The sequence below is a fragment of the Oreochromis niloticus genome, linkage group LG2 (genome assembly GCF_001858045.2).
Source record: "Oreochromis niloticus isolate F11D_XX linkage group LG2, O_niloticus_UMD_NMBU, whole genome shotgun sequence".
In the NCBI taxonomy this organism is placed as follows: domain Eukaryota; kingdom Metazoa; phylum Chordata; class Actinopteri; order Cichliformes; family Cichlidae; genus Oreochromis; species Oreochromis niloticus.
In genome coordinates, this window is record NC_031966.2 from 6,694,170 (window position 1) to 6,766,258 (window position 72,089).

Here is a 72,089-nt window from a genome sequence, read left to right on the forward strand (position 1 = left end):
GTTAGTTTCTGTTCACTCATCATGTGCTGCACAGTCCCGTCTCAGTTTTTATAAAGTGTGTTCGACTTCATGTTTTCTGTGTTTGGGGCCAAATTATGTGCTGCACTCAACAATTTTATGGCAAACTACCCAATAAATGCTGAGATATATCAGTCTGTAGTCAGAGGATGGGAGTTCGGGAGCTTTGTAATTTGCTTTGTTTTGACTGGAGATTTACTTTGGCTTTTACAAGCCTCTTCATTAAGTACAGGCACAAATCACTTGGTTGGGTTTGGAAAAGCTCATGGTTTTAATTCAGAGTTGCTAATTCACAACATTAGCCCTCTATATTAAATAAAAAAATAATCAAACACATCTACCTGCACCTGTTTGTTATACCAATGCACTTCAATCAGAGGACCCCCTGTGAGCAAGCACTTGGCAACAGTGGGAAGGAAAAATTCCATTTTAACAGGAAAAAACCCCCAGCAGAGCCAGTCTCAGCACCAATACCTGCAACTTTGCACGTGTTAAATGATTCTGTTTGTTTTTTTAACAATGCCTTTTTTTCCAGAGTAAGAAGTGTCTCATCTATTTATTGGATTTATATTGGATAAAATAACCTTTAATTCATCTTGGTGGCTAATGCTACCGTGCTTGAGCGTAGTTGTCTCCAGAACCTCGGCTGGCCTGTGTTTACAAGTAACACCTCTCTCTCTTTCACTCACTCACACACACACACACACACACGGCTTGTGGCAAACTGCAAACGGGACTTCTTATGGTTTTCTGTTAACAATGGCTTTCTTCTTGCCACTCTTCCATAAAGGCCAACTTTGTGCAGTGCACGACTAATAGTTGTCCTATGGACAGATTCCCCCACCTGAGCTGTAGATCTCTGCAGCTCGTCCAGAGTCACCATGGGCCTCTTGGCTGCATTTCTGATCAGCGCTCTCCTTGTTCGGCCTGTGAGTTTAGGTGGACGGCCTTGTCTTGGTAGGTTTACAGTTGTCCCATACTCCTTCCACTTCTGAATGATCGCTTGAACAGTGCTCCGTGGGATGTTCAAGGCTTGGGAAATCTTTTTGTAGCCTAAGCCTGCTTTAAATTTCTCATTAACTTTATCCCTGATCTATTTGGTGTCTAAATCAAATCGAGAATCTGTGGCAAGATCTGAAAACTGCTGTTCACAAACGCTGTCCATCTAATCTGACTGAGCTGGAGCTGTTTTGCAAAGAAGAATGGGCAAGAATTTCAGTTGCTAGATGTGCAAAGCTGGTAGAGACATACCCTAAAAGACTGGCAGCTGTAATTGCAGCAAAAGGTGGTTCTACAAAGTATTGACTCAAGGGGCTGAATAATTACGCACACCCCACTTTTCAGTTATTTATTTGTAAAAAATGTTTGGAATCATGTATGATTTTCGTTCCACTTCTCAAGTGTACACCACTTTGTATTGGTCTTTCACGTGGAATTCCAATAAAACTGATTCATGTTTGTGGCTGTAATGTGACAAAATGTGGAAAAGTTCAAGGGGGCCGAATACTTTTGCAAGCCACTGTATCTGTTATGCAGCACAGTGATCTTCATGGTGGCAGCTATTAGCAAGTGTTACTAACTCTACAAGCAGGCCAGGGCACGGCATGTGCCAGATGTCAGAAGAACTGGACTGTGGAGGTCAAATGAGCTCAAGCTTACCCAAACTTGAGTTTATCCTCAAACTAGAGATGAACCGACTTTTTGCAGTCTTTTGAAGATATTGTTGTGACCCAGACTTACACTCCTGGTTTAAACCTTTTATGACCCATCCAGTTATTCCCAAACAGAATGAGATCATGATTAGATTAGATCAGCGGGGTTTCTCTGTTACTCATCATGCTAAGTTTTAAATTAAAGTCAAGATTAGATTGGCAGCAATTCCAAGTGCCATGCTCACTAATAGGATAATAGAGATGATAGTAGGCTGAATGTTAATGTAAGTGTGGGATTAAAAAGAACTTTAGGCATAAACGTGTCCCCAACATCAAATATCAAACTGCAGCTAACATGACAAAACCTCCATATTATAACTTATAATCTTTGTTTCTTTGACATTTTTTTCTTCTTAAAGAACTTTACTTCAGTCCAACCTTTAAAACATAGGATTTAAAGCCTGGTTTGGCAAACTGATGCTGAAAATAGATTTTAGGGTGTAGACTTGGAACATTCTCATGTGTGCCTGAGTTGAGTGGTTCCTGAGAAATAACAAACTGCACATAAACAGAACTGGTTGCACCGACTTACAGGACTTCAATATAAACTGTCATCAGGTTTGTAGGTTCTCTTTTTTTTTAAGAGAAATTATGTTTCAACCAATTCCACCGTTAAATAAGATTCAGAACTTTGTAGTTTCATATTTTTAAAAATCAAAGTCTATAGATAATGAGACAGAGGGCGCTGTAACTATTAACGTGCACCTCAAACACAGGGACGGGTGAGGAGACTATTTTCAGTGGTCACCTTTGAGTACAAGTACTACTGTGTGTGTTTATGGTACTTAAGGACAAAAATTTAGAATAGCTTCAGACAAACTTTAAGAATCCAGTCTCTAAGTGATGACGTATGAACCCTGCTTCCGGGTCCAAACTACTCTGTGTTTAACATGTTTTAATGCTTTGTATCTTGTTTAATCTGAACAAGCCTCTAAAAACAGTCAGTGATCACTGTTGGCCTCTCTCGGTTTTTATTACCACTGTTTATTTTACAGCTCAGTTTTTAAAACCTTACAATGTAACTACAGTCCAGCCCATTCAGCAGTTTGGTCTGTTTACAGCATCCTGCCATTCCATTGCATTTGTCCTTAAACATCGGGAACCCTCACATTAACTTTTATCGAGTGGAAAAAAGTTAACATTCATCCTCCAGCTTCATTGTCTTTATGTTATGCTAACATAGCTGGGTAGCTAGCCAGCACTTAGCACATCATTCAATACCAGCTAGGCCAACTTCAGTAACCCTAAACCCGAAATTTGATCCATTTTGCATGTTGTGGCATTCGTTAAATTGAGTTTCATATTTATATACAGTACTGTGCAAAAGTTTTAGGCAGGTGTGGGGAAAAAAAATGCTGTAAACAAAGAATGCATTCAGAAAAATAAATGATTATTTATTGGCCCCAAAGGTATTCTGCAGCAGGACAAACGCACAGCCAATGTCATCAAGAACTATCTTCAGTGTAAAGAAGAACAAGAAGTACTGGAAGTAATGGTATGACCCTTACAGGTCTCAACATCATCAAGTGTGTCTGGGATTACAAGAAGAGACAGAAGGATGTGAGGAAGCCTACATCCATAGAAAATCTGTGGTTAGTTCTCCAAGATGTTTGGAACAACCTACAAGCACAGTTCCTTCAAAAACTGTGTGCAAGTGTACCCAGAAGAAGGCAAAGGGTGGTCCCACCAAATACTGATTTGATTTCGATTTCTCTTTTGTTCATTCACTGCATTTTGTTGATTCAATAAAATGAATGATTAACACTTCAATTTTTGACAGCATTCTTTGTTTACAGCATTTTTCCTCACCTGCCTAAAACTTAAGCACTGTACTGTATACAAATATGAAACATGCAAAATGAATCAAATTTCAAGTTGTTCAACTCTTTTTTTTTTTTGTTATCCTGCCAGTAAATTCTTGATTTCAGCTGCATGTGCTGCCAAACCATGAAAAATAGCTCAAACAAAACATTTATAAAAATGCTTAAAAGCATCTAAAGAGGAAAGAGTAAGCTGCATTTGTGGAAAGCTCAGGAAGCTCACCATTCCTGCTTTAATGCAATGAGGCAGGAGAAGAGCAGCCGTTCATGGGCTCAGGTGAGTGCTCACCTCGAGGGAAATAACACTTGGATCACAGAAAAGAGAGGGATGACTGGTCAAGGTAGATGATGAGGAACGGAGGAAAAGACGGGGACAAAGAAGACATCGGGAGGTAAAGTGTGATTAGACAGAAACCAGCGAATAAATGAGAGAAAAAAACAAAATGAAGAAATACACAGACATGTAAAAAAAAACAAGACAAAAACAGAGAATAATGCAGAGGGGGGTGCGAGAGCCGAGAATAACAAGGAAAAGTGCAACAAGCAAGATCAAAAACTGCAGAGACGAGACGAAGAATAAGAACGAACAAGCAGTGAATTCACAAAGGAGATATAAACACAAGCCGAGTGGACAGAATACATGAGAAGAAAATCAAGAAAAATCACTGAAATGATTCTTAGAAACGAGATAATGTGAACTCTGTGGTGTTATGAACTCTAAACGGCTGGCAGAAACAGAGATGGACGGAGAAAATCAGATAAATGTGAAAGTGAACGACAGAAAATAAAGTGCTGGGCGGAGAAAAGAGAGCAGCCATGAGTCAAACGAAGACAGAGATCCTGAAATACGAATGGCACGTTTCAAAGAGGACAGTCGAGGGAGCAGCAACAAAGACCGAAACAAAATCTGCAGCACATAAAAGAAAATGAAAAAGGGAGAAGGAGGAAGAGAGAACATGAGGCAAAGTGAGCGTATCATCCCACAGGTGAACGGCACAGACGCGAGCCTTTGTTAATTATGCTGTGGGGGTAACGCGCTTGTCATGGTGCTTCATCTTCTCCTCGTCCTCCTGGTGCTGCTTACATTTTGCCTCTTCTGCTGCGTGTCGTACATCACTTAGTCGATGATTTTCAGTTAAATTATTCAACTCAGGATTCAGGCAGAGAAATGTTACAAACGAGCCACTGATCCTGGATCATCGCCCACCAATAATTAGGGTGACAAATGTAGAACGTAGTAAAATCAGTGTGTTCTCCAGAGAAGGTTACAAACAGCAGCTTGCATGTTTGCAGTGAAGCGACTAGGATGACAGGTGATGTGCTCTGATGATGCTTTTCCTTATTTTCTGCCATATAAATGAGGAGGTGATCTTATGACCAGGTAATCCTTCCTCTGGGAAAGCTCCGAGACAGTTTTTCCTACCCTTGGATCTCTGTGATGTCAGAGAGAGGATATCCCTGATGTGGTCATTCTAGGCTCAACGGCTTTGGCTGTTTAAACCTTCTTGTTTAAGGACCAGAGAAAGGTTGCCTTAAAGGCAGAGGAGTTCAAACGGAGTGTGCTGTAGAGATGAACAGCAGTAAGGTCTAAGAAAAAAACATATGAAGCTTGAATCCAAACACGCTTGTCTCTGTCTGCTAACTGCAGCACTGAAAAGACTGAAGTCTTTTTACCTGGGAAGATCTCCATGGTAAGTTGTGCTAAACAACCTCTGGAGGAGTTATTTTACTTTTTATTATTGGCTGTAAGAACCAAATGATGGTTCTCACATGTAAGACGAGCCTGTTGAGCTCCAAGTTGGAAACACCTCCTCCTGTGAAGTTAGAGCTATGCAAAGTCAGGGTTAATGGAGACACCCACAGTTGTAGAGTTCATCAAGCCAACGATGAACTGGCTGCGTTGTGGCGTGAGCATCTGAAGGATTTGATGTTTGTAGAGTCTGAGCCATCAATGGAGGATGATTCTTTTTTTTTTCTCTTTTTCCTGTAATATTGCCTCTGGTCATCACTATACTCCTCCTCCTCCTCTTTTGTGTGATCTGGAAGAATCTGGGAGGGAGAGGCCGGAGGTCGACTGAATGCACTGAGTGGCCGACTGACAAAGAGCCGAGGGCTTTGCGCTTAATGTGGTCAGAAGGACACGTGTGAACATTCACGTGTGCTCCTGAGCTGCACTCCGCTCTTTTATTCAAGCTTTACAAGACTGTCCTTGGTTTAAACGTCTTCCTAGTAGTGATGTGATGGCTTGCAAGCTTTGTTATTTTCTTTGTTTCATCCATGGTCGACATCAAATTTAAAAATATCAGCTGAAATATTGACAGAAAAATGAAAAGCGGTTACGGTACAACTATAAAGTCGTGCGTCTGTACCGAGCAGGTCATTATTTGTCTGCCATTATTGGAGAATATGAAGTAATCCAAAACAAAAAAATAAAATAAAATCCCGGCTGGTCCATTCAGATAAAACGTATCGGGGACAAACAGCAAACAGAGGGAAATGAATGTAATTGTGTGCTGTCTTGTATTAAACATGCATCTTCCTGACAGAGAGAAAACAGTGACACCTTTTAAATCACTTCCTGAAATACGACTTTTTGTTCTGATTGTTTTTCTGTTTTCATTTCCCCGATCCGTTCTTCTGTCGCTGTTTGTGTCTCTGTAATATTCTGGCTTCTTTAAATGTTGAAGTGAAATGACTGAAAATGAAATATAACAAATACAGTTTGTGCTGAAAGAACCTGAACATGTAAAAACCACCCGTGTAGTCTCCATCTACTACATTGTCAAGAAGCAGTACAATTATCAGGTCACTGGTAAAAACTAATAACTGATAGTGAAGCTGCAGCCATATCAGATAGAGCTGCTCTGAGGTCTGCTGCTGCATTGCTGTGCTGTTGCCTGTTTCTTCAACTTGAGCCAGAAAGCACTGCCAGGTAGACGGCTGTCTGCAGGAGATAATTATTAAGAGGTGTCTCGTGTATGCGCTGGCTCCACAAACATTGCAGAATGAGATTCAAAGTTTGATTCCAGCTCTGCAGGTCACAAAAGTTGTGTACTTTCAGCATCTGTGAGTTCACAACTGAGACAGTAATATGCACACAGCTTTTTTTTTAAATTATGAAACTACACTAACCAACCAGCAAATAAGATGAGTGGGGATAAAACATCTTCTTTTCTTAGATTTTTGCTCACAAACAAAAAGTGCAAATTACAGCTGTGTTGCTCAACACTTCATTCTCAGTTTTTATCATTGGCCAGAGACAAAGGCAGCACTTACTTCATATAAGACAGCATTCTGAAAATTCTCAATGATTTCAATGATTCAGTCAAGAGTTTATTAATGACTTCTATAACCAAGCGTAAAGGAAAACGAGTAGAAAGCTGTGCTCTTGTACTGAGGATGTTTCAGTTAAAAGTTAAACCTTTGGTCATGCCCTAGCAACTGTTGAGATGCACTTGAGCTGAGGTGGTTCCTGTCAGTGGACGTGTTAACTTGAGGATTGTAATTGGCTGTGATTGGACATGAGCTTGAAAGCATCATTACAGTCTGAAGTGGATGTGATCAGCCTGTGAGTAGGTCTAAACATGACATTTCCTGTTCCCACTAGGTGGCGCTTTAACTGTTGCTGACTGTTGGCATATAAATGTGTTACAGTCAGGACACTGTATGTTTGAGTTACACCAATTTCTTCACGGTGAAAAAGTAAAATCAACTCCTGGTCAAATTTTAGACGGTAAACTGGGTAGTAGCACTAGATGAATTTGTAAAATATGATCCAGACTGCGGGCCAGACTGTGTTTGGTTTAAAGCAAAGTAAAATTTCACAGGGAATGACAGGCAAATTTAGCAGCCTCATTTGAAGAGTCCTGCCATTGTTCATGCTAGCTCACCATTATGGTTCATTTATAATTCATTAGAAGAGGTTTAAATATCCACTGTGAAAAAGGCACCACACATCTGGACCAGGTTGCATGCACACGGTTAGAGAGGAAATTAGATAAAGAGTCAAAATCTCAGCTTTGTTTTTGTGGGCATGATTATTTTTATGGTTAAAGGAGCAGCAGAGGTCACTGTATGCACCTTCTCTAACTTTCCGTCGTGGCCTCATTAGTCTGTGTGACCTGTGTGGCCCAGCACGAATGAGCCTTATGCAGATGCAGCACAAGTCATGCTTTCTGCAGCTGCTGCAAAACTCCTGGTATCAATCTCCATAAAGGAGGCGTATTGGTCGGAGAGGCCGACACTCTACATCTTTTCATATAAGCTGCAGGAAAAGTAAAACAGATGTCCACACAGGACAGTGGCCACCACACAGAGTCACAGTTTGTTCGCTCAATTACCTTCCGAATCACAAAGTCTGCAGTAGGTTTAAGCCTCTGTTGTCTTTTAAAACCTCTGTTCCTGCTTTTTTGGGGCCCACATTCACAAAAACACAGATATTAAAAAATAAAACATCAAAACAAAAACAACTGAAGCACAGCTTTCTACATCCCAACTGAATTTCTGAATGTATTCAGTTAAAAGTCATGTATCAGCAGTTTGTGTTTGTGTGGATTAAAGGTCAACATTTGTAGAAAAAGGAACTTTTTCACGAACATACCTCACCATGTCGTTCCAGGCGCTCTGGATCACCTGCCGGTGAGCAACCACTTCCTCTGCATGTTCTTAACTTCAAGTTCTTTAAGTCCATTTATAACAAAAGTCACAGAGGACTAAGATGGTGAACTTCATTAATATTCATTATATAATACTCTAGGGCAGTCATACATTTAAAATGTACAAAATGCAAATAAATAAACACAGGGAAAATAAATGTTTGAGCTGATTAGTCTTCAGATTTGTCTTCAGCACCTTCATAGCTGACCTCAGTAAATCAGCAGGTAACAGTTTGAGTGAACAAGTCCTTAATCCACAGATGTTACTTTCAATTTATTAGATAACTGTAACTGATTTAATAGTGAAAAAGTAGTTAGAATAGCAATTCTAAGGGACGGGGCTGAAAGGAGACCATTTGGCACCAAAAGTCTTCTAAAGCATCAATAATGTAGAAATGGATTAATATGCTGATGCAACAGTTATGATAGATTACGACAGTTAATGACAGAGCACGCGTGCACTGAAAGACACACGTAAAAATGGTTTGCACTGAGGTGGATTCGCTTATGAATAATTCAAGATGGATAAATTCAATTAAGACTGTGCATGTGGAGCCGTGTTGTGCTGAGGTCGGGTCAGTGGGTTTAGCTGCTTATTCAGCCTGACCTTTCAGACAGAGAGCGGGAGAATGAGTCAGCTGGAGCAACTTACACCAAACGCTGTACTCTGTCATTACACCAGGTTTATTTTCACATTCAAAAAACATACGCAGTTTAAATTTGGCTGGTCTCCGTCTACAGTTAGTCATCCCAGGCAAAGCTCCTGGCATTGCCATTCTGAGCATTTGCGCTCATGTGTTTTCAATGCAGACTGGCCTCGTCCTGTCAACAAGCAGCTTTCCACCTTGAATTTAATTTTGGTGAAAGTGGAAGAAGTGTCAGGGAGCAAAATCTGGTGAGTTAAACAGCTGTGCTCCAAAACACAATAAAACACAAACTGGTGGGTTTGAATGACTCTGTGCATGAACAGGAGGGTACAACGCCATCATGGTGTGCACCTCACTTTCTCATGACTGCATCTCCTCCGGTGTTAAATAATAACTGCCCGTGTTAACTGTATGACAGTGCACAACTAAAAGAACAAAGCGCTGCCCTGACTTGCCCACTGAAAATTGTTCTTTGGCACAGAGGTTGATGCTTTCAGCACAAGTTTGAGTTCCATGGTAAAATGGCAGGAACACAAGTGCAAGCAGTCAGAATGAGCCTGCGAGGAAGTGAAGCAGCAAACCAGTAATGCTGGAAGAGGCCCGGAGGTGCACGAGGACGTGACCTGAGAGTGGAGATTCTGGTTTTTGATATTTTGCTGGTAGAGTTTCAGAACCTGTGATTAAAGTCAAAATCCAAAAAATCAATTCAATTACAGAACAATTAAATCTATGAATTTCCCTCCTTTTATCTTTTAGCAGATTACAAATGATTAAACTTAGGTTTCGTTTGCTGTTACATGCTTGAGGAATTGTTTCAGGGGAGACAGTGAAGCCTTTTTGTTCATACTGTTGTGTGGAGTGTGTCCTCCTTTCTTTTCAACCTTTCCAGTAAAATAAAGAGTACTGTGCCGGCGCCTCCATCAAAGTTAAGAGACGGCTGTTCTCTGTTATTGACTGCACTTTCTTCAAATACTTAATTATACCCAAGTAGGTGAGGCTGTGTGTGTGCATGAATGTGTGTGTGGGTTTATTTGTGTGTGTGTGTGTGTGTGTGTGTGTGTGTGTGTGTGTGTGTGTGTGTGTGTGTCTGCAGTTGGAGGGCTATGAAGGGGGGGAGCAGAGCCAAACGGGAGCTTCCTCTGTGCCTCGAGGCAACTGTTGACTGTGGCGGAAAATATTGGACGCTCGGAAATAGCTGACGTTTCAGTGTGTCCTCAGCAAAACACACACACACACACACACACACACACACACACACACACACACACACACACACAGCGAGGGAGAGAACAGAGTCTCTGCTGCTCTTTCCCCTCGTATGCTCGCGGGCGAATGAGGACTGCTCTTATGTCATATGGTGAAGAATCTTTTAGTTCTGCTCTGAAATGCTGGATCACAATCGCAGCCACATGAATATGTGAGGTCACTGCATTGACACGAGGTCACTCTCTGGCTCCCTTGTCATCATCAGCACTGTGAGGAGTGCTTATCAGTCAGTCTGCACTGCACTGGAGATTTATTTATCTTAAAGTAAAACTGTCAAAACTGAAAAATAAGCTCTTAAAATATCACCACACTTTTTCCTACCTCTGCCTAAAAAAAAAAATTCAAATATTTGTATTTATTTTATTTTTTTCATGTGGTCTGTGGTGTTAAACCTCTTCTAACATGTCCCCGCTTGTTGAAGTAAACATAAAACCATTATCACAGTCTGGATTTGTCACTTTGGGATGGATCAATATTTGGCCTGTGCAGTTAAATTCAGTCTCTTGGTTGAGACTGGCACGTAATCCAGAACGCTGTAGGCCGAATTTAGAGGAGAAAAATAATACGATTTCTAAATGCACATTTTAAATGGACTGAAAATGATAACAAATTATATTTATTTTATTAATTACTCCTCTTTGTTATATTTTTAATCTTTCATTCCATACCGGTGTATTTCCTGATAGAATGAAAGTGGCAAAAGTGATACCTCTTCATAAAAAGGGAGATAAACATAGTTTGAACAACTATAGGCCAGCGTCACTTTTGTCACAGTTTTCTAAAGTGCTTTAAAAACCTTTTGTGCAAAGACTTGATAGCTTTATTGAAAAACATCAATTACTAAGTGAAAATCAATATGGAGTTCGGAAAAACAGATCAACGGCATTAGCATTGCTGACTACTACTGATGACATTTCATTTGCAACAGACAATAATAAATATACAATAGGGGTATTTATTGACTTTGATACGCTGCAACATTCTATTTTGATTTTTAAGCTGAATATTTATGGGGTGAGAGGAATTGCATTGAACTGGTTAAGTAGTTATCTAGAAAATAGGTCCCAGTATGTGCATTATTTAGGCAATTCCTCTGAAAGATTGAAAATGGAATGTGGGGTTCCTCAAGGTTCTGTTTTGGGACCAAAACTTTTAAATTTATATATAAATGATATTTGCAATGTGTCCAATTTTGTTTTGTTTGCAGATATTACAAATTTTTATTGTGATGGGGTCAAATTGAAAGAATTGGCTGAATTAATGGTTTCTGAAATGGAAAAACTAAAAAAAATGGTTTGATGTAAACAAATTATCTTTGAACTTGACAAAAACGAAATTTATGATTTTTGGAAATTGTGTAAAAGAGGATGAACTAATTCTGTCCATTGATGGAGTTCGATTGAGAGAGTTACTGAACTCCGTTTTTTTGGAGGCAAGGCTTGGCGAGGCTTGGCGAGGCGAGGCGAGGCGAGGCGGAACACACAGTGAGGGATAATGGAGATCGCAACACAGACAAAGGAAAACACAGGGCTTAAATACAAAGAGGGAGCAGTCAGGGAATGGGAAACAGGAGAGAAACAAACCTGGGACAAATCAGGGCTAACGAGACAAGGGAAGCAAAACCAGATACATTAACTTGAAACACGGACTTTCAAAGTAAAACAAGAAACATAACACAGACACGTGGACTTGACAAGGGGATGCAGCAGAGATTCCTTTGTTTGTCATGTTAAGTGCACAGCGCTTTATTTTCAGCTGGTGGTTGTCTGAAAGTGCTACATAAATAAATTGCTTGCTTGCTTAAATATATAAGAATGTTTTCATGATGTAGTGAGGACAGCGTTTAACAGATGTAATGAAGCAATTCCGGAATACTCTTTAAATATTAACTTTCAATAAAATGTATTTAAATCATTGTGGCTGTTATGTTTTCATGTAAAAATATTTTTCATGTAAAATATTGCTGTACACTCTCCCTGTTCTTTGAGACATTAAGAGATGATCATCTCTTTATTGATGTCAGATATAGATCTGTAATTCAAAGTTCATGGCAGTCACATTAAGAGAAAATGCTTGGCCTGGGTCAAACCTGACCTGGACCACACTGTGACGTTTGTTAGGCTTAAGAACTGCATTAAATTTAATTACTCAATCCCTGTAGAAAATATTCTGAAGCTTGCTGTTCCTAGTCCCACCACCCTTACATCCTCAGCCTGAGGCTGTGCTGGATTTACAGCCCATCCTATCCAATTTCAGTCTGTTTCTCTTTCCTGGAGCATATTTATAGGAGGCCTTTTTCCTCTACAAACAGATCTCAGGTTGTTGGAGCATATCTTGACCCTCTAGGCTATGTCATAATAAGCGATGTACATACGCAGCCCAGAGTAAGCATGTAATTGGAGAAGTCCGGAAGCTCATGTGACTGGCTTTACATGCCTGATCAGATTCATGAGACTTTCACGTTGTTCTAAACTTCTAAACTAAACAACAGAGAGGAAAAACTGACGCTGGCATTTTATAATGATTCAAGTGGTCAGGGACAAAGAGTATTGATATGAAATATTTTTAGTAGAAGGTGATTTAGGGCAGATTTACCAGGATAGTTCTCACAGCTGTAAATGTATTCTTCATCCATCTCACTCACTAATGTGCAACAAGATTCAGATCAGGGACATTGTCCAGCACAGAATGAGTCCAAGTCCAGGTTTCACCATCAGGTTTCTTTTTAGCTGTGAAATTTCCAGAGCCTACATGGAGTCAGCAGGAGATTGGGTTGTGACATGCAGGATTACTGATGTGGTGTCGACAGTTTACTGCACATCCTCTGTAGAGTGGATATCCACATACAGACCAATATACAAAAAACCACGCTGATATTTCAGCTATTTATTTTTAAAGGAACTTGATTACAGAGTAAAATTCATTTCCTCTAAGCATCCCTGTTTGCCTCCGTTATACCGTCATAGACAAAGGGACTTAAACCACAGCTGTTGGAGGGAGACATCATATGTCTGGAAAGTCAAGGTACTGCAGTTCACATCAAAGGTCAGCTGCATTTGCCTTATGGTACCATTTGCCTTTTGGCAGCTGACAACCTTGCTTCCCCTTTCCTTTTGTGGGTATTTGAAGAGGTTCTCAGCTAATGTGTTTTGTCACCTCTGCTTAGCTGACAAAAGAAAAAAAATATTTGAGGATGTGGATGAGCTTGAAAAACATAATAACCACAGTCATCGACAGGCTGGAAGACTGCTGTTTGACCACCGGTCTTGTCTGTCAGTTCATCCATGCCAGGGCTAACACAGACAGACAACCGTTATGTCCAATTTAAAATCACTACTAACTGTCATGGTTTGCCATTTGCTGCTCTGGTTACTGTCATCACCTTCGCCACCAGGGCGGGGACTGGGTATCTGTGCCATCCTGGATTCCACTCCCACGCTCTACTCACCTGCTGCTCACCTCCACTGATTACTCCAGGCCTTATCTTATCTTAACTTATGGCCTTATCTTTCCTGTGTTCTCCTTTTCCTTAGTACAGACCTTACTGGACCCTACCAGGTGTGTTAATGATCATGGACTGTCCCCCAGCTCTGGACCTTCCCTTGGGACCCCTGGAACCCTGTCCGCACGTTCACTGTATATATGTACAAATCTCACCTGGTGCTGCAAATAAACCCCTTTCTGCTTGCACACCTCAGAGTCCTGCATTTGAGTCATGCCCAGTAAATCAATCGTGACACTAACTGCATGTCTTTGGGAGGAGGCTGGAGCATCCTTCTGTTTCTTTCTGGTATAAATAAAAAAATCTTCACACCTGTAGTTACAATAAATGTGTTTCTGAGACAGAAAAAAATGTCCAAGCCAACCAAAGACACAGCACAGCTGCATTAGATACACATGCAAAAAATTTAAATGCTGGATGCTGGTGTTGTTATGAGTGTTTTGTACTTTTGTGGAAAGCCTGTCTTTAGAGTGAGTCAGGCTGTTTTTACAGCCTGACTTCTTAAAAAAACAGCAAAAAGGTATCTTTTATATTTAATCCCTTGAAAAATATAAAGTTTTATGTGAAAAGTCAAACAGTCTCCTCCGAAAAGGCATGAGACTGCATGTTAGTCTTGAATTATTCAGATGAATTTTGCATAACTACAACAAGCAATATTCTGATGCCATGCATAATTAATGAATTCTGTCTTTAACTAAAGTTCCTAATTACATTATGTACAAACAGCAGATGGAAAAAGCACAGCGGGAGCTGCAATAACAGAGACGGAGCCATCAAAGTCACATTTTAATTACATTCCTCCTGTACTCTGTCCACACACACAGGACTCATCACAGGACGCATGTGGTCATGTCTCTCAACTCTGAGCTGTTTCTGAAATTTTAATTGTAAATCAGTATTCCTCCACGCTGCCATGTGGTCACAACTGGAGCATCGAGTATGTAAAATATGAAGGATTATAAAGGATGGTAGCCGTAGTTACTGTAGATTGAAAGGTTTGATTCAGCTACAAAACTAAAACACATGCAACCAGGAGAAAATCCAAGTGACTCAGGTGTATATGTACAAACACCTCAGCAGCACACACACACACGCTGATCTCTGTCATGTCATATTAAAGATAAGACGTGGCAGTAGTGATGATACAGGACAGAAGCAGGAGGAACAATTGAAATGGATGCTGAAATGGAGCTTTTACACCAGTCTTTATAATAATTAACCGAGACAGCTGGGAAAAGAGCATAATCGCCTATGAATTACCTTTGTAGAGGTCACACTGTAGCAGACAATAAAGATATAATCAGCGCTGTATCAGGTGAGCCGGCTGCTGGATGAATGCAGATGAGAGGGAATTTGTTAACAGGCTGATCCAAGGTGAGCATTTGCATTTTTAAAATGGCCTCATCTGTCTCAGGTGTTTAGCTCACACGGTGAATCGCGACAAGTGTAACAGTAAAACATGTTGAACTTTCTAGATTAGCAATATTACAAGCTGCCAGGTGTATGAAGGTCAGAGGTCACCTCATGTACCGCCTCGTGTTTCCCACGTGGCTTCAGAGTAACCTGTGGCAGCTATATGCAGCGATACGGCATCTGAATGCAGAAGAGGCTCTGCTGCACGCTCAGCAGTGAGGGTGGAATGTGGGGAAATTAAACCTGGTGTGTTTTCCATTAATCTGGCAACTTTCATTCAATTGCTCCTTCTGAATTTGAACATATTACCCATGTAAGAGAGCTTTGGGGGTGCAAGAACCTCCAAAACTTTATTGCATGCTGAGTTTTCCAAGCCCAAAGTAGCCTCCATGAATGTATCAGGATCTACATTCATGAAGCAGTTCGTCAGACTTGGTTCAAAATTGATCCAAACCCACAACAAAACGATGCTGGTAAGGTTTGGAAAGGTGGATTTTCACCTCCATTGATTGTCAGTAGGTGACAAACTGCAAAGTTATTACTTTGTCAGATCCTCAGTCAGGTTTTGTGGTGCAGAGTGTGGTGATTGCTTGCAGACCCAAATGCAGAAAGCAGTACTTGGAGAAAAATGTAAGGGTGAGTGTTTATTGGAGAATTGACAAAAGGAAAGGAAGGTTACCAAAAATAAAACAGGAAATAACTAAACAATGGATCATCGCTGACACAGACAGAAGGACAAAAAGACAAACACAGAGACATGGAAGCATAAGGAAGGCAGGGATACAGAGAGACACAAGGAATAAAATACAAACCGAATCCATGAACAGAACCCAAACCTGTAAAAATACGAACCTGGGAACGCTGTGCTAAGAACAACACAAAACTCAAAACTTTGGGTCCAAGACCATGACATCCTCATTCAGACTTCGGACAGTAACTGATTTAGGAAACAAACATTAGTCTATATCTGCAGTTCATAAGAGCAGTCTTGATGAGTGGACGGTGAGGCAGCGTGACTGAGGGCTGCACACATTCAAGTCATTGTTTGAAATGACTGTGCGAAGACAATGGATTATACCGGTATATTTTTAAAGCACTGGTGTTTTTGCCAGTAGTTTAGTCTTAGACTACAACACCTGTGAATACAGTGAATACTCCCTTGGTCTCCTGTTGCTGTTAGGATGCCTGGGTTGTTGACCCAGAGTTTTGAGTTTATTATATTATTTATCATTTCTAGTCTTTGGTTTCTTTGTTAGAGTTCTGTCTTATGGTTTACGTCTCTGTTCCCTCTGTTGCAGTGCCTGCCTGTGAGTCTGTGTCTTTAAGTTCATTCTGTGTTATGTTTCCTGTTTTACTTTGGAGGTGCATGTCTTTTGTTAATGTATCTGGTTTTGCTTCCCCTGTCTCGTTAGGCCTGATTTGCCCCAGCTGTGTTTCCCTCCTGTTGCCCATTCCCTGATTGCTCCCTCTATGTATTTAAGCCCTGTGTTTCAGTTTGTTGGTGTCGTGATCTACCCTTATCTTATGCTGTGTGTTCTGCCTGTCAGCCTGTTTGGGTTTGTAGTTTTCAGTTTAGCTTTACAATAAATCTAACTTTTCAGTTTACCTTCCATCTCTGGGTGTCTGCACTTTGGGTCCTTTTCCTGCCTGCACACAGCCGTTTCATAACAGTTGCGTTGCGTTATCATAGCATAACATTACCTGTAGATGAATAAAATGCTTGGAAGAGCACTGATTCTTTGTTTTTTGTTTTTTTACTTGGGAGCAGCAAATGTTACCAAGAGCTTCCACTGAGCCAAAGGATCTCCTATGAGCATCACTTGGCAACGGTGGGGAGAAAGAACGTGCTATGAGAAGAGGAGATATCTGGGAGAATTGGGCTCAGGGAAGAGCAGCTATCGGCTATGACTGTTTGGGATTGTGATAGGAATAGGAGAAGAGAGCAAGAGAGAGAGATGGAAAAATGGGGAAAAACCAAAAACCCCAAGAGAGAAAACAAACATCAATTAAAGCTTAATAAGAAAAAGAGTAATAAAGAATGAGCAGTACTGGAAATTACAACATCAAAACATTAAAAGGTTAACTTAAAAAATATGGGTCACACGTGAAAACAGTTATCAATGCACTGCACTGTTATGAAACATATCAGCCAATATTTGTAGATAATATTTGCTTTTTTAGGCAGGCATGTTTCTCCTGTGCAACCCCCCCCCACCACCACCACCACCCTTCACCCTTCCAGCGACATAATACAAGTGAAATTAATCCTCAGAATAATGAATAAGGTAATTTGGGTGGCTGGAGTCTCATGCTGAATAAACATTATTCTGATCCTGAGGTGTAAATATGTGAGGAGTCCCGATAAGCACAGCTCTGAATGGAAAAATTTTTTGGTAATTTGCATTTGTTGGACCATTATTTGACAATACTGGTGTGTGTGTGTGTGTGTGTGTGTGTGTGTGTGTGTGTGTGTGTGTGTGTGTGTGTGTGTGTGCTCTATCTGCACTGGGACAGACGTTTAAATGTATTCTCTGTGCGGCAGCAGACATCAAAACACAATTCAGCAGACGCGACGAGCTTCCATTGATACTGCTGTTTTTTTTTTTTGCGAGAGCAAGAGCTGTCAGCCATGTGTCTGAGTGTTTGTGTGTGTCTGTGTGAGTGTGCGTCAGGACATATCTAAATATAATTTCACAGACTTGCCAAGTTGCCAGCGTTCCTGCCATTCAGCGAGACAACGGAAGTCTCGGCTCTGCTTCAGTGAGAATCTTTTGTGATTGTGCGGTAGAGGGAGGCCCGATAATGAAACGTGTCACGTGTGTCACCTTTTGCGTTGCCTTTTCTTTGGCTTTTGCAATCCGGGTTGGAAAACACACCTTTCATCATTTAGACACACGTGCTTACAATCACGCGATGATGTGCATGCATGTGCAGGATAAACACACAAAGCTTACACGTGCGGGTACATTGACATATTCATTCATACAAGCTCTCAAACACACATTCAGACTTCATTCTTTGACCTTACGTCTATGGAGATGTCTCAGTCACACAGGTGTAGAGACTGTTCGGTAATCCTCTGACAGGCTTTGTTCCCTGACTGGTTGGTGAGTGGTTGCTGGCTGTTGCAAAGAGAATTCTGCACTAAAAACCTTCCTGTGATTGCTTTGGTCACTACCTGCTTGCTGTGGTCACCTGTACTTTGAATGGAAGACACCGACTTGTCTCTGGATAACTGACCACCCTGAAACCTGAAAAAGTGTGACAGAAACTGGAAAGGAAGAACATTTGCTTCCAAAGTAAAAGCTGTGCCTTCCACTCAAACCAACATGTTTCAAAAAGTGGAACTTTTATTCTGAAAGGGAGTAGTGTGTCATCCATGCAAACTAGAGGCAACCACAACACGCCGCTAGCAACCAAAGAATATAAATATAGAATTCTGAATATAAATATCCAATTTCCAAAATCTTTCTCCAGACCTTTTCACACATATGCATGTTCAGACCTTTGGAAACATAAACTCTGTTATGTGAGAGACCTGCCTGGATAGAAATGGAGGCAGTGCACATCACCAGCGTACTATATTACCCATGCTACTCACACACTGGAGCAATCTGAAAATACATGGGCTTTGTCACAGGGAGCTGCCAGGCTGAACATTTGTTTTCTCAAAAAAAAACCCAATGATGCTCCTGTGAATGTGTGAAAATGGCTGAAGTCTGCATGACCGGATCAGAGCAGGAAATATCTGTCACTGTCTTTGCCCTAAATTTAGTATATAATCATTTATGTAGTCAATTAAATTAAAAATATTAGATACAAAAAAACCTGCCCTTACAATTTAATTATTATTAATTCTTACAGAAGTGTTGAGATAAGGTTTTATGAGATAAGATTTCAATGAAGAAGAGAAAATATTTATTTAATACTGATATCTTAGAATTACTGAAACTTCGCCTGAATGAGAATTTTGTCAAATCAGATTTGACAGCTGATTATAAAAATCTAACAACAGACAGCACACACATTACTCTTGTTTTTAACCCAAATTGAATTCATTGTAAAGTGCACAATCATACATACAAAACCACAACATTACATTCATAGTAATGTCAACTATAATAACTGACAATGAAATAAAGAAACAGCTGAATAACGCAATCACTGACATCTGGCTGGCTGGAAACTGGACTCCAGTGAACTATGGTGAGCGCCATTGTCTGCCCCTAACGAATGATCCAAAACACAACAGCAGGTCCACCTCTTAACAGCCCTGATAATAAAACCAAGGTTAGCCGAATCAGACTGAGATGCGCGAATGACCATAAACAGGTCGTTGGTGCTGGAAAACCCTCCAGTGTGGTGGAATTAAAACAATTCAAGAGTCTATTTTACTTTGTCTGTACTTTACCAGTTCCCAGAAACTAACCAGAAAACTAACCAGTCTAACCAGAAGACAAATGAAGATAAACTGAAACTAAGGTTCAGGGTACATGAAAATCAAAAATAACAAAACCGAAAATCAAAAATAACAAAACCGAAAACCAATCATCAAATAAGAGACAAAAACTCAGTTATAAAAGCTCCTCTAATCCAACAGAAGCATTCACCTTCCTGTTTCTAGTACCAGTTTGGACAAGTGAAGATAATGACATTTAAGCTCATAGATATGACATTAACTCCACCATTGCTCTTGTCCTTACTATGATTAATATACCGATTAACCTTTTTTCATAATTACATAATCTTAGCAGCTCTTTTCTATTCAGGTCTCCAGACTTTTATTCATTTTTTTTCCTTTTATGATCGTGATGCACACCTATAAATTCTGACTCATGCTAACTTTGTCCACTGCAGGACAGCACAGTGCATGCCAAGCACAGGAGAGAGTCTATGTGCATGATGGCCTGGTGTATAAGAGAGCTTCAGTGTCATCTGCCTTTCAGGGCTAGCACAATAAGAGCTAACACAAACACACATTTATTGAAGCACTTGTGCATCGACACGTTTGTATGAAGATGCAAACGTACTGTAAACACACACAGATGAGAACATTGTCCATGTTCATATTTAAATGAAGCAGGAGAACATTTTCTGTGGTGCGAGGACCTGATCTTTCTTATACACTGAGTCGGGATGGTGCTGCAGTCTGAGGCTGACGGCTCTGAGATTTAAGGCTGGCTGCTGCACTCAGCTGCCTGCACAGGATTTTCTAATTAGAGTTGGCGACTTGGCTTCAGCTTTGCCTCGCAATAAATCACTGAGCCTCTCAGGTGCATTCCCTCCAGCCCTGCTCGGCGGCATTTCACTATCAGCACACTGATTGAGTTCCCCCGATATTTTCATCCAGGAGAAGGAAGAGAAAAACAGAAACACTGTGTGTGTGTGTTTGTGTGTGTGCATACCAGGGTACTAGTAAGTTTAAAACCTGGAACTTGGCACAGATTGCATGAAGTTCTTCATCTTTGAGGTGTCACTATGGCACAGTGTTTAAGACTCTCGCCTCACAAGGGAAAGGCTCCTGGTTCAAATCCCAGCTGAGGCCTCTCCGTGTCCTCCCACAGTCTAAAGACATGCATGTAAGGGTAAGTGGCGAATGTTCAAGTGTGCAGAAAAAAGTGCTGTATGAATGTTGGGTTAAAATGTGACTTGTAGCCTGAAGTGTTTCAAGTGGCCAGTGAGATTAAATGTGAGTACATTACATCGGTAAACTATCCATCAGTGGTAGCCAAAATGATTAGTGATTCTCCCAATATGTTGTTGCACAGAGAGCATTTTTATTGAATTTTGAGCCAAGCGATGGCTAAAAGCTACAGGATGCTAAAAAAGGCATTGTAAGGAAGTTAAATGAGATCCTGTTTCCATTTACAGTTACATGATTTGTTTTAGTTTTTTGTTTTAGTCAAATGGCAGATTTTCAGGCTACAGACACCATCTGTGTGCTACAACCCAAAATGATTAAGATGATAATGAAATCAAAACCCAGCCTAACAATAAAGTAATGGAAGTGCAGTGAAACAAACACAAACACGTAAAAGCGCTTTATTAAATGTGTTTCCTATGTAAGTGCTTTAACAATCCCACAGATTCATACTCTAATGCAGGGGTGTCCAAACTTTTTTCGCTGAGGGCCACATACATAAAAATATAGGAGGGGCTGGGCCACTTACTAGAAATTAGGTATATAACCTTAACTTTACTGTATTAAAAATCACTTAAAAGTGGTCAAATGTGTTATATTGTTGAATATAATTAAAGACAAAACTGCCTTCATCACAGCTTTCCATAAATGGATCTTTATTGATTTATTCAGAAAAAGCTTTGGTAGCTCATTCTCAGAACAGCAGCAGATTTCTTCTTGGACAGAAGATTTACAGCACAGAGAAAAAACAATAAAGGGGAAAATGGAACGGGTACATTTCAAGTTTGTTATTTACGTTATTAGGCTTAGCAACACACCTATTAACGTTCGTTTGAAACGATTATCAACATTAACAGATTGAACTGGACTTAATAACATGAGTCCATATAATTTTAGTAAATTATTCTGTAGTATCAGCTGCGCTGGGTATGTAAATCGGGCCATCCAGCTGCGGTGCTGATCGTGCGCCACTCGTGCCAAAAATCCAGACAAATGTCACTTGATCAAGGAGCAGATCTGCATCAGAGGAGATCAGCTGACTTTGCCTGTGCGTGCGCTGTGCACAGCGGTGTGTACTCTGTGTGTTAACAAGAAAAAAGCATATAAGAAAGTGGTGCGCAAAAGCAGGGTAGTGACAGAATTGATGCGCATTATTGATATTTGAAGCATGTGCACCTGCATATTAACACACGGGTATTGTGGAATATATTTTTTACTCACCTAAAGCGCTCGTGCTCTCGTCCACTCCCCGCAAAAAATTAGCAGCTGTGCGGTGTCTGTGGCATCAGTGCTCGGATCGCATGCGATGGAGTAAAAATCAAAAGCACAGCTTTATCAGACAGTTGCAGTTTAATGTTGGCTGACGAGTCTTCAGTGCGTGGCACAACTAGATTTCTGGACACGCTGACGTTGTTGAAGTCCTGCACTTTTTCCGGGCACATTATTTCGGTGACTTTAACGAGGCCGTGTTTTATGAGGTCTCCATCTGAAAAAGGCTTGTCATGTCCTGCGATGAGTTGGGCGACCTCATAGCTGCTATTGGAGCCTTTTCCTGGACAATTTGAGCACGAAAAAATACTGTTGCTGACCCCGCAGGACAGCTAGCATTTGCTTTAATTTCTGCTCTCGCTCAGCACCAGTGTAGGATGCATAGGCCTGATGTTTGGTTTCATAATGACGTCGTACATTATACTCTTTCATAACTGCCACAGTTTCAGTGCAGATCAAACAGACACACGTCCCCTTGAATTATTTGAAGAAATATTCACACTCCCACAGTGTCTGAAATTTTCTGCACTCACTTTCTACCTTTGGCTTCTTTGGTTCTGCCATGTTTGGTAACTTGGGGTAAATTTCTTCTGTGATTGTCCTTTTTGGTGGAGCAACTGCCTTGATCAACAGCAGCTCCCCCTGGTGTTAAAACTAAGAAGTGCAATAAACTCAAGCAAAAGTTGAAGTGCGGGCCATTTTCTATTCTATTTATAAAATTACTTGTGGGCCAATTAAAACTGGACGGCCGGACTTTGGACATGCCTGCTCTAATGGATGCATCAGAGAGCAACTTGGCGTTAGTATCTTGCCCAAGGATATTTGGCATGCAGACTGGAGCAGACAGGAATCGAATTGCCAACCTTCCGATCAGCAGATGCCTCACTAAAGCTCCTGAGCCACAGCCGCCATATGAAGTTAAATATTCCAGCGAAGCTCACAATGACCCGGAGACGGTCAGTTCCTCTTGAGTCTAGACCGATGCTCAGTTTTAGTGTTTCTAGTTTAAACATTTGTAAAAATACATATTATAAGCAGTCTGTATTATTGATCTAAAATATTATTAATCTAAAGTTTCATGAAAAAGAAGTTTACTTTGTGCTGAACATGACAAAAATGGAGGTCTGGGTTCTTGCACAGCTGCATTCATGCCTGCTTTCAAATCACATCTCCACCTTGCATTTTTCATTATCATTGCCTAGCAACAACAAAACTGGTAAAACTACCAGGATCCATCTGTCCACATCACAAAGCTCCATGCAGGAAAGCACAGACACATCTTTTACTAACATTTGTACAAGGTGATTTCAAACAACGACGACAACGACAACAATGACAACGACAACAACAACGACGCACATGAGTCAGAAGCAGTAAAATAATTTTTTATGTTTCCTCTTTTATAGTTTCAATAAAAAACATGATATTTGACTTTGGTCAAATCTAAGAAAAGAAGAGAAATCAGATTAAGATGATTTTCTAAAATCTTACATCAGCAGAAGTGACTGCATTCAGACTGAAGATGCAAAACAAACAAACAAACAAACAAACAGTCCAGTTTGAATGTTTCTCTGTGCTCTGATGACCTGTTTTCACAGCTTCAGGAGAGGGTTTCACCTCCTCTCTGTGAGCAGCAGCAGTGCAGAGCTCAGACTGCTGCCAAATATCAGTGTAACTGAAAAATGACCGCCTTCAGAAGTAATTTACTTTTCCTGATGGTGACATGATTGCATTGCACTTACAATGTCTTTGTAAAGATAAGTAAAGTGTGGTGGGAGAGACGGAGAGCTGGAGCTTTTACACACACACACACACACACACGCACACTCGAGTGTACTGTACTGATGACTAAGACTCTTCTGTAATGACACAAATGCTAAACGGATCTGTAGTGCTGATTGTCACACTGCAGTGTTTCACTGGGGAGTTGGAGATCAGTCAGCTGAACAGGCAGTGAGCCTCAAAGGTGGACATACAGAAGCCCTTAAACCTCACCTCTGATCTTAGCAGTGAGGGTACTGATGATTGCAGATGAGGAATCTGAAGGCAGGACAGTTAGTGTTACTGAATCTATCTGTAAACCATCAGAAATCAGACTCCCAGAAAATGATTACATTACAAATAACAGACATCAAATCTTCCTGAAGACAAAAACATAAAATCTGCTGTTTTAAGCTTTTTATCCTTTTAGCTGCCTTACTGCTTCCTTATTTCCTTACTTCCTTACTGCTTATAAAATGAATAACAGCAAGTGAGACCAGAATTCATTTGTAACTGTAGTCCTTGATTTATATAATTAACACAAACGACACATCAAGACAGTGACTGAGTGATTTGATATTAAAAAAAAAGAATGCAATAAAAAAGTTTGAACATTTTTAAAATAGGTCCATCCGTCGCATAATTTTCAGACAGTGGTTAGAATCACTAAATAGAAATTATAATCAGTAAATACAGAAAAGTCATAAAGGACATGAAGTAAAGTGAAGTGAAAAAAGTAATTTAACAGATGAGAGATTCACAGTCCAAGCTCCTCAGGCTGTTCCCAGAACAAATTCATTACAGTAGCGTTACTACCACTGATAAATCTACAGCTTTGTTCACATAAATCAGAGTTTGCTGCTTGTCTTTCTGTATTTAGACAGAGGTAAAAATATTTGCACATGTGTGCCCAGATGATAAACACTAATGTATTAAAAAGCTCCTTCTAATGTACATATTACAAAAAGCCGTTTAGGGCCAAATGTGCTTTTTGCCCAAGCCTTTCATTTTGTTAGCTCAGTGTTTGAATACAAGATGCACCTCAAGTGAGTGATTCCTGTTCGAGAAAGGGTTTTAATAGCTGAGTCAAACACTAAAAGCTTTGCAAATTGTTTGAAAGCAGCAGCAGATGATGGATGTTGACGGTTCACCGTGGAGCAACATAAAATCTAACTCTAAACAGATCAGTCGGTGTTGCAGTTCAGGCCATTTATATGAAGGTATTTTGCTCTCTCCTCTTTTGCCCTCTTTCATTTCATTCTCTCTCTCTGCTCTCGCCTCCTGCGGGGCGTTCTTCACTTCCTATTTATTCAGTCATAGTCACGAACACGTCTCATGTGTGCCTCAGACGGTGTAATCCTTTGTGAAATAGAGCTAAAAAACTGAAATGCATGAAAGGATTACCATAAACATATACACTGAGTCATTTCTGGCTTGCTGTTTAAGGACTAGATTTTGTAAAGATTTTTAATTGCAGTGAGCCAATGGGAAGCTATTATAGTAAAAAAAAAAAAAAAAAAAAGTATTTATAGAAATATCATTGGTTATGGTCTTTTGGGTTGCTTTACAAAAAGAAAACTTATTGCCTTCTTTTCACCAAAAACCTGTTTAATCCAACCATTATTTAGGTTCAGGTCATGGAGGCAGCAGTTTAAGCCTGGCCACCTCCTCCAGCTCTTCTGAGAGGTTTAATGTAATTTCTCCTTGAAGCCATCTAGGAGGCATCCTGGTCAGATAAACCAGCTCTACTGGCTCCTTTTGAGGTGGAGGAGCAGCAGCTTGACTCACACCAAGCACCTCAGTCTAGCTCTAAGGCTGAGCCTCAGCACCCTTCGGTGGAAGCTTCAGTCCCACCATCTGTATCTGTGGTCTTCTGGTACTTCTCAGAGCTCATGACCACAGGTGAGGGGAGGAATGTAAATCAACAGCTTCATTTTCATACTAACTTGGAGCAGAGACTCCAACCTTTTCCAGCTGAGAATTGTGTCCTCAGACTTTGAGCTGCTACTTCTCATTCCAGCCACTCGACTGCAAACTGCCCCAGTGTGAGGTCAAGGTCACTGCTAGATGAAGCCCACGCCTCCACCCCCCAGCTGTGCCAAGAAACTCTGCTTTCTGAAGTGAAAGAAGCCATGCACAAATAGATATCCAGGATTGCATTTCTTGCTTTCATGCGTTGGTATAAACAAACAAGCTATAGCTTGAGATTTGTACTTTTTGGTGCTGGTTGGCACATTTGTTGCCCATTACAGCCAGGCCAGCTCTTTCCAGTGTGAGTTTTGGTAGCCAGCTGGAAGCAGTGCTTTCATATACAGATATAATATTGACAACAAGTCTTGCAAAGAATTCAAATAAGTCCATATAAATATTTCACAAAATGACAAAGTATCCCTTCAAAACTGCATAACTATATAATAATTGAGGAAATGTTATGTTTTCGCACAGTAATTGCTACATGCACTGCAGACCATGTCCGTTGGGGTTTATGAGATATATGAGAATAAATTAACACGTTAACTCAAATGTAGTCCATGAAGTGTGTCATGTGACACTGTGTCATTCTTCACCTCACACTGACGGCACCAACAAGCTCATTTTTTCTGGAGCATGAATAATAGAGTTTTATCAATGATAGAGCACAGTAAATGGAAGTTAATCTGTTAAACTCGTGAGAATTTATAGTCGTGTCAGCCTGTAGCTTGGATCAGTTTTGGCATGTGACCTTTGACGTGACAGTTGCCGCGGTCTTCCTCAGCTATGACTTCAATATAGTCAAACCAAGATCAACTTCTTCAGATGAAAAGATTAGAAGATGCTAAAATAATAATCAAGCTGAGAAATAAATCTGTAAACAGAAAACTGTTAAGCCGAAGGGAAAAATGGCCTCTGTTCAGGAGTATTAGGTGAGGGCTAGTTCTTTTAGGTTCAGCAGCTAACAAGATGGTGTATCGGTCAGGTTACAGGAATGAGGAGGCTTCCACTTTGCTGGATTGTCACCGACAGCTGTTTTATTGCCACCTAGATGCTCAGTGTTGCCAGCAGTTTTGAGGCATGAACTTAGCACTTGGAGCATCACTATGAAGTATGGCTAACAGGAGCGCAACTTACACGATGAGGTGACCACAGACCTAACCCTGAAGTACAATCTCCCCTTCTGGAGTAACAGCGCAGTACCTCAAACTTCTGCCTACATCATTTCCCGCAACTCCATCTCAAACAATATTGCAGGAATATAAAGTCTCAAGGCCTTTTATACAGCCTCATTGGCTGTGCAGTGCAGCTGAAGGCAGAGCGCGCTCACTGAGTCAGCATTATTCGACATGAAGGACACTAACTTAAAAGCTTTGACACCTGGATAATTATATGAATCTGCCCTGATCAATCCAATGCATTACTGCGACAGGAGAAGGGATGGGAGGTGGGGAGGTCCCGATGGGATTACAAGGACCATCTTATTAAGGGAGGGACATGAAATATGATCATATACATGCAAAACAGAGAGTGCTGCAAGAGGGAGAGTGGAAAGACATGATGCATCGCTGCAAGCCTACTGATACATGATCTGTGAATGTTTTTGGTCAAATTCACACATTTCCTGCCCTGCATGTCCTCTACAGTGGCTCCTACTGTCCTCATATTGTGTATGAGTGTCATGGTCCTAGGTCATTTGACCCAGTGTTCTGAGTTTTCTTGTATGTTGATGTCATTTTTGTATTTTGGTTTATGTTTAAGTTAATTTTTTTTAGTCTTGAGTTTATTCTTTAATGCCTAGGTCTTCATGTTTAGCTCCTTGGTTCTTAGGTCCCCCTGTGTCTTTGTCCTCTGCATCCCTTTCTGTGTTTGTGGGTTTATGTGGGTTTGCGTGTGTGTTTCATTCCATGTTCCCCCATCTATCATGTTTATCCCACATTTCCGCAGCCCTACATGTCCCATCTCGCTCTCCCTCGCACTTTTAGCGGTTTCTCTATTTCGTCTCTTACCTGTTCCCGTGTTCCATACTGTCTCTCCAGTCCGTCATGTGTTTCATATCTCACTAAGTTCTTGTTTTATTTTGACAGTCTCGCGTTCCATGTTCAGTGTGTTTAGTTTTGCTTCCTCTGTCTTGTCGTGTCTTTCTGTCATCCAGCAATAAAGCTGCATTTTGGAGTTAATTTTTGCCTCTGTGAGCCTGCGTCCTCTCCTGCCTTCATCACACATTACACTATACATTCATGACAATCAATGTATAGCCAAAGAAAACCAGTCCACACGTGTGGTTTTAAGTGATTTCCAATTTCCTTTATACTCCGTGTGTCCTTCACCCCGCTGAATCCTGACACTTTTGGTGCCCCACAGTGCTACAGTAGTGATTTCATTAATTTCCCGTTGGGGACCACTTGAATGGAGCTGAGCCCTCACTGATGTCATTAGTTCCTTCTGTGGTTTTTTTTCCAGCTTTGACAAATGAAAATGTCTTTTTGTTGCTAAACCAGGGTCATTAAACTAATATTCATCCATTGTTAATGTTCTGCCTTTCTGGCATACCAAGAATATTGAGTGTTACACAAATAAATTGAAATTTGTTGTACAACTGAATGTTTCATCCAAAGAGAAAAAGAAATGATTGTTTTGTACAACTAAAATATTAATTTCATAGACTGGCGTCTGTCTCACCTTCCTTGTCCTCCCTGTCACCACCCCATAATCCAACGACCCCGTTATCAGTTTTGATGCAGTTCAGCTCGTTTTGACTGTGTTTCTATAGCTCCAGTTCACAACAGAACTTGCCTCACATTGTTGGAACAAGTTCAGCATCTTTGAGATTTTCTACGCCGTCCCAAATGTTCATTCTCCGGAGCTTACGGGAATTAACTGTCAATTCGCTCCAACGAGACTCCCAGTTTGAATTTTACTTTGTCAACTTGATGTCTCCTCACTGTTTGCCTGCTACTGATAAGCTCCATCAAGCTTCATAAATCAAACCGTCTTTTCTCTGTCTTGCACATTTTTCCATATTCCTTTCTTCTTTTAGCAAATGATTAGATGTCTTTTTCACAGCCATGTCTGATCCATGCTGTCTTAAGGTTGCAATAGCCAAGCTCTGACAAGTTCTGCAGCGGGTCAATCACAGAGAGGGGAATTCATTTTGACTTGTCCTTCTCTGGGTTGTCACAGCACTGCAGCTTTGCTTCTTCGGGGGCCAGAGGGCCTTTGTTTCGCTCACAGGCTTCTTTCCAGCAGCTTTGTGCCTTTGATATGATCCCATCAGTTTACTCACAGCCTTCAAAACACATTACAGCTCCTCTGCAAGGAAAAGGAAGTGATTACTGAATACTTGTCGAACCGCATTAGCTTAGAGTTGGAAAGCTTGCTGCTGCATATCTGTGACTTCTGGTTCAGAGGTAAAAACAGCAGTAAGGGTCTTCACCCATGTTAGTAAATGAATGTGTTCGTCTCAATTCATGTCACAGAAATAAATAAGAAATTATGCCACTTATGTGTCGCTTGAATTCTGCATTTTTGCGTAAATTTGAGATTTTGCTGGTGAAGGGCAGTCATGGCTCACACCGGAGATTGGCTGTGGAGTCTGTTCAGTGTGGATAGAGAGCCGTCGGCCATATTGTCCTGCACACCTGACTGCAAATCTGTAGAAGACTGCCTGCGTTTCCTGTGTGCTGACAGGGTGAGAAAACGGTCATGCTGTAGTGTGGTCTTTTTGGGACACCTAGTTTGCAACCTGTCTCTGACATTCTCTGTTATATTAAACTTGATTTTAAATCTGGAGATGCAAATGCAATCCACATTTGTAAGGGCAATGTATTTTCCTTACAAATGTGTCACTTAAGAGGAAGACATTCCAATGGTATAAGGTTTTCTTTTACTGAGAAGCATTGTTACAACAAAGAAATAACTGACCAAACACAAATGTTGTTACTTTTTGTGCAAGTATTGTTATACATAGTGTCGCACAACTGGGTTACAGCAGTAGTGAGAGTGTCCATATAGATGCATGAGACACTGGCATCAAATTGAACCCTTAGATGCATTAGTGATTGGACCCTACAGTCTTCCATAAGTGGGTCAAAAATGACCCGTGGTAAAAATCTGTGTGTTTTTTGTGCCACCTTTGTTATTTTGGTTAAGAATAATCCTTTTTATTATATTATGGTATATTTTGAAATATTGTGTTTTTAACTTTTTTAACATTTTTTAAACATTTTGAAAATGGGAAAAGAAAAAAAAACATAGTAACAGAACAAAGTCAATACCAAATTTGTGTGTCACTGTTCAAATGATTCCTCTCTCTGGTCTTGCCATGTCCTCTGACTGTATGGAGCTGTTTTTGGCTGTAATCCCTCTACACAGGTACATTTCCCACACGACTGCTGATTTTACGATCTTCATTACTTGGATCTAAAATCTTGTTGCCTTTGTTTGGCCCTGTCTGCTTTTTCCTTGTGGCCAAGTTGTGGCTTTTGTCACCCGACACTTTCCTATTGCTTCAGCGTTCAGGGTTTGCAGCTGGAGGCCACCATCCAGTCAACTTCTCATATGCGGTGTAGGAGCGATGCAATAACTATAGCAATAAACTGGCTGTAGTTGGTAAAGACCATCTGCAAGTCTGGCAAGTTTTATAAGGTTCATTAAAATGCTCTTTGCAGCTGTGACAAAGAAAACACTCAATTTCTCAATGGTGCATGCACATTAATCACACAGTGCTTTTCTCTGCATGCATATAACATGAATAACATATTAATACTGTCACAAATTATTATCCAAGGAACTGTGGATTGTGTTCTATCAAACAATGATCAGGTTACTTGTATGGAGTTTAAACTACTGTCATATTGTTGTCAGTGCAGCTTTGCCCCCAAACAGCTCCACTGTCAGAGCTCCCAGAAGGAGATTTCCAGATATGCCACATTGTTAATGACAATGTCAAATATCTTGAAAATAATAAACTAAATGCTGAATTCTGCTCAGATCTGGTGTCTCTATTGATTTTTACAGGGGCACTATGTAGTATAGTGCACAGGTGAGATGCTGCTTTATTCCTTTGCTTTAATTTCCATTTACCTTCATTAGCATTAGCGTGTATAAAGAGACTAAGATCAACATTTTTGTTAGCTTTCCTTCTGTTTATCCCTCACATAGCTTTTCCTCTGACAGTGAAACACTTTTCCCTCCACACACTCACATAAACACACTCTCTATCTCCTGGGTCACACGACTGGTCCCTGGAGAGGTGTCTGTCATTGCCTGACATTGTGTTGTATTGTTATTCAGCTCCACGTTCCGTTCGCATGACAAGATATTGTGGCCCTGATGAAGCCGTGTTGTATCCACTGCGGCTCAATTTACGATCCTCTGCAGAAGCAATAGGGATGCTAGTCTGCAGGAGAGCCATCTGTTTTTATGGCGACAAGCTGTGGGAGCAGAGAGAGGTCTCAAAGAGTAGGAGGGAACAGAAATGCCACCATATGAATGTAGAAAATACAGCCTGCCTGCACAGGCAAGAGGAGCACACTAACGGCACAATTTGGAAAAAGATGGGAACAGATATTATCAGTGTGAATTTTAATTGCACAGTGTATATTTATTATGCTGATGAAGTCTAAAGTGCAATAGTGTTTCATGCAGTACTGTATATTATCATATTCCCTGGCAAATATCTGCTGCAAACAGTGCACTCACACTTGGAGCTGCCAGAGTTTAGATAATTTTATTAATTTTTAAATAAAATTTTAATGTATTATTTTTCTTTGGGTGGCAGTAAGGAGTTTGGGAGATGGCATGAGGCCACTGCTGTGTAATATGGTGACAGTTCACTGTCCACCGAGAGTTCAGTTACTGAATTATGTTGAAGTTTCTCACGCTGCACCATTTGCTTCTCTTTGCATTTGGTGTTTCAGACACTCTGTCCATGTGCGTAGCTTCAGCAAGTTTCCCAAACTTATGAATACATGTTACTTAAGGTTGAGGCTTACGCATTTACATAATTACATATGTTTCCCAGAAGAACTAAAATGGAATCATGGCCTTGGAATGATGACAAAACCTGGGAAAACAGGTCTGTTGGCGGGTGCGGTGGCTCTTAGCACTGCTGACTGGTGCATCACAGGCCCTCCCAATTCACAGATGCTTTGACCTTCACAAACAAAACTGTTATGGTAAGATGAGAAGTCTTTCAGGCTGTTTGCCAGTTTTTCTGTTCGTCTGACACTGCACAAGCAGAATGTTGATGATCACCTAACATATCCCAGAAACCACAGCAAACTGTAGCTTCTATGATGTTCTGCAACACCTATAATGTTTTGCTAATTCGTGTGTACCTGAAGGTCCCAGCAGGAGCAGGGTTGTCATTTTGGGATTGGCATACTAACCGATGTTTAATGTCACTCTGCACAGATATAATATGACTGCATAGATTTCTTTATCAATGTTTTTGTAAAAACCTTGCTTGCATATCTGTTAAACATGGCCTTAATCTGTCAGCCAATCTGTCAGCCAATATATTCCCAGCTAGAGTGTTACAGAACACCTTACCTGACACAGGAGGCACCTGAGACAATGCAGTACAAAGCATTAGCATGACAAAATGCCCATGGTAGAAATCCATCTCTGCTCCTGATCCTGACCAAGTTATAGCAGTAATGTAGATTTTCCAAGTTTGCCACCAAGTTCGTCATCTCTGAAGTAGCAGTTTTAAAAAGGCATGGTGTGGCCCGACACAACAGTGCTGTTGCTGGAAATAAACAACACTTTAGGACTGAACTACTGAGCTAAGGACATAAGTCTTTTCCCTTTTTTTGGCCCATTTCTTAAATCTAACAAATTGGACAAACTGGAATACTTTAATCGACAAGTGGCATGACCATCTGTGCTCAACAAATCAACGCCTCCCTCTAAATGCCCAGGATCGCCATTGAACACCACTGGACACCAATGAGTGAGGATTACACTCATTGAGTTCCTAGCTAAAGAATTACAGAATAAAAGCAGTTTAGTAAAAATACCACTTACAGTCCTGAACAAATATTAGGCCTTTATGACAAATCAAGATCGGACCTGACACAGTCGCCCAGATGTTTTTTTATGGAGTCCACTAAAAATTAAACATCTAAGACCACTAATTGCAAAATTTGAACATTACAAACACAAAGAACTGGTGAAAAAACAGGGGAAGGAAGTGAAGGGAACGCACCTTGGCGTAAACAATCAATTCCTTCAAGAGATTCTGGAGATGCAGAAAGCTTTTCCCTGAAATCTTTCATTTCAGTTGATAAACTTTTTTCTTTGTTGACAGTTGTTCCAGGGTGAGGACATAACTGTGCAACATGTTAGGATGTCTTAGTATGAATATTCACATCATAGTCTCTACTTAGGACGGCACTGTGATTCTCATGTTGTCCGGTATATGTTTAAATTTTTAAAATGTTACATGTCCTCCCCCACGTTCCACTTTTCTTTCTTGTTTACCTCTGCACAGCCACATTTATGCTTGCTCAATCATGCAACACTGTCCTGCATTCTGATATCCACGTCCACACACATTTTCATCCACCCTGGAAACCACATTCCTACCTCTCTATTGAACCTCCCCAATTAGCCATGCTACCTCTTAAATATGACAGCTAGAACATATGTGGAATTGGAAACCAGGCTAAAAACATTCAAGTCTTGGACCACATTAAAATCCAAGCAGATGTGTGTTTACTGCAGAAACTCATTAACTTCAAAACCACAGCACAGAGGTTCCTCCATTCCTCATATATAGAAGTCGCTGCAATGCTTTGCTTGACCCGCTACAGGACAGATCAGATAATACAGGTAATATTAGAACAACTCATCTGATCCAGAGCCTTCATGATCAGGTATGTTCTCCCCTGTGTTAGCCAGTCTGGGTCAGTGCCTGCTATCAGAGCTATGGGCCTACGTTTGACAGGTTCTAGAGCTTCAGATATGGATATCTCGCTGTACTTCTTTTTCATCCAGTACATGCCTTTCGTGCACCTCAATTAACTGAGTAACCTCTCTCCGGGCTTACAGCCTTCTTCTCTACAGAGGGCCTCTTTTACCTGCAATCCTCGACCTCATATCCCAAGTGCTTTTGGATTACTGTGGCGGTGGCATATATGGGTTCATTGGTTTCATTGATGCTACTAGTAGCGATGGTGTGTAGAGCAGTGATCACACCTCTGATGGAACTCTGAGATTGGGTTTCTACCTTGAGTCGGCTCATTATTTCCATATGGCTTATTATTGTTCCCACTGCGCTGTAGCCTCTGGATCTCCTGCTCTGATGTTCAATTGGTAATACTGCACTGAGCCACCAGGTGCTTCTTGGTCAGTGTGGCTGTTGGTTTTCTCTTTATCCACATTTGCCACATGGATTGTTATAACCGTTCTCACTGGATCAGCTTGTATAGTAGTATTGCATCAGTCTCATGTTATCAGTCCTTGTCCATGTATGCCTGACGCAGAGTCGTTAATGTGGGTGACATCTGGCTTGTTCTGCTAAGACAACATGCATGTCAAAAATGATGAACCATCAGGAAGTGCAGTGTAAGCATTTATTTGTTGTTTTGTAGCTTACAAAGTTATAAAGTCCTCCGGGGAAGATGCCATTGACGGCCTGTTCTGCAATATTCAGGAATCGGCAAACAAATTAGCAGCTCAACCCCAGACTAATGAGAACACACAACTTTTCATCATTTTGCATTTTGTTTGTGTGTCTGAGGAAGTGCTTCTAAAAATAATTTATTCATCCAGATTGTTCAAGGACTGTTATATCATAAGGACTGCGATGATGTCTGTATGTATCATGTATATGTATGCACCTGTCACAGTTAGGAAATTTGAATCTTGAGTTCAGCATGTAAAAACTGAGAACAAAAAGCTGCTGTTTGGGCTCTGATTTTAACCATTCTGCCTCCTGCTGGCATCGTGATCAGTGTGTCAAACAGCAGCTGTGGTCAGTTAGATGTGTCATTTTTCATAAGTGAAATTTAAAAGTTCACCAGCTCTGCACAGTGGGTTTGTTGGTTTAGAAGCAGCAGGGTGCCTCGTCAAAGTTACATTCGAGTGACGTCATTTTTGGATGTCCAGTTTTGGTCCACTGATGGGGTTGTTTTGTAAAGCCAGGCGATGTGTTTTTTTAAAATGTCTACTGCACCTTTAGTGTTGACGTCCGTAGGACCTCTGTATACGGGCTATTTATAGTTCAGATGTGGTTGTTGTGGACATCTTTATAAGACGTTTTATATTGTAACGTAGACCCTACAATAACACATACAGATAAAAACCCAACAATCACATAACCCACTATGAGCAAGCACTTTGGCGACGGTGGGAAGGAAAATCTCCCTTATAAGAGGAAGAAAACTCTGGCAGAACCAGGCTCAGGGAGGGGTGGCCATCTGTCACGACCGGTTGGGGTGAGAGAATACACAAAATCACATTCACTTCCTCTTACAACTATTGAGCTCTTCACAATAAAACAGGATACTAGTAAAAAAATAACCATATATAATGCAAATACTCTTTAACCTGGTTACAAACAATTAATAGAAGTTTATTAATTGAAAAAAGTAAACTAGTTAAATAAAAACAGGAAAAAGGTAAAATAACAAAAAAATTATCCACATATACAGAATAAATCAACAGGCTGACACATAATAAATTGTGTTTTTTTATAAATAATCTGCATTCATATGTATCATGTTAATAACAACAATGTTGATATTTGTAAATAAAAATATTACATTTATTAATCATGTAAATTCCCTGCCCCTGTCATAGACGTCCACATGACATGCAAAAAAATTACCCAGTCCAAAGTTCAAATGTTGAAAGTCATGTTGACCTCCAAGTTCGTCCATTGTTGGATGTCCAACCAGTGGACGTAGTTTGGACGTCGCATAGATATCCAGAATTGGTCATTGACCAACTGACCCATTATAGAAATGACATGTCTATTTGACATGCAGTGTTTAGTGGGAGGGCTCCATTCAGTGCTCCTTGTAGTACCACAGTAACCCTGTAGCCAGATCACAGGACAAAGGCGAACAAATACCATGTGTTGCTAAAGGCAAAACTGACAAATAACCCTGTACCTGCACATTTTAAATATGTTTTAAGAAAAAAAAAACATAAAGAAGAAAGTATGACTCAATGCATATTTCTATTTATTTGCTCTATCAGAATATTAAGAGTTGGTAAACACTGTGGGTACCATTAAACCATCTTCTGTTAAACAGAAAAAAGGGGCTCATGATGAGCTTTTTTAAAACAGTGCCACTCAGCCCTCAGATTGTGGCTCTTGTATCATAATAGTATGAATTACTAAGACATTTCTGTATTAGTGCCTTCAGTGTATCCTCTGTAGGATTTCTGCAGAATGGCAGCAGTGTGGAGTATTTTCAGGGGTGATTTCCCCTCCAAAGAACATAATCTCTCAACACTTTCATGTGTGAGTTTCCCAGAGCAAGCTTCTTCAATCACATGTGCCCGCATGTGAATAATCCATTTAGCAACGTAGTCATGTGTGGCTGCAGTCATACATAAATGTATGCAGGGCATCACAAATGTGTGCAGACTCACATTTGTGATGCATGGTTCTGAATCTGCATAATCCGTCTTCTGGAAGTTCTTAAACACACTGAGGATTCAGTGCTGTCACTAAGAAAAAGCTGCAGCTTGGTGGAGAAGCTGTTTAGCTCAGAATTCTGACTTCCTAATCAGCTGTTTCATTTTGTGTTGTTGTCGTGGAAGTTCACTTCGAAAAAGAGAAGGCAGCTTTTTGACAGTAGCAGCCAGAATATTCTCAGGAGCTGAGCATCCATCTCAACCGCAGCTGTTTGCATGAAGCTCCACAAGACTGATTTGAACTTTCTACACACGGACCATCAGATTTTATTCATTATATTGTTGATATACCCCGCCTGTCGCCCTATGACAGCTAGGATAGGCTCCAGCGCCCCCCGCGACCCTGGAAAGGATAAGCGGAAGCGAATGGATGGATGGATGGATGTTGATATATATTGTCCTGACCTGACCTTCTGACCCACCAGCTACCTTTTTGATTGTGACTGGAATCAGCCAAAAATAAAACTCTGTCACATAATGAATAAGGGCCATATGGTGTGCTGGAGCTCTGGCAGTGCTCATGCTGTTCCTCTTTGCACAAACTAGCAGATTCAGATCCTCCCGTTGGGTTGAGGACCTTCCAGGGTCCTATTCAGCTCTCCTAGAGTAACTGCCTGTCTCCTGCAATCTCCTCTGTGGTCTTGAGACTGTGCTGGGAGACACAGCAAACCTTCTCCAGGATGGCACCTCGATATGTACCATTACCAGGAGTTGGACTACCTTTGCAACCTCTGTAGGGTCCAGGTATGGCCTCATGGTTCCAGCAGTGACACTGACCCTAGCCATGCAAAATTAGTGAGGAGGGAAGAAACGTCAGTGTCCTCCACCTGTAAAACACTTTCGATTTTGGGGCTTGTCTCATTGTTGCCCCTCTCATGCACCTGAGGTTAATTTCATGAACACCAAAGCAGCTGAAACTGACTAACAAAAGCTCTGCTATTTAACTGACCAGATCAATATGAGGTGATTTTGCACAAAAAGTGTTCCTTTCATTTTTGAGCAGTATATCCCCTCAAAATCATTTTTACTTGTAAAATTATGAAATTGTTCTTTCTTTCTTTGGAAAAAAAAAAAGTTATAGAATCAAATACCCATCATGCATTTCTTGCCTTTGTCCAGTTCTTCCAGCTGAATTTACATGTTGAAGAAACATGTAAGTGCAACATGGATGCAGGATAGATTCCATAAGTTTAACTGTGATAATACAACCTGCTCTCAACATTTTTGCCCGCAGCAAGCCAACAGACTGACTGTACACTAGCATCCCTACAACACTGTGTATGAAGAGTAGGAGAAAAAAATGATGTTGTGTGCTGTGTGTTGTGTGTCAGCTCAGCAGCCTCACAGCCTGCAAAGTCACAGCCAACCAGCATCGTGTTTGAGTGTTTGCTGCCTCTGCACCTCGCGGCCGCTCTGCCTGAGCGTGTCGGGGCGAGCTCATGACATTGGGGAAGAGCATTTTGGCATTGAGTCACAGGGGGAATCCTCTCCACTCTTCTCTCTCTGCGACCACCCCATCGGATAAAAGTCGTCTGCCACCCAGTCCCCATTGACAGCACCAGAGGCTGCTGCTCTGCAGTCCTATTTATAGGCCTATCCCTTCCGTGGCTGCTGCCATGGCTAATCTGCGTGACTGTGGCCCAGTGGCGGCAGATTTAGCTGTGTTTTCCTGATGGGATTAGCCATGACACCACGTTTGGAATCCCTCGAAGCAGCCAGGAGGGCCTTTTGCTTCTTCTCCTCCTCCTTGCACATCGATGCTCGCCTTGTACACTCACGATTTGTGAAGAGTTTGCCATCTGCTGCCTGCACACTCATGGAGCGAGGTCCATTAATAATGAGCTAAGTGTAGCTAGATCGAGCCTAACAGCAGCTGATGCTGCGGCTCGTAGGACTAGCAGAGATGTCAGCGGTGTTTTGACACGCCCTCAGTGGTTCCATGAGCTTTTCTGAGGTGCCTGATTTACATTTCAAAGTCACTTCTGACGTCTGATCGCCGGAGCGCCGGTAACCAAACGGGACAAACACTGATGTTGTAGAGCTAATTGATTCTTGTGTCATTAATCAGTGTCATATCTGCCTCCTGCACTTCGTGCGCATGAACAAAAGCCCTTGATGTGGTAAGGAGGTGATCCCCTGAGTCCAAACTGTCATATCAAAGTTGCCTTCATTAGTTCTGCCCTTCCATCCATCATGAGTCAAAGAACAGCTTCACGACATGACGCACTCTTTTTCTTAGTCATTTAATGCGCTCCCTCACAACTAGTTTTTAAAGACAAACCCAGTCTGACTGATGAATCAGCTCCTGCAGTGTACAGCCTTCCCATCTCTCTGGATTCACTGCCACAACTACACGAGTTTTTTGGCCTCTGTAGTGAAAGCTTATCGTATCAGTGGTAGAGCAGCCTGACAACGAAGGCTTTGTGGGACTCACATTTCGTACATGCTGAAAAAAACCTTTTACCACATTTTGATTTTAAATCAGAAACAACAGAAAATACAAAGCAGTCAGCAAACGGAAACCTCAACCAAGGCGGCTCACTCTCTGCAACTGCACGCCTTGTTGAAACCTATTTTTATACAAGTCATTTTGAGATTGTTAATTTTGTATTTTTTTATTTATTTGGATAATGGACATGTAGCTTTCTTTTCATTGTTTAGTGAAGTCACTAATAAATATAACATGACAAAAGTTTATTTTGTGTTCTAAAAACTAATTCTGTTTCAGGGACATGGTACATGTATTTGTACTGTAATGTGTTTAAACAGTTAGAACCTGTTACTCTAGTGTAATAATAAAATTGATCAACTATAGTGAAAAAATATCCCATGCCAACATATTCCTGTCAGCTTGAAAACCCAGCTCCGTTATTGTGACCTTCAGATTGACCTTGATGGAGGTCAGAGGTCAAATGTGACATGATATGTTTAATTTTTATGCTATACTTTCTATATGTTGACAATACAGAACACAACGCAACCAGTTTACATCCTCATGTAGAAAATTCAGAGTCAGATTTTTGGACCACTTTGAATACATTAAATTAGATAAATATTCACTCTGCTTTTAGCTCTGGTCTAAAGAAGATGCTTCTTAAACCTGATCTTTTTTATCAACTCTTTCCTGATAGTCTGTGTCTGCTGTACATGGATTTATTAGAGCGTCTCTTGAATAGAGTCGGCGTTTTTCTTTGTAATTTTGTGACTGCTTCCAAGATAGAGATAAAAAAATTTAGATATCCAGTGACCACCACCATCCACCTATCTGTCCATTTGTTTTTCCATTTATCAATTTTACTAGCGTAAGTACAGACAGAGATGAGATTCTGAGGCAGAGAATCCTCAGAATCTCATCTCTGCTTTTTGCGGATGATGTGGTTCTGTTGGCTTCATCAGGTGAAGGCCTCCAGCTCGCACTGGAACGGTTCGCAGCCGAGTGTGAAGCAGCGGGAATGAGGATCAGCACCTCCAAATCTGAGGCCATGGTTCTCAGCCGGAAAAGGGTGGAGTGCCCACTCCGGGTCGGGGATGAGTTCCTGCCCCAAGTGGAGGAGTTCAAGTATCTCGGGGTCTTGTTCGCGAGTGATGGGAGAAGGGAGCCGGAGATCGACAGACGGATTGGTGCTGCGGCTGCAGTGATGCGGACACTGCACCGGTCCGTCGTGGTGAAGAGGGAGCTGAGTGTAAAAGCGAAGCTCTCAATTTACCGGTCGATCTACGTCCCTACCCTCACCTATGGCCACGAGCTGTGGGTAGTGACCGAAAGAACGAGATCGCGGATACAAGCGGCAGAAATGAGCTTCCTCCGAAGGGTGGCTGGCCTCTCCCTTAGAGATAGGGTGAGAAGTTCGGCCATCCGGGAGAGGCTCAGAGTAGAGCCGCTGCTCCTCCACATCAAAAGGAGCCAGTTGAGGTGGTTCGGGCATCTGACAAGGATGCCTCCTGGGCGCCTCCTGGGTGAGGTGTTCCTGGCATGTCCCACCAGGAGGAGGCCCCGGGGCAGACCCAGGACACGCTTATATCTCTCGGCTGGCCTGGGAACGCCTTGGTATTCCCCCGGATAAGCTGGAGGAGGTGGCTGGGGAGAGGGAGGTCTGGGCTTCTCTGCTTAGGCTGCTGCCCCCGCGACCCGGCCTTAGATAAAGCGGATGAAGATGGATGGATAAGTACAGACAGGTGACCAGTCTATCACAGAGTCAACACAAAGAGACTAACAAGCACGCACTTTCACATCCATGCTTCGTGGAGCATGCGTGTCTGTAAGAGAGAAGTCCTCCAGGCACAGTGACAACATGCCAACCCCACACAGGAAGGTCCCAGGAGCTTTGAACCAGGAACCTTCTCGGTGTGATGTGACAGTGGTAACACTGTAGCAGCACTATCGAAAATGTCTGAACACATCAGCTTACAGCTGTCTGCACTGCAATTTTAAAGACTGTTTTATGGTCATATATCGATGCTTATGCAACAAGCACAGCACCTATTTGCACTTGCTGACAAATTCCACCTGCATTGCTGTTCATGCTACACAAAGTAGTTAAGTAATAGATAAACAATTAAATGACAGAAATTCCCTGTTTTTCCCATTATTTACTACAGAAACTACTGTTTGCTTCGGTGCTTTCAGTCTATCATGTGTTGATAGAAATATGAACAAATAGAAATATGAACAAATATGAACATGGCTGTTCATATTTTTCTCATAATAGTGTTTTATGTTTTTTTGTCAGCCACTATGATGCATTCAAACCTTATTTAAGGTTTTCATAGAAACACTTTTCTTTTTCTTTTTTTATTCCCCAAAAAGGTTTTTTTCTCCCATTTTCTGACTTTCTGTCTACAGATGTAATGATTAGGCTCTGGAAGTGTTTTTAATAATGGTCCCTGTTAGAGTCAAAACGGTCTTCCTGCATCTGCTCTGTTCCATTGAATCTGCTTTCATTGCAAAAAGTCTCAGGCTGAGGCTCCAAAACAGAAAGGGTGATGTCATCTTGGTCGTCTCCATCTATTATGCACTATATTGCCAAAAGTATTCACTCACCCATCCAAATCATTGAATTCAGGTGCTCCAATCACTTCAAAAGGTGCCATGGGTGTATCAAATAAGCATCTAGGCATGCAGACTGCTTGTGCACACGTCTGTGAAAGAATGGCTGCTCTCAGGCGCTCAGTGAATTCCAGCGTGGTACCGTGATAGGATGTCACCTGTGCAACAAATCCAGTTGTGAAATTTCCTCACTACTAAATATTCTACAGTCCGTTGTTAGTGGGATTATAACAAAGTGGAAGTGATTGGGAATGACTCAGCCTGGGGTCTGTGAATGCTGTGACACGTAGTGTGAAGAGATCACCAATGTTTTCCACTGAATAGCTCCAAACCTCCAAACTTCAGCATGTGGAGAGCTTTAGGGAATGGGTTTCCATGGTGACCAGCTGCATCCAAGCCTTACATTACCAAGCACAATGCAAAGCATTGATGCAGCAGTGCAAAGCACACCACCACTGGACACTAGAGCAGTGGAGAAGCATTCTGGATCTAAAAGCTTTTTTGTACCTAGTGAAACAGCTTAAAGACCTTCCTGCTAACTAGTTCCTCATTGACTGATTGGCCCATTGGTTCTGTTGCATGGCAACATCACTTCATTTGCTGATTTCAGTGATATAACTCTCTGAGACACAGGCTGAAGCTCCATCCTGAGGAGAGTGGAGCTGCAGGCTGGTGAGTTTGGTGTGACACAGTGTTAATCTCTCCCAGTCTCCATGCCGACATAGATCTGACTTAAATATTTTCTGAGCTCATTTTCTATATTAATGGAGCATGTTAGGGCTGCTGTCAGAACCTTCTGGCTATTCTATTACTGTTAAAGCCGTCCAATTAATTCTGCAGAATGTCACGCATCACAAAGGGTGGGCGGGGCAGCAGTCCTGCAATTAGAGGCTTAAGAGTTTAGATCCCATTATTACTGGAAGGCAGCAGGTCTTCTGTGCAATAAAAAGAAGCAGCCTGTATTTCTTTTTTCATATTTAAAGATTATGATTTCCATGGCTGAGCAAAGACGGGGATTGTTTTTAATTAACTTAGTATATAATCACAGTAGATTGTTTTTATCCAGATAACACTCCTCCCTTTACAATTAAGCTGGCAGCAAGTCTTGATCCCTCTCAGTGATAAGATTTGAAAGACGTGCGCTTCATGAATGAACAGACCACTAATCCAGTTAAGTTCAGCAGACCTGATGCTACTTACTCAGTCAACACTCCGGCAAATGCAAGAGTTTTGCTGACTCTACTAATGGGCTGCAGTCTTTTTATTAATGAGAGGCATTCAGATAATTACTTTTTGTAGGAACTCCTCCCCAAACATTCAACCAGCTAAACTTTAACTATTGGTGGTAACATTCATCGCTGAATTTCAAGACTTCTTCTTGCTGTTTTGATGTTATATCTAGTGGTACTTTGCACTTATCAGCTGTTAAGTTGCAACTAAAAATATAATCAAATATGATGCATTTACAAAATTAACCATTCAAGTTTAGGTTGAGTTAGTAAAGAAATAAAATCCAACATGTCGTGGGCCCTGGGTTGTTTTATGTTTCATCTTTCAGTTTTGTTCCTTTATTGCTGTCAGCTTCTTGGCATTTATTACACCTTCTCATTGGCTCCTTTATAAATTTATTCTCTTAGATTTAGACCTTTTAAAATTGTGTTAGTCATTAGTGTACTCCAAACTCTGCCCTGACTTCATTCATTGTTAGTTTTTTGTGGCTCTCACTTTTTATTTAGTTTGGTTTTTTTGTGTTTCCTTCAGTTTTGTCTCTGGTTGTCATTTGTCTTTCAGTCTGTCCTCCTCTGTGTCAAATTAATCCTCATTTCCTCGTTCAGTTGAGTCTTCCTGTTTTATTTTGGTAATATTTTTTTCTGTTCTTGTGTTCAGTTTGCTTCCACTGTCTCATTATGTCCGTTGTCATCAGCCGTACATCCCACCTGTGAATGTGTATAATGTCTCGGTCTCCTCGTAGCCCTGTGTCCCCTGGCCCTGTGGCCTGTGTGTTTCCCTGTGAATCTATATTTCCTGCTGATTTATGTTATTTACTTTTTTATTTTTGGATTCCCTTGCTTGGTTCTTTGTTTGTTCCTGAAATTCAGACTAATTAGCATTAAATGCTTGTTTTTATTTGCCTTCTGTCTCCTTCATCATGGAACAAACAGCTCACACAGTTGACACACAACAATATAAACTAGCATGAGATAATAAATGTAGCTGCAGTAACGCAGTGACTGCATATTATTTGAATCCAAGGCATGAATACAGTTGCTCCTCTTCACACAAGACATTAAAGAGAAATATTGCTGCTCTGCAAACGACCCTGACCTTTCCCTTTAACATGTGGAATTACAAAATGAGTAAAAACATCTGAAGTGTGAACATAATCCTGCTATTCTCATCCACGTACTTACTTGCTGCACACACACCTTTGTAAATTTGCAGGCTTTTTTGTTTGGACAGAACGAGTTTGGAGCAGGAACTTTGAGCATCATGATGTCCAGTGAGGCTTTTCTGCCAGTACCATTAGCGAGCACGTGCGACTTTGGGCATCACAATTTTGAGGCCTTCTGTTGCCAGCTCTGATGGTGATTTGGATGTGAGGATAAATTTATCTGGACTGAAACAGAAAATAGATTTCCAGCTTTCTTTCCTAAACTAAAAATGACCACATGTTTGGAATTGTTGATACATTTATGGTGGAACTGATAGATGATGGAAGAGGAATGGAGACATAAAATGAAATGTGCTTTAGTCTGTTTAAGAACTTATGACCTAACTGCAGAAAACATGCCACACCATGAGACCATTATGTAAGGTACAAATTACTTTAAAGCCACAGTGGTGCAGATATCACTCAGTATGAATACGTCTGAAGATTTCTCGCATCAGTGCGTGGTTCAGGGGGTTGGGAAGCACATCTTGTTACCGGAAGGTTGCCGGTTCGATCCCCAGCTCTGTCTGTCTTGGTCGTTGTGTCCTTGGGCAAGACCCTTCACCTACTGGTGATGGCTAGAGGGGCCGATGGTGCAATATGGCAGCCTCGCTTCTGTCAGTCTGCCCCAGGGCAGCTGTGGCTACAACTGTTAGAGTGAATGAATAGTGGAATTGTAAAGCACTTTGAGGGTCTCAGTACAGACTTTGAACTGTACCTTGCGTCTGGAGGTGCGCATTTGAGCCGTTACTGTGAGTCTCGACAGCGGTTTGCTGCAAAAACAAGGGACACTGCACGCTCATTGGCTAACTTCATTGACCAATGAGCATGCACAAGTCGAGCACAATAGTTTACAAAATGAACATCATGAGTGGGGGTGGGACTAATTCTGCTCTATGCCCTTTCTTGTTTGTGACCTACGGTGAGAGTAGGGATCAGAGCCTGGAGAGGTGGAGGTATGATCAGGAGAGAAGAGGAATGAAAGTCAGTAGAAGCACGATGCAGAGGGTTAGTGTAACAGAGGAGGATGCTGGGAGGAGCAGAATTACCCTTTTATGTTTGCAAGCCTGACATTTCAGTGTTTTGCCTTTTTAAAACTTTGTGTGTCTTTGAGCTGCAGGGATAGTAACACAAATATGGACATTAAAGAGCCACATGCTGAATACTTGAAAATACCTGTTAAGATGGAAGGTCATCAGTTAGGTTTGGATTATGGATATTTTGTGAAGCAATACGTAGCCTGTGTTAGCAGACGTATTGTTGGAATCAGGAGTGATTGTTGGACCCAAAGTTCAGCTGAGACGCACTGCGTGCAGGCAGCCTTCACCCTTTGCCTTTCTTCCTTTCTTCTCGTCGGTCTTTGTCCCCATGTTCACTGCACCACTAATCTAATCACATTCAGTTCACTGCATCATGATCCACTCGGCTCTGCTGGATAAAATACACCTTTTTCTCATTTTGCTGGTGAATTCATCATGCAGTAATTCCTGATTTGTTAATCAAATACAGTTTTATTAGAGCACTTTCAGTTTTCTTCATTTGGTTGAATTTTTTTTTTTTTTTTAAACGCACCCTTGCTTAATATTTATAAAATGAATGTAGACGATCATAGTTAGCGTTTCCCAGTTTCAGCTGTTTTTCTTTTTTATCTGATGTGGCCTTTGGGCTGCACCTAGACCTGATTTGGAGGATCTGATCCTATCAGGTGGCTTTGCGGTTGATCTGGTCCTCAGGCCACCTCTGTGGCTCTCTTCAGTCTGTCCTCGGGCTCTGCAGTGGGCGTGTTCAGTATTCAGCTCAGAATCCACAGCGGACGGCCGGGGAGAGAAATACGACTCCACTGTCACACTTGGCTGATGTCCCTGTGCTCCTCTACTCCCTCCCTCATTCCTCCCCTCCCTCTCCTCTCTCTTTGGCTCAATATCTAACTCATGTCCTTTATGAATGGGGCTGTGGGGAGTGTTTTTGTACGCGTGCAACACAGACAAGAGGTCATTTATTTCAGTGTACAGCAAAGAGGACGCGAGAGGAGAGATGAAAATGATGCAGGAGACTTAGGAAAACAAAGATAAATACACATTAAAGGATAGCGAGAGAGAATGTGACAGAGAGAGAGAAATTATGCTCTGAATAGGAGTGTAACCTGTTTTCCTATAAGCTATTGTTTCCCTCAGCCTGAACATCCCACATCCAGTAAAGCAGGAAATGAAGCCTTCACACCAAGGCTCACACCAGACCTGCACTGATACGTCAACAGCTGCAAATTTGTACTTCCACAAACCGCAGGCTTTCATAAACTCCTTTACTGCTTCACCATCTTTAATTCACTTTTTCAAATGGCTTAATATATTATTTACTCTGTATTCTCCATCATCCTCTTCTTCTTCTCCATTCTCTGCTGCCGTAACGACCCAAATTCTCCCCCGGGGATCAACACAGTTCACTTTATCTGTATTTTGTAGAGTTCTGAGTAATGGTGATAAGAGCTGAATGCAGACCGGGGCTGCTCCTGTCCACAGTTATAGAGCAGGCAATGGAAGAAGCCTTATGCAGGTTAGATTTAGTAAAAAGAAAATGGCCTGGGATACATATTGATGCACATCGCCAATTATTTTTTAAAAACTGGATGTAATTATATAAATATGAATAAATATGGAAATGTATCTCTCTGAATTGAATTGCAGTTTTGCATTTTGTAAACATCAGCAGTTGTTTCTCTTTAACAGGCATGACAGTGGAGTAATTGAAAATGCAGCTAAACCAAGAAAATTAATGTGTGTGTGTGTGTGTGTGTGTGTGTGTCTGTAGGAGTCTTTTAATTAACTGAATTCAATAAATTTACTGGCACTTTGTGTTTGTGTTGTTGCAGAAAACACATTTAGTACCAAAACTAACAGAAAAAAAGCGGTCATGTCTGTTAACGTGACGATGGTAAACGGGTTGTTCTGTCTTATGTGGTTAAACATGTAGTTTGCAGTTTATGCCAAATGTGGTGGGAAGCAAAATCAAAGTTTGGTATGTAACAAATTTTAATTTTAACCCGACTAAATACGGAATTCCTTTTTTAAATGATGATTTCATTTATTAAGGGAAAAAAGCTATCCAAACCTAACTGCCCTGTGTGGAAAAGTAGCAGCTGGAGCATTTGTGACAACTGTCTTTTGCATCCCTGTGAAGGAATTTTGTTCCAGTCTTCTTTGCAGACTTAATTCAGCCGTATCAGCGTTAAACGGCCTGCTTAAGGTCATGACAAAGAATCTCAGTTCACACTTTGACTCAGCCAAAACCTTCAGAATTTTCTGGTAGAGGCAGAATTCGTGGTTCCATCAGTTATGGCAATTGGTCCTGAAGCAGCAAACCAGCCTGACAGCAGACCATCACACTGTTGCTGTGATGCTCTCTTTCTGAAATACAGTTAGTTTGATGCCAGATGTAACGGGACTGAAACCTTCTAAAAAGTTCAGCTTCTGTCTCGTCAGTCCACAGAATATTTTCTCGGGTATCATAAAGATGTTTTTGGCAGATGTGAGATGAGTACAGCGGTTTTCTCCTCGGAGCTCTACCATGGAGGCCATTTTTGCCCAGTCTCTTTTTTATTGTTGAATCATGGCCTTTGACCTTGGCTGATCCAAGTGAGGCCTGCAGATGTTGTTCTGGGTTCTTTTAGCAATTTTCCACTACTACCTACTCAGCGTGGCTCGACTCGACTCAGTTTTTAGGGTTTTCCATTAGGTGGTAGTAGCTGGTGCTGTCACGTCTGCAGTGGCAGATGGTGTGGAGTGAAGAGAATGTGGACTCTGGAACCGGGACAGAGGAACGTGAAAAAAACCCTGGGACTTGGGACCCACAAGGAGAGATAAGCAGCTGGGACTAATCACACACACCCCACCGTTGTGTTGTTTGTGTCTCATACAGATGATGTGTTCACTTTTTCCCCCCTTGATGAATGAAATCATCATTTTAAAAACACCATTTGGCATTTACTCTGAATATATTTGAAAAACACACAAATCTAGGAAATGTTTGGTTTTTTAAAATTTACATGAAGTTAAGCCCAGCAGTACAGATTTAGCTGTGCAAAAATATTACTGCCTTTCTTTCTTTTTGTCCATATTTGAATTAATCAATTCGATGTGAGCGAACAAGTCACAGGTTCTGCGGTTTGACGCCATGAATGAACTTCTGACAGTAACCTGGATCACAGGTGTACCTCATAGCGGACCAATTCTCTGTAGGATGATTGTCCATGGACTACAACACCGATGGCTGTTGTCAAAGTGCATAAGTTACAAACTTTTCTTGTATTAAGATCTAAAATCAGTGTTTTAAAGCGACTTTGAAACATTTGATTTGAGCGCATGCCGATGATCAGTACTGACTCAGTCATGAGGGTTATTCCTGACTACTCAGAATCTGTGTGTAATTGCAGGTACCCACAGGACATTTTTCAAATAACTTGGGTTTTCATTTTGCCGTTAGTATGCTTGCTCATTTGTTAGACATTTTCTGTATTCATTAAAATGAATTAATTTGACACTGGCCCAAAGCAGCTTGCATTTAATCACTACAGGGATAATAGATGATGTGCAAATGTACTGTATATAAATAATGATATAAAATATGGCATCCAGTCATCAAGAAATGAGATATCGCGGTGTCATGTGGCACCGTCCCCATCTCCAGCTACCATTAAGACTGAGGAGACTTTATTGGTTGTGGAACATGCAGATAAAATGAAGACGTCTTCTTTAATAAAACAGGCGGTAATGTTCATTGTTGAGCAGAATGTCTCCAAATTACAAGAGGAGGAATGAATGAAAAGCAAAAATCTCAGCAGCTGGCAAAGCGAGTGCTGAGTCACTGGTATTGATCAACTACCCCATCAGCTACTGCAGCTGTAATATATTGTGTGGTCATTTTGTACAACAGAGAGGGGAAAATATCACCTAATGCCTCTTTAAATATTCACAGAAGTGTTTGAAACATCGATTTAGAACGGTGTTGAGCCGCTATGAATGATCCCAGTCAGATTATTCAAGCAGGATGTACAAGAGGAGCTGGAACAGAAGTCTGCGTTTCTTTTTCCTCGTGTCGTTTCTACCTGTTTTTTTTAGCAAAGACATTGATGAACAGGAAGCCGCTGCCTGCCAACAAGTCGTTGCAGACAGTGCCTAAATCCAATTTTATTTATTTATTTTGACTTTCTTACAGAGGCAGATTTAAGCCGGAGTCTCGGTCACAAACAAGAGCTTCTGCCCATTTTCCAGCCCGGGCGCTGTCTGCCTCCGACTCTCATGGGCCGATGATAGATTGCTCTCTCTCTGCCTTTGTGCTGGGAAATTGCTTTGTTTTGTTAACAGTCTGCCTCTGTTCCAGGCCAGACAGCAGAGATAGCATGCCTCCTTTCTTCACTTATCTACCGAATATATTTAAGACCATCTTGAAATGAATTACAACTGAGCATGCAGAGGTGGGAGGACACCGAAACGTCCCTGCGTGTTCAAAGCGGGGAGGTCGAGACTAAAGTGAATTTGTACTTGACCAAATAAATTACATTACAAATGAAGGTCAGATTACGTGTGTGTATTTACACACTGTGTTCTTGACAAGGATTCACAGTATGAATGTAAGATTGAATAAGAGTATGGGTCCTCGCAGGAAATGAGGTCATTTTTGGAGGACATGCTGAGAGTATGGACAGAAAGAAAACAAAGTATGTACACTGCTCCAATAAAAATTAAAGGGACACTTTTTAATCAGGGTTCAGCATCACGTCAGTGAAGTTGTCAGTGAGCTGGTCAGTTAAGTAGCAGAGGGGAGTGTTAGTCAGTTTCAGCTGCTTTGGTGTTCATGATATTAACCTCAGGTGCACGAGAGGAGCAACAATGAGACAAGCCCAAAACAGGAAGTGTTTTACAGGTGGAGGACACTGACATTTCACATGTCACTGCTAGTAGCATGAGGCCATACCTGGACCCCACAAAGGCTGCACATATAGTCCAACTCCTCCAGGATTGCAGGTCAATGTGCACTATTGTCAGAAGGTTTGCTGTGTCTCCCAGCAGTCTCAAGAGCATGGAGGAGAATCCAGGAGACAGGCAGTTACTCTAGTAGAGCTGGACAGCGCTGTAAAAGACCCTTAACTCCCTCGCTACATGCATGACGTGAACATCAACCAACATCTAACTGCTGTCAGATACCGAGACCTGAGACAATTTCTGGAAAGAAGCAGAACTCAAGAACACCTTCTGGAGGTGAGAGACACAAACATGCTGTGGGATGAGAAACGTGGAGAAAATGAGTGTTCCAGGGTGGAGAGATGGATGTCCCTCGATGGTCCAGCACAGAGAAGCTTGCAACTGCAGTATTAGAAGTATCATAGAACTACATTTGTAGTGTTTGAGGAGTAAAAGCTATTTTTATATCTCCATAGCCACTCCCTTAACCTCTTCACTTACAACACATAGTAGTGTGAGAATCTGATTACACAGCAACTTAGATCGATTTCTCCCTCTCTCTCTCTCATACACACACACACACACACACACACACACACACACACACACACACACACACACAGACACACACACACACATAGAAATGAGGAAAGCGATTTCAAGTAAAAATCTTTATCCTTGATGCACTGGCAGAGCTGCTCCTTACTCAAAGGAGTGAGAATAAGCATTTTTTGAACTGAATAATTCAACTCATTTGACAGATGGAGTGAACAGTCTGATGCAGAATAATGGCAAAAGGACACGCTCTATTGGTATTTTACGGCTGGCACGTCTGCTATTAGGATGCTAACAGGGATGTTTTTATCAAGGCCGCATGCATTATGAGAGGCTAAGACGTTAAAGATTCATAACTCTGGAGGATTCTGCACACCTTCTGGTCCATCCTAGTTTTTAGTTTTTTGTGTCTTATTTCTCTCGGTTTCATTACGATAATGAAACCGAGTTGTCTCCAGCCTGCTGCATTGGTATATATTGCTGATTGCTTTCTTTTGACTCTCTTTGATGAGTCAAAAGTCAAGATGAATTTCACGACACAGGTGTTAAAGTGTTCAAGAGCAGGCAGAGGAAGAATGGGGCTTGGTGGGAGGTCATGCTCTCTAAACACCTTCTTCTGCTTCTTTAAGGCTACGTCCACACTAGCCCGGATAGATTTGAAAACGGCGTTTTTGTCTGAAAACTCTCCACGTCCACACTAGCGTTTTCAGTCGTTTTCACAGAGGTGTGTCCACATTGAAATGACTGAAAATGCTTACGTTCCAGTCCTGCACATGCGCAAAAGCGAGTGAGAATTAAAGAATTTGAAGAAAAGCTATCTGGAGCATGTACAAACTGATATTAATCTTTTTTAGGGCTGTCAAAATTGAGAGCAATCAAAACAACTGCTGTATAATGCCCTCCGCTATCTTTGTTTAATTGGTCACACGACTGGATCACATGACTAAAATGCGTCATCGTTTTAGAAAGTCTGCGTCTTCGAGCATCCACACTGCGACGGGACAGCTCCGTTTTGAAATGTATGCGTTTTCGAGAGCGTTTTCAAAGCGCTGCGTTTTTTCCTTGAGGAAAACGCCGTCTCAGTGTGGACGGGAGGCCAAAACGGAGAGAAAACGATGCGTTTTCAAACGAAAACGCATTAGTGTGGACGTAGCCTAAATCTCACTTACCCCACTCAAAGATAAGTCAGACATAATTCTGTTAACCGAGGAGCTCCGCAGTAGTTTGATGCTATAAATTTGTAAAATAAATGTTCAGTCACCTGTCTGTCACTCTTAAACTGAGGGAAGATCTTTTAATACAAATCACCAAATAACAATTCTGTTTCAGTTTGTAGCGATCCTGCATCCTGATGAGCTGAGAAACAGCAAATCCGAATCTGTAAGTGCATCACTGAGCATGTGGTAGGGCACGGTGGCCTGGATGTACTATTTCAGGGAGCATACCTTGTAAAATGCAAACTTTTCTACAAATCCGATACACGCTGATACGAGGAAACATCTACAGCTGAGCAGAGATGCCGTGAGTGTGCTGCCCTCGATATCTGATAAGCATCTCTAACTCGAATCCATCAGTGATACGTGACTGAATCAGTGTTCCTGTGTGTGCTGCAGAGGCTCGAGGCTGATGGCTTCTGTCCCAAAGTTAACTGACAACAGAGACACGGCGGTGTGTGTGTGTGTGTGTGTGTGCGTGTGTGTGTGTGTTTGTGTGTGTGTGTTTAACATAAAAATATTCCTCGTTCTCAGTGTTTCATGAGACTGAAACTGCTGCTGCGAGGCTCAATTGTCAGTGCAGATCTCCGGTGAAGACTGTGATTGCAGGTGCACACACACACACACACACACACACACACATCGTGTGACAGAGTATATGCTCTGTGTGGCTTCAGTTCCCAGAGGCTAGGATAACACAAATACACACACACACGCACGCACGTACGCACACACACACACACACAAACCTGCATGTCTGGATGCAATGAAGCCTCAGCTGATGTTAATTCTTGTGTTTCTTTTGCTGGTTTTGGAGTTGCCTGTCTAATCTATGACCCAAATATAAGTTAGGTAGCCAGTTTTGTGTGCTTTTTAACTTAACTGTGTCTTTTTGTTCACTTTTGTGTTGTTTTTACTATGTTCCTGTGGTCTCTGTATGTCTCGCTTTGAGCTTGTTCTGTAATCTGAGCCAGTTCTAATTTCCTCAAATGACAAACTGTCCGTGGTAGTTGGTGCTGTGACGCACAACTCACACGAGGCTGCTCAGCTGGCATCATATTTTAATGCTTCTGAAGACATTTTAGTGTTTGATGCTGTGAGAAAGAAAGGTATGTCAAAGACACAAAGTTAACCGAAATAAACCCGTTAAAGTAAAGCAAACATATTAGCAGATGGATAAATGTTAAGAAATGCAGAAGACTCAGAGCGACACCAAAATCTCATGAAAGACTATTTAACTCCCAGTTAGCTCATCTGAAGCTTTGTTCATCTACATACAGATGTGTGGAGTCTGCTCGTTTAGGCTTCACACAGGCCTGGACGCCAGTTAGCAGCGAACTGGAAAAAGTATAGATTCTCTGATGGTTGCGAGCAGTTTCTGGAAGTTTCTGGCAGACGGGAAATTAGTTGTAAAGACTGCCAACAATTGCAAACTATTTGCAATTTGGATTTTTTTGAATTCTACAGAGTTATTTGTTTTATTTGCTAAACGATAGTGAACATTCTCCTGCCCAAGTTTTCAGTGGTTTGTTAGCGAGTGTTTACAGACAAGCTGGCATCTTCCATGCAAACTACATGCTAGTGACCAAAGTAATCTGAAGGACCTCTTTGTCACCAATATCACCAGCAACCTGTCACCAACCAGCCGGGGAATGCAGACTTTTACCCTGTGACCGGTGGTTCCCAGATGGTTGCTGACCTTCCTGTGCGACCGAAACCTTACTCAAACTGTCTGACTCTTCTTTTGCTAGAAGTCTGTTTATATATTTGCCACAGATGATTTTACTTTGTCTACACATTCATTTGAACTCATTTTATCAAACAGGTTTGGAATTTATGTTTTATATATTGTTTTTATTGCTTGCACAGACTTTATACAGCGTAAAGTCAAAGCTCAGGAAAATGGCTGGAGCCTCTGAGCTGGTAGAAGACAGACAGAGACGAACAAAAGGAACGAGCCCGCTTGCTGTTCTTGTGTGTGTGCAAAGCCAGAACAATGAGCACTATGGATCTGTATGTGCATGCTTCACAGAAGTTCATCTGAATGGAGCCTCAGTAATTTTTGTCTTAGTGGACAGGTCTACAATGCACCACACTGATATTTGCAGCAGCACAGAGATAATCGAATAATTCAATGGAAAGACATCAGGGACACATTCACAAGCAAGTTGTATAAAAACCAGGAAACATAAAATACAACAAAAAGCAGTTATAAATAACAACGAAGTCAATTAATAATAAATCCCTTAAAAATTAATTAGTCTCACAGCAGAAAGCCTGGTAATAATTTCACCAAAGCGCACTGCGATGCTTTGGAAGAAGATTATAAATCCATTAGCAACGTTGGAAATGATCTTCAAACAGCAGTGAAACACACTGAAGTCAAGATGTTATCATTCATTTTACAATTCCATCTTAATCCACTTAACATCTTTAAATTATCTGTATATTATTACAGCCTCATTAATGAATGGAGTTGTCAACACTGACAGAGAGATTAAAATCTGCCTGGAAACAGCAGCAGGATGCAGCAAAGAAAAATGATGATTGTACCACGTAAATCCTTTCAAAGAACATTGGAGTGACAAGTTTATTCAGACTGAAAGCTCGAGGAAGTTCAGAGGGTTTGTTTATAGTGCTGAATTTGAAATAATGCTGGTGGCACAAACACTGAAATGTTTATAAACTGCTGCTAGATCAAGCTCTTTATTAATATTCAGATTATAGCCAATCAATGATCTGGACTTTTACTGTTGGGCTTAATGAGCACTTTAAGGTCTGTTCATGAAATTTGATGCTTTCTAACCCAAAAGCTGATAATTATAATTACTAGTTACAAATCTGGCTTCTTCTCTCAAATATTAAACCTATCTACTAAAAAACATCTCATTTACTAAGTAAATGCATTACTGTGTTTTCTTTTTTAAAATAGTATATCAAAATTATTATTCATAAAAAACATAATTCCCAGCCTCTGAGTGCCATAACTGCTCATCCCAAACATCACTGGAAATGTGGAAATGCATATAAATAACAAAGTTCTTCAAGCAAATTGTGCATGCAATTGTCAAGGAGGACCCAAAAATGCAGACTCCAGGAGGCGAAAAGTAAACTCAAAACAGCTTTATCACTGTACACTAGGAAAACCAAGACTAACTAAAAAAGGAATACAAAATAAACTAAACAGAACACACAGTGTGGAATGAGGAAGACAGCGACACTGGATGGAAGAAAACAAAGGGCTTAAATACAGAGGAAATGACGAATGAACAGGAAACACACGGGGAACACAACTGGGGCTAATTACACACAACGAGACAGAGGCTGCAAAGCTGAACAACACATGAGACGAGGTGCCTTCAAAGTAAGAGAGCAAAACAGAACATGGTGCACACAGACCGGAGACTACCAAAGTAAAACAGGAAGTAACGGGAACACACACAGAGACACGACTGGGGAAAACAGGCAACTAGACAAACATGAAGACAATGCAGGAAATGCTGGGGAGGAAACATACAGGGGCAAGACCCAGACAAATAAGACACAGATGAGACCAAACATGAGCAGGACCAAATACTAAGACCACCATAACTAGAAGTACTAATTAAAACTTCTCAGAACGAAACTAGGTAACGTAGAGAACATAAAGAAATAAACCAGACTCCAAGAACCCTTTCAGTAATGCTTTTTTACTCAAACAAAACGATGAAAAAGCAAAGGTGTGGTTAGAGTTAGACTAGATGACAGCTCGAGTTTCCTGGCTCTGAAAGTAAGCCTGTTAATCACATATGATATGATTAAACACTGATCAGATTTAAAGCTGACTGTGTCGGTCAGTGATTTGTCTTTTTGCACTAAAAATTCCTTCAGTCACTCGGCTAAAAGTCGAGAGGAGTTTAGATACTCGACCACTTCAGTCAGTGAATTTCTTTTTGGTTTGATGGTCTCTGCTCTCCAAAGTGTTTAATTTCATAAAAACAAATGGTGGATTCTACAAATATGTCAAATCTATAAGGGACAAGATTTTTAGTTCATTCAGGTACAGTTCTGTGCAGAGAAACGTATGGACCCTCCTGTCATGAATCAAATAATTATTTGCTATATTCTGATTATTTTGGATTCATAAACTTTGACCAACAGAGAGAAACTGAAATCTTATCTGGTTAAATTGGAAATGCCCCAAATTGCTGCTGGCTCCAGATGTGATGTCCTCAGGCTAGTCAGTGAGTTTCCACTTTTAACTCCAGATTTAAATTAAATGCAATTAGCAATACAAAGTTGGTTTATAAAGATAAATGAATAAAAAATGGATACGATGAAAGATCAGTTTTAGAAATGTCAGTAAGTGGTTCTTTAAAGCCAGAGAGACACTGCGGGAAGTCTGAGATCTTCCACTTTAGAGGAAATGTGGAGTCCCAGCAATTTTCAGGGTTCAGGGAGAAAGGCTAAGAAGATGCTTTGCTCTTTAAAAGCATTTGTTGATGAAAGATGGCATTAATCAACTTACTCATGTGTAAAATTTCCCTTTTTGTTGAGCCCAAACCACACAGAACCCTTTGCGTCTCCTCCCAGTCCCACTCGGCATGTGTCCAACCCCCTGCTGTGTCGAGGAATGACGGGTAAAAAAACAACTGCCTGTTACTGTGACCCTTCCACATCTCCACAGTAATGCTCCATTTAAATTATCCAAATCTTTTTCGTCTGTTCAGCCATAAACCCTCAACACAATTTTCATATAACGTTTTATTTGAAGTAACTCTGTTTTTTACATTTCATGTTTTCATGGAAAAACTTTTCAGTGACGAGTTAAAAACACTAGAAATTTTATATTCAGGCATTAGAAGTGCCCCATTTTTATGATCTTTGATAGAAACCACCAAACATCAACATAAGATGACCGAGAAGAAATACTTGTTTTAGAAATATGTGTCTCAGTTTGTTTAAACTTTCAATTTGCATGAGCTTTTGACTTTTTTACATAAAATATGCAGCAATGTTCAAGTAAATTTGTTATTTTTCATGTTTTCTTTATGCAGAAGTTGTATTTAGAAGAAAGAGAATTTGTCATGTGGGCCTCTCTTAATTATGCTCAAGGCTGTCTTTTGGGTCCTGCCTTGTTTGCACTGTAAATGTTGCCACTGGGATCTATTTTCTCACGGTACAACCTTTCATGTCACTGTTTTGCAGATGACTTGCAGCTCTACCTGCCTTTAAAAGCAGGGACAGACTCACTTCAGCTGTTATTACGCTGCCTTGATGACGTTAAACAGTAGATGTCAAATGTAAAAAAGCCTCGGTGTGTGCCTTGATGGTTCCTCGCACTGCTATGAGTGCAGTAGCCCAATCCAGCTTTTTTCATTTAAGAGAAGGAGCCAAAGTAAAGCCATACCTTCCAACTGATGTCTTTGAACGTGTTATTCATGTGTTCATTACTTGCAGACTGGACTACTGCAATTCTCTGTACTTTGGTTTGGACCAGGCCTCTCTTTATCATCTCCAGCTGGTCCAAAATGCAGGTGCTCGTCTGCTGACTGGCACTAAACTGAAAGAGCATGTTGGCATCTCTACACTGGCTTCCTGTTCCTGATCTGCACAAATGCTTGAACATTTTAAATCGTTACTAAAGACACGTTTTTATGGTCTGGCTTTTAACACAGATTGAACTAAACATTTTGGTTTTAACAGCCTTAGTTGCTGTTGTTGTGTTAGTTGTTACTCGGGGCAGTAACTCATCCCTGAACTGGAATGAGCACTCCACCCTCTTCTGGCTTGGAGATGATAATTCTCATTCCCAGCGCCTGACTCTGTGCTTTATTTGTTTGTTTTTCTATATTTTACTGAATCATTGTTGTGCATTTTATTTATTTTAGTGGCATTTTACATTGTTAAGCACTTTGTTCAGCATGGACTATTGTAAATGTGCTATATAAATAAACTTGACATTGACCTTGGTCATGTTTCCAGTGATTAAACAGCTCTCTTCCATTTCTTCTTCACATAAATGGTCCACTCAGATACAAATATATGGCAGGTAGGGTTAGAGATGTCTGTGAAGACTAATTCACCCCTCTGGATGGAATTCATAGCTGGCTTTAATATTCATAGCTGTTCCACTTTGGCTTTCCAGCACCTTTCATTGGTTTATACCCAAGTTGTATGCACTGCATTACATTTTGTGCAGTGCTGTGATACAAGGAAAATGTGTATATGAGTCAGTGCTTCAGTCAGTGCTGAACAAAAATGATCTTGTGGCTTCAGCTTGTGATTTATATAAAAAGGAGATCTTAAAGGTGTTTTTTTTTTCACACTTGATAACTTCTTTTAAAAAACAAAAATGAAAATTTCATTTCTGACAAATACTAGTGACGAATACTGGGCCACCCCTGCTGTACTTTGTTACTCAGAAAAAAAACAGCCGAGCACGAGGGAGTCAACCTGGAACTTTTTTTCAGATTTGTTTTCAGTTTTTTTTCCTGTGGAATGACCCAAAACCACCTTTACACACACAGCTGACACAAATCACCGAGGTGCCATTCAGAAATAGTATTTGACGCACTCCGAGTTCAGGTGTGCTTCTTTCAGGTCAACGGTCACTCAACATGAGCAAAATCTACTCTCCATCCTGTTTTCCTACAGCATTAGCCCCTCAGCTCAAAATCTGACCACTGCTGAATAAAATGCAGCTCACATTAAATGTGTGAGATGGAGGAAGAAGTGAATCAAATAATGAAATAATTTCTTTTTCAATTTCTGAAATCCATGGTAGCCAAAGACAGCACATTTCACTGTTTTTTTCAGTCACAAACAGTGACTGCGATAAGGGAAAAAAAAAGCTGATTACTTTGGCTTACTGCGCAAAACTGGTGCAAATTTGAAAGTAAAACGGAAGCAAATTACTTATTGTTAAGAAAAAAATAGTCATGAAATAAAAGTAATGAGTAAATTATGTTATTTTTTAAAAATGATAATACAAAACATTATTTTTCAACCATTTATCCACAAATCTACCCATTCATTCATTCATTCATGTCCTACAGTCACTAATGTCTGCAGAAACAGGACTAAGGAGTTAGTCTAAACACTCTTTTATCTCCCTAATAGCTTAATTGTTGTCAGTGTCATTGAAGTGTTCACATGCAACACGCACACCCGCTGATTCACTGGCAACAAACTTGAAAATGGGTCTTTACACAGCATGGAGCTGTCACTGTGGGTTGTGAGGGACTTTAATTGTGATGGATGTGAAAATGCTCACTTCAGACAGTGCTTGAAAAGCAGTCTGTTTAGTCTGCAGGCAGTTTGGATACAAGGAGCTTTGTGGTGATGTAACATAGCCTGAGGCGGCCATGTTGGAGGTCATCGGTTGCTGGTTAAAAGCGACTCCAAGAAGCTCCGACTAGCACTCGTCATTGCTTTCCATTAGAAATAAAACAAGAAAAATACAGATGATTCCTTTTAAAATCTATTGATCTAAAGGCTTTTTAAGTCAGTTCAATTTGGTTTACAATAATAAACTTATTGCAAATTTAACAAACAGCTTATGGGAACTCCACAGAGTGACGTTCTTAACAACTTCCTACTCTGATGAGCCTGGTCTGGCTCTGTCTCAGTAGAGACTCCCTCTCCAGCTCATCCATGGGTACACAGAGACATTCCCAGGCCAGGTCTGCTCTGGACCCTTCTTTTGGCAGGACATTCCCAAACCACGACTAATTTCAATGTCAAGTAGGCTCCACACTGAGCTCCTTTTGAGTGACTGAAATCCTCACCTTATCTCTGTATCTCTGTGGTGGCTGTAGCTCAGGAGGTAGAGCTGGTCACCTACTGATTGGAAGGTTGGTGGTTCGATCCCTGGCTCCTCCAGTCTGCATGTCATCTAACCTCAGGTTAGTATCTTGGGCAAGATACTAACCTGAACTTGCTCTCCGATGCATTCATATGAATGTTGTTAGAAAGCACTATGTATAGATAAAGTGCTTGTGAGAATGGGTGTGATTGGGTGAATGAGGCATGTTGTATAGAGCGCTTTGAGTACTCCGTGAGAGTAGAAAAGCGCTGTATAAGAATCAGTCCATTACCATTCACCATCTCTAAGGGAGAGTGCAACCACCAAATCTAATTTCTCTCGCTGGTGACTCTGATGTCATTCTTTTGGACACTTCACAGATCACATGGCCATAGCTGAGAGTGGGAAGGTAGATGGATGGTAAATCTACAGCTTTGCATTCACATTTAGCTATTTCTTTCCTATAGTAGACCTTTACAGGATCTGCATAACTGCAGAGTGTCTGTCAATCTCCAGCTCCACTTTCCTCTCACTTGTGAGAAATACTCGGGGCAGTAACTCATCCCTGAACTGGAATGAGCACTCCACCCTCTTCTGGCTTGGAGATGATAATTCTCATTCCCAGCGCCTGACTCTGTGCTGCAGACTGCCCTAGTCCACGCTGGAGGTCACTGCACGCTGAGGCTAGAAGATCATCTACAAGAGCAGAGATGTGATCCCTCCATCACATGGTTATACCTAGAAATTCTGCATCCCTGGCAGAGTCCAACTCTTACCAGAATCATGTCTGACTTCCTGCCAACATTATGAACCAGCAGATTGCTCTGAACCTTACGTTTTGAGGTGAGATTCATCTACTGCAGACTGAACTTTCATGCACATCATCAGAATCAGCAGAACCCAAACAAAGGCCAGACACAATGTGAGGCCTATATTTTTTCCTTTGTTTTTATTCTCTGTAGAAATTTAATCCTGTTTCAATAACCTGCTATTATTCCTTCAGAGCTCTTGTACAGGTTTCACTTGCAGCTGTTCATCCTAAATCCTGTGGAGGTGTTTGTGCTGTTGTACCCAAACAGACTGCAGGCTGTCTCTTTTCACTCTTTATAACCACACAAGGGACACATGACAATAAATATGTGTGAAGTCATCAAATGACTGTGTGTTCTGCATTTACAGAACATATTGTACATATTGTAATGCTTGTATTCTTTTAGCAATTAGCTAGTGTGTGTGTGACACAGCTACCTGTGTTCATGAGCATGAAAAGCAGACGGTACAGAGGGATGACCTCCACCGCCATCTGTGATTCTGTGGCAGCCTGCCACCCTGCTAACACCGATACCTCCATCCATCCATCTGGCAGTGGACACATACCTGTGTCAGGATTTTTCACATTAATTTAAAGTTCATTTTTGTCTGACCTGTCAGACGTTCGGTGACGTCATACTACACAATATTTACTGCGTCGAGGCTGGTTTCTGCTTCAGAAGGAGGTATTGACATTCATAATCTTGTTATTACCGTCAGCGTGTGTGTGTGTGTGTGTGTGTGTGTGTGTGTGTGTGTGTGCGGGCGGCGCGCACATGTGTGTGTGGTTTCAACCAACACTGCTATGTGTATATCTGACCAACTTTGGCTCTTGATTCTTATTTCATCATATCAGGGTTTTTTTGGATGCAGGTGGTTTTGTGCTTTGAAATTCAATATCTGGTAAAGCACATGATTCTTGGTTTGAATGATAAATATCACAAAGATGCACTTTCATTTGACTTTGAAGCCACTGGTCAGAAAAAAAGAAGCAAAGTGAACAGAAACCTGTGTATATTCATGAAGGTGAAGCCTGTCTGTACCTCTGCATTGAAAACTCCTTTAAGAAAAAAATCAATGCAAAGAAGAATAAATTAAAATACAAGGCAAACAATAACTCCATTGGCCCTGCATGTGGTATAACGTGTATCAAATAAAAAGTGGCGCCACAAGCATGATAAATGGGGAAACTGTTGCCAGCATTGCCTTGGACATAACCTCAAGGTTTCCCAGAACTCAATCAGCTTGATGAAACAAGCCTGAGATAGCAAAGTTTACAATATATGAAATAAACTGTACACAGTAAATCAAATATATACACATCTTCAGCCAGCTGCACACTGAAGAGCTCTTTTTTCTGGGAGAAATTGGCAGACATTTATCAATGGACCCTACATCGCACACTGCATGATAGAAACAAATGTTTAAGTATTTTGGACGTCTCTCTCAACTGTGTCTGTGTTGTGAGTTTGGCTGCTGCAAATCAGCTAGGAACAAATATGCAGTTCATAGCTCTCACTATGATTTAAACCCTTATTCTATTTAGGTTAGTGTTTAAAATATGTAGATATATTATCAAATTTGATAATAAGATTGTCAGATGGTAGCTAACAGTATCAAGATTGAACTTTTCAAAGGTGTTTCCTTTTTTAAATCTCTCCACAGAGAAAAATCTGCCCCTCTCTTCAGATTTCATATGTTCTGTATTTATCTAGTTAAACTTCCATTAATCCATCCGTCCATTTTCTGCTGCTTATCTGGGTTCGGGTCACAAGGCCAGCAGTCTGAGCAAAGAGGCCCAGACTTCCCTCACCCCCGCCACCTGCTCTAGCTCATCCAGGGGGGAGACCGAAACGTTCCTGAGCAAGCCGAGAAATGTAATCTCTCCAACGAATCCTGGGACTGCTCTGGGGCCTCCTCCTTCTGCTAGGACATTCCCAGGATACCTCACCTATGAGACATCCAGGAGGCATCCTAGTCAGATCGGATCAGCAGCGGCTCTACTCCAAGTCCCTCACCCCATTTCTAAGAGAGAATCCAGAGACTCTTTGAAGGAAACTTATTTCTGCCACTTGCAATCACAACCTCATTCTTTCAGTCACCACCCAGAGCTCGTGACCATAGGTGAGGGTAGGAACATCTACTCTCCCCTCAGTTGAGAACAAAACTCAGAGGGACTTTAAATTCCAGCACATTTTCCCTGACCCGGAATGGCCTCGCCACCTGTTTCTGGCTGAGAACCATGGTTTCGGACTCAGAGGTGCTAATTCCCATTCTCATTCTTGCAAACCTGCAAGCTGGAGGTTACCACCTGACGAACTCAACACAGCAATGCAAACCAAGCTCTCACTACGATTTTACAGGGACTGAATGGCCTGTAAGAAGTGGCCAGACACCCCATATTTCTGAAGCTCCGGTTGATTGCTTTTTCTAAGTCCACAAAACACATGTAGACTGTTTGGGCAAACTCCCACACACATTCGAATATCCTTGAGAGGATAAAGAGATAGTCCAGCGTTCCACAACCAGAACAAAACCCACATTGTTCTTCCTGAAACTCTTTTCCAGCACCGTGGCATAAACTTTCTCAGGTAGGATGAAGACTGTGATCGCCCTGAAGTTGGAGCACACCCTCTGGCCCCCCTTCTTAAACAGGGGAACCACCATCCCAGTCTGCCAGTCCATAGGCACCGGAATGCAAGATTGCAGAGACGTGTCAGCCAGGACAGCCCTACAACATTCAGAGCCTTCAGGAAATCTCATTCACCACAGGGGCCCCGCCAGTGTGCCCTAGTTTAACCACGTCCGCGACTTCACCCACAGATATACTTAGTGTAACATTTTTAAAAAACTTTGCAGAGATCCGTGGTGCCCCAAAGCTCCAGTTGAAACAGTGCTGGACACCAAGAGAAACAGTCTGATCTGCAGGACTGCAGCAAAAGTTGCGACTAGGTGAGAGCAGTTTGTCTGTTTGGAAGCACTTGGTTCTTTTGGAAAAGATTCATTTGATGGTGGCCAGTGTGACAAAATGTGCCAAGTGGTCCTGATCAAGAATGAAACCAGGGCACCACCAAAGGACATGTTGTGTGTCCGGGAGGCGAAAATGAGGACGGGCTGCGTGTGGTACTGATGTGTGTGCAGGTGTGAACCTGTGTGCTTATCTGTATTAAAAGGTGACTGGCCCAGTAAAAGAATCAATTTGAAGGAGGCACACAGAGATTGGATTGTGTGTGTGTGTTTGTGTGTGTTAGAAAGAGAGCGAGAAAGAGGACGAGTGAGTGTGTGAGATGGAGTATCAGAGTGACAATAGCGTTTGACAGTTTAGCCCCACGGTGTTTGAATATAATGGCCTGTGTGTTGCTGGCTGCTGGCTCAGTTCTCACCTTTGCTCTCATGCATACCAATGGGCAGCCATTCTCATTCATGGGCTGTGCAAACTGACTGAGTCAAGGGCAAACATGCTTATGCAGTGCAGGGGAAAAGAATTAATCTGAAAGAGTAAGAAGACTCTGGTTACAGCTCAGTGCATTTAATGAGTATTTATGCCGTCTAATGGAATACAAAGCATGGAATGAATATTTGGGGGAAACCAGCTAGCTGCACTAGCATAAACATACAGCAGGACATCGGTGGCCTCGTTTAGAGAGAGATCAATGCCAAGAGTCTAACCCTGCATTACGTTTTCATTTAAAACCTATAACTACCTCTACTTTTCTCTGGCATTTTATGTCCACTGAAACAGATTAAACCTGGGGCTGCGTTTTAGTCTGGAAACAATAAACACTCAGCTGAATGAGCAAGTCTGTCAGCGCCTGCTTTGTTATAGCCTCATCTTAGTTAGACAAGGCTATAACACATTTTTAAGAGTATCCTTGACTACCGACGATTAATTCAAAATGGATGAAGAATAAAACATCGCTGACCTCGTTGTCTGTGCTAGCAGCTGTTTTTTTCTCATGCTCCTAGCTTTCAGGTATGTTTGAACGAATTCTTAACTGGTGCTTGAATCTCATCTGAGCACAAATCTTTAAAAACAAAAGCAGATTCCTTTGTTTCACACCAAAGGAAACATCAGACTGAGACTGGAAATGTTTCACATTCTCCTGCTGAAATATAATTAGCATGGGGAAGATGAAGCAGTAATAATCTTTGACCCGAGTTACCTGCATCAATTATGAAGAGAAGGCACAGAAAGGTTATTTCCAGACAAATCATCATCTGCCCGCGTCTCTCTCTGCTACTTCATTTACAGCAGTTTTACTTTCCTTTCACTGACATTCCAGTTAGCTGTCTCTCAAATGAAACCTTTTCTATCTGGCACAAGATTAATCATAAAGAAATAAAGAAAAAAATGCTAATTTTCTTTCTTTCTTTTTTGTTCATCTTAATAGTTTTTTTGATTTGTTGTTTGGGATCTCTCTGAAGCTTTTTACAGTCTGACCTTGGATGTGGAATTCTTGTAGCCTCATTTCATTTCTATCTAATCAAAAGCAAAACAAAAAAATGTTAGTAGTATTTTTTAAAAACTGTTGGCTCAGTTGATGAAGTAATGTGTTATATCCTTATTCTTTTATGTTATTTTATCCAGAATGCTGCAAAACTCTTCTTTGTAAAAATAAAATAATAAAAGTTTGCATAACCCATTCTCACTCATTCTGTTTGGATACTTAAGTGAAACTGCAGCAGGACACAACTGATTGGATTGGTCATAGTCCCAGTAACAATTTTTTTAAACTGTTTATGTTGCAGAAATTAAGTTTGCTGGCCCTCCCTCCCTGAGCTGGAGTTGTCTTCCTGTTAACACAGGGGTGAGGGGTAACGTCTCTCCGTAATGCTTTATTTATAAATATATGAAAACCAAAAAAGAAAAACTTGTCAAATTAGACTTTGCAGTTTTTACTTTACATCTTTAGTAACTGAGTAGCCCCAAAAGTTGATTCTGTTCATCTGGACGTTTTCAGTCATCCAGGTGACTTCTTCAGTCTCAGCTGACTGCAGGTTTCCAACCTTATAAACTATACATTTGCACAATGACTGAAACTAGCACCACTGAATAACCAATGGCCTGTGAGGTCAGTTTTTTTATCATTAATATGCAAGTTGTCAGAAGAGGTGAAGAAGTCACTTGGATGAGTGACGAAACGTTTCTCCCACTGAAAACGTCCAGATGAACTTACTTGGATGATTGACCATGCATCAGGACAGTAACTGAGGAGGTTTGGTTGTAAACTGTGGTAATAATAACAATAATAATAATAATAATAATTTCTATGTTCTTTTTCTTTGCTAACCTGGAGTTCTTCTTAAAACGCCTTTTATCGTGATCTTCACACTGTTAGTGGACTGTTGGTGAGTGCAATGACCAAGACTCTACTGTAGCAGTGTAACCATTTTCTATGATTTTCTATGTTTTTGCACATTGACAGACATCTGGCCTGACACGCAGGTACCTCTAATTGGCTTTTGAAACTTTCCTCGGTGCTGGCTGCTGTGCTGTCTCACAATTCAACAGACCATTTAAGAGAGTCTGAGATTCGCTGCTTTTCTTTTCTTTAAACCAGCAAGTGCTGGATGCTGTGAAATCTGTGCTGCTGCAAAAATCAAAGGGAAACTCACAGAAGCACCTGACCTCCATCAATTTACTATCTTATGCAGGCTACCAAACTCTGGACACATTGCCCCTTGAGTCCTTTGAGTTGCTCAGATCAAAAAATGGCTTCAAGTTATGAATTAATAAAATAAAATTATCCACACATGCACATCTTATGATTCATGTCCATGTTTCGATGTGAACTCATCCGTGAGCTGTGATATCTGTTTTCCAGTTCATGTCAAGCCTAATCCTTTCATTCTGTTTAATAAAGTTGTATTTTAATCAGACTCCAAAGTGCTTAATCTCTCAAACTGTCTGAGAAGCTGCAACTTGCTGACGTGAATTATTCCTCGGAGGGAATGATCGTTCATCATGAGCATCTTATTCCGGCTGAGAGAAGGTTGTAATATGCAACATCTGGATATGCAAATCACTAACTACAGCTTTGACATTAAGTGAGGTAGCAGTGCGTGTACAGAACAAGCCATCCAGCCTCTGTGAACTGTGTTCCTCACAGAGTTTGGCTGTTGTGCCAGTTAAACAACATTCATAGTTCAGGCTGTGTTTGCTGGGGTGACAGATACTCACATTGCCATAAACACAGCCATGCAAATCAGCTTTTATGTTATGACACACACACACACACACACACACACACACATAGAGCTCATTCATTTTAAGTCTTTAAAAGCAGAAACAGATAAATGATGCACAAAATCCTGTGCAAAACTATGGTTTCATTCAATGTACACACTGTATAAAAGGCAATGCAAATTCATGCACACAGATGATTAACTCATCAACAAATCACAGAAATAATCTGAGTGAAACCAGATTCATGTTTGGAGCATTTAGTCTTTATTTTGTTACTTGTTACAAGCTGTTTACCTCTAAGAATCTCAATGCCACTACACAATTCATTTCCAAAAACATTCATGTATTCATTCAGGAAATAAGTTCATAATTATCTCAATAGACCGATCAGACCTGGTGTGTGTTGGTGGTGACTTTGGTGATCCTCTTATGTGTACTTATGCCATAATAATGTAGACATTTGTGGTTTTGAGTGAAAAGTTTCCAGTATGAAAACTGTATGACTGCAGCAGTTTTCTGTGTGTCGTGTCTGTAGGTATAAAAATTTTCTATCTATGGGTAAAAAAATAACACAAAATAAAAAAAACACAACCTTTCAACTTACAGACAGAAAGAAACAAAGCCCACATGAAAAAGTTGTGAGCTTTGAAGCACACGTCCCACCAATCACAGCGAGAGAAGAGCATCTCATCATTTCAGCAGAAACAAGCCCGAGGGAAAAACCATCCTTCTGTGTTTGACTTCTTGACTCACATTTGACAGAGCGGCTGACACAGAAGCAACACAGCATTCACCACCAACAGCTGTCTAAATACAGAAACCTTAATAACTGCGGAGAACCATGACCTGCCAATCAAAAAAGCCCGTCTTCCTCTGTATCCTTGGACGGCTGCAGACAAATATGTTGTCTATTCTTGGCTTCATAAGGTTATCTGCTTACCTGTTTTGGATCTAAATTATAAATCCTGTAGATCAATAAGCTCAATCATCACCAAATATGTCATCCTGTAAAAATGAACTCTCAGTCCCGAGAGTTGTCCCCTTGATTCAGCAGATTGTAGATCCTCCTTTATCAACAATAAGTTGAAGTGATGGTTTCCTGTGTGACTTCACGGTGATGTGAGAGACTGATGGAGACACTTTGGCCCACTCTTCTTCACAGCTTCAGCTCATCGAGGTTTCCTGCATTCATTCATGCACAGCTCTCTGAACGTTGCACCACAGCCCACAGCCTCTCAGTCTGGACTCTGATCTGACCACTGCAGCAGCTCGATTCTTTCCTGTTCAGCCGTTCTGTTGGGATTATTATACAGGTGCTCGCACCGAGGGTTACCTTATCATCAGTGAAGACGATCATGTAATCAACTGCATTTGATCAGCAGCACATGGCTGATTCCTAATCATTTAGTACTTCTTAATGAAATACCTCCAGATTGTTTTCAGGCCTGTTCATAACATACAATATTTTACATGTGCAGAACTAATCTGTTGCTGTGTGGGGAAGTGAAATAAAGACAGAATTATCAGTCTGGATTATGATAGCTGGTCTGAAAAACAGGCCAAATGCTAACACTGCCAAGCAGGAAGGCCGTTATTGGAATGCAGAAGACAATAAAAAAAAAAAGAATGCAAGGGATGGAAAATTAATATACTTCATGCAATATATGTATAGTCAGTACTCCTTGGTGTAGTGACTACACCAAGGCGGCCCTCCCTGAGCCTGGTTCTGCTGGAGGCTTCTTCCTGTTAAAAGGGAGTTTTTCCTTCCCACTGTCGCCAAAGTTCTTGCTCATAGGGGGTCATATGATTGTTGGGTTTTTCTCTGTATTATTGTAGGGTCTACCTTACAAAATAAAGCTCCTTGATGCGATTGTTGTTATGATTTGGCGCTGTATAAATAAAATTGAATTCAATTGAATCTTTAGTATATACAGTATATGGTACTGTATGCTGAATATGTGTATTCAACACAAATCCAAACAGATGTCTGAGGTATGATTAAAAAAAAGTTCAGTGAATCCAGCCATGAAAATCTCAAATCCCCATTTCAGCTTCTACAGGTGCACATCTGGATCAGAGTGAGCTGCTGTTTTTAGATCTGTGGAAGTCTCATGCAGAACATTCGGCACTGGAAGCAGTCCAAAGTGTACAAGGACGCAACCTTAAAGAAATGTTATCTACGCTTAAATCACATACAGTTTCCATTTTTTATGGGAGGAGTCATACTCTTCATTGCACCTTGATTATTGGCTCTGAGCAAGTGGTCTAAACTGCACTTGAACCAAGTAAACAATAGACCAATCTTTTCTTGTCGTATAGCTTTCCTCAGAAATCCACACTCTATTTACCGATTTCTACTTCACACGAAATGTGTGTAAACACTAATAACAGTCTATATTTTTGACAGTGAACCACGAATCGTATGATTACTGTGATGGAAACTTATCAAAGAAAAGCCAAGCAACTGCTTTAAATCACAAGATTAATTTTAGCTACTGAGGTCTTTTGTTATAACACAGCACCGAGCTATCTTAAGGAACTCCTAAACTCCACCGAGCTATCTTAAGGAACTCCTAAACTCCACCGAGCTATCTTAAGGAACTCCTAAACTCATATGTTCCTGCTAGGGCTCTAAGATCATCTTCACAGTTACTGTTGGTGCAGCTTAGATCTCGGCTGAAGTCTAGAGGTGACCGAGCGTTTGCCCTGGCTGCACCAGAGTTGTGGAACAACCTTCCGATTGGCATCCGGGCGTCTGACTCTATTCAATCTTTTAAATCACGGCTTAAAACGTATTTGTTTAATCTTGCTTTTTCTACCGGTTAATGCTGGCCTTGTTTGCATAGATTTATCCTATTAATTTTCCTATTATGCTTTTATTTGCGCTGTGTATGTCATATCGCCGTTGTGTATTGGTGGCATTTTCCTGTGAACATAATTTTACATTTTTATGACCCTGATTATATTTGTGTTATTTCCTTGTTTTATGTTAAGCACTTTGGCATACCGTTGGTTTTTAAATGTGCTCTATAAATAAAGATTGTTGTTGTTGTTGTTGTTATATAGAGAGACGAGGACAAAATACAAATTACAACAGAGAGAAGACAAAGTGCAATAATGTGCAGTAGTGTCACACACACAATAAAAAAGAAACACTTAGTACATCATGTGAAGGCCCCGAACAGCCTGAACTATGAGCTCTTTAAAAAATGAAAGTTTGAAGTCTAATCTTAAAACCAGGGGAGGGGCCTGACAGCTGATAAGTCTGCACAACATTGACCTGGAACCTAAAAATCACCATTACACTGTGTAATAAAGACACATACATTCACGTGAAATGCGTGTTAGTGTCTGTTTGACCTGTAAACAGCAGACTGTATGAACAGCGTACACAGACAGGTAGCTGGGTAAGCTGAACTGTGCTCAAGCTGCCCTCTTCATCCAGCAGTGCAAACATTTAAACAGCACTTTGGTCTAGCTCTTTTCATTTCACAGGTCATTTCAGTCGAGTGCATAAACCAGTCAGATCCTTTCTGAAATGTCGCTCTCGAAAATAATCAAACAGTCGAGGCTGAGGGGGGGCAACACAGGCTCTGAAGCTGCTGCAGATCAACAGTTCTAACTGGCAAAGGCAGAAAGACTGTGCACAACACTGCATGATATATTTAAACACACAAAGACAGATATATAAATATGCAGCATCTTCTTAAAGATAGAAACTAATCACAAGCTAAAGAAGCAACAGAGGGAAAGGTATCTCTTTAAAACAAAGAACAGGCAGAGAAAGAGAAGAAAACAGGCTGAGCTGAAAGCAATCAGTGAATCCAGAGCGAGGCGAGCAGTGTCTGCAGAAAGAAGGAATGAAAGGAGAAAACTCATTGCAAAATAAATAAAACTTCATCCGAGTGTTCCAAGAAAGAAAGAAGATTGAAGGCAGTAAAAAGTGTGAATTTTGCACATCAAGCAGCTGAAGAACCACTTTTCTCTGCAGAAGGTGGTGAAGACCAAAACAGAGCTAAAGGAGTATAAAGTGGACTTTATCAAACATGTGAATATCACTGAATTAGATATCGCTCTGTGTTTGCTGAAGCCTCTTTTTTTGTCCTTTGTTATTTTTCTGACAGGAAAGGAGGGGCGGGAAATGGCCAGGGCTCAAACCTAGGGTGACCATTTTTGATTTGCAAAAAAGAGGACACTTAGCTCAGTCATGAAGAACTTGCTTAAAGAAACATATTTAACGTATTTAAACAATGCCTTCTCTGGTTAATAATTTTTGAAATAAAATATGTCATATAGGCTTTTACAAGTCAATAAGTGCAAAAAAATAACTTAAAAAGCATCCATCTGCTTATCCTTCTCAGGGTCGCTGGAGCCTATCCCAGCTGTCGGAGGGCAAGAGGCAGGGTACACCCTGGACAGGTCACCAGTCTGTCGCAGGGCTAACACACAGGGACAGACAATCATTCACACTCCCGCATTCACACCTATGGGCAATTTAGATTGTTCAATTAACCCACCCCCCACAAAGTGCAGGTCTTTGGACTGTGGGAAGAAGCCGGAGTACCCGGGGAGAACATGCAAACTCCACACAGAAAGACTGATGGTGGAATTGAACTCAGGACCTTCTTGCTGTGAGGTAACAGTGCTAACCACCCTGCCACCGTGCTGCCCATTAAAACTTAAAAACCTCTGGAATTAAATAATAATACAGAAATAATACCTCATCTGCATAAGAAAAATTAACAGTACTGGGTCGTATGAGGGCTGGACTGGGACAAAAAAAATTGACCAGGGTATTTTGACTAGAGACCGGCCCATAGGAAAAGCCATAAAGCCTTTGAATGAAAACAGATGCTGTTGTGACAGTGATGTACACTGTCTTGTTGGTACACAAAACAGCAGTTCGGGGATGACGTCTCACACATGGGTCCTCTGTCGGAATACAGGAAAACCCAGACATTTTTATCAATCTCGAAAATCCCCCCGGATGCCCCGGACAGAACGTGAAAAGTGGACATGTCCGGGGAAAAGAGGACGGTTGGTCACCCTACTCAAACCCGGGATCCTTTCAGCACCCGCAGGTTTGTTAACAAACTAAGCCATGCTGCCATGTTAGAAACGAATCTAACAAACTAAGGCTACGTCCACACGTACACGGGTATTTCTGTAAACAGAAATTTTCCGTTTTTGTTAAGAAAAGCTACACGTGCAGTCTTGAAAAACTATCTCCATCCACATGTAAATGCAAAAACAAAGTCAAACACTGTCAAGAACATGCCAAACCAGCAGGTGGCGACTAACTGCGTACAAATGTTGGCCAATCAGAAGTCTAGAAGCCAGGGAGGGAAAGAGTAAAAAAAGATGGTGCATAGAAGACGTCTTTCTAAATGGAGGGACAATAACTGAGTGTGTCTATGTAAGTGTGTAAAAACTGCAGATAGTAGGAGTAACAGTAACTGTATTTTGTTTCTATCGTTGTAGAAACTCATCTCATGTAAACAATAAAGTGGCGCACAGCGTGATGTAAAAAAGGCACACACCTTTGACGTTGCGTGCCTAAATCTCTGTTTTCCTAGTCCACATGTAAAAGCAAAAACACAGTTTTTGAAAATCTCCGTTTTCAGTGATCCAAAACACCGTTTACATGGGGACGAAAGGCCCAAACGTTGACAAACACCAGAACGAAATACCCGTGTTCGTGTGGATGCCTTATTAGCCTTATTCTTCAACCCAGACAAAATGATAATGCAGTTTCAATGTTGGAGATGAGG

At 41.1% G+C, this 72,089-nt stretch overlaps 1 long non-coding RNA gene across 1 annotated transcript; it reads left to right on the forward strand.

Moving 5' to 3' along the window:
- Window positions 1-20,332: 20,332 nt before the first annotated feature.
- Window positions 20,333-26,208, forward strand: LOC102078206 (uncharacterized). The gene is made up of 3 exons (XR_266349.4): window positions 20,333-20,618; window positions 25,415-25,606; window positions 25,725-26,208. It is a non-coding gene; the product is annotated as an uncharacterized LOC102078206 (long non-coding RNA).
- The last annotated feature ends 45,881 nt before the right edge of the window (window positions 26,209-72,089 follow it).